This window comes from Heptranchias perlo, unplaced genomic scaffold (genome assembly GCF_035084215.1).
Source record: "Heptranchias perlo isolate sHepPer1 unplaced genomic scaffold, sHepPer1.hap1 HAP1_SCAFFOLD_147, whole genome shotgun sequence".
In the NCBI taxonomy this organism is placed as follows: Eukaryota; Metazoa; Chordata; class Chondrichthyes; order Hexanchiformes; family Hexanchidae; genus Heptranchias; species Heptranchias perlo.
Genome location: NW_027138722.1, coordinates 965 through 73,053, shown reverse-complemented (window position 1 = coordinate 73,053; position 72,089 = coordinate 965). Strand labels below are relative to the sequence as shown.

The following is a 72,089-nucleotide window of genomic DNA, read 5'->3' as shown; positions in this document are numbered from 1 at the left end:
CGCTCACCGAGCCTTTCCAGCAGCATTTATCTCACCAAGCACTGGAGTGAGTGAAACTTTCTCCGTGGTGGGGGGGGGGGGGGGGGCGGGGTGTCTCAATGCAGAAAGGATGACGATTGAAATCGCCATTTAGCAGTCAGGATGGCCGAGGGGTCTAAGGCGCTGCGTTGAGTTCGTAACTCCCCTCCTCTGGAGGCGTGGGTTCGTATCCCACTTCTGACATCAGTTATTTTGACTCCTATTTTATTTGTTGCTTGAGCTGCAGTTGATTTTTCGGCCCAGTTGATTTGCTCTTCCCGCAATCGCCAACCCGGTCTCCATCCACGGCACGTTTTGACGCCCACCGGCTCATCCCTAAACCGAGCTTTAAATGAAAATATGCTGGAAACACAAGGCGGTCATTCAACAACTATGGAGAGAACAGACACTTGTGAAATGTTCCATAGGAACAGAAGAAGGCCATTCAGCCCCTCGAGCCCGCTCCATCATTTGATTAGATCATGGCTGATCTGTGATCTCACTCCATGTGCCTGCCTTTGGCCCATATCCCTTCATACCTTCGGTTGGCAAAAAGCTTTCGAACTCAGATTTAAAATTAGCAATTGAACTCGCATCAATTGCCCTTTGCAGAAGAGAGTTCCAAACTTCTACCAACCTTTGAGTGCAGAAGTGTTTTCTAATCTCACTCCTGAAAGACAGCTGAGTGGAGCCGAGCCGAGCGGAGGGAGCGTCCGATAAAAGGCGGGATTTCAGAGCGCTGAGAACAGCTGAGAGGAGCCGAGCCGAGCGGAGGGAGCGTCCGATAAAAGGCGGGATTTCAGAGCGCTGAGAACAGCTGAGAGGAGCCGAGCCGAGCGGAGGGAGCGTCTGATAAAAGGCGGGATTTCAGAGCGCTGAGAACAGCTGAGAGGAGCCGAGCGGAGGGAGCGTCCCATAAAAGGCGGGATTTCAGAGCGCTGAGAGGAGCCGAGCCGAGCGGAGGGAGCGTCTGATAAAAGGCGGGATTTCAGAGCGCTGAGAACAGCTGAGAGGAGCCGAGCCGAGCGGAGGGAGCGTCTGATAAAAGGCGGGATTTCAGAGCGCTGAGAACAGCTGAGAGGAGCCGAGCCGAGCGGAGGGAGCGTCCGATAAAAGGCGGGATTTCAGAGCGCTGAGAGGAGCCGAGCCGAGCGGAGGGAGCGTCCGATAAAAGGCGGGATTTCAGAGCGCTGAGAGGAGCCGAGCGGAGCTGCGACCGAGTTCGAAGTGACGTCAGGAATCAGATCGGGACGCGACACAGGGGAGGCACCTGATTGGTGAGTAGGTTCAGGTGAGTATTTCTCCTTATCTGCAGTAACTGAAGTAAAAGGAAAGGGAAGGTCTGCAGGTCTTATAGGAAGTAGCGTTTATTTTTTAGTGAATCAAGGTCCCTAGTGTAGTTAACATTCTCTAAAATGAGAACAATTTAAAGGAGTAAACTCCTTAAAGGGAGTGGTAAGTAGTTTTTCTTTCCTTTTTTTTTCTCTTGACATTGTAGTTGTTCTTAAGCTAATTTAAGGGTTAAGTCATGGCAGGAGATCCCAGGGCCGTGTCATGTTCCTCTTGTGGGATGTGGGAATTCAGGGCTCCTTCCTGTATCCCTGATTCCTTCACCTGCGGGAAGTGTGTCCAGCTGCAGCTATTGTTTGACCGCTTGACGGCTCTGGAGCTGCGGATGGACTCACTTTGGAGCATCCGCGATGCTGAGAAATTCGTGGATAGCACGTTCAGTGAGTTGGTCACACCGCAGATAAAAATTACTGAGGGAGATAGTGAATGGGTGACCAACAGACAGAGGAAGAGTAGGAAGGCAGTGCAGGGGTCCCCTGCGGTCATCTCCCTCCAAAACAGGTATACCGTTTTGGATACTGTTGGGGGAGATGGCTCACCAGGGGAAGGTGGCAGTGGCCAGATTCATGGCACCGTGGCTGGCTCTGCTGCACAGGAGGGCAGGAAAAAGAGTGGCAGAGCTATAGTGATAGGGGACTCGATTGTAAGGGGAATAGACAGGCGTTTCTGCGGACGCAACCGAGACTCCAGGATGGTATGTTGCCTCCCTGGTGCAAGGGTCAAGGATGTCTCGGAGCGGCTGCAGGACATTCTGGAGGGGGAGGGTGAACAGCCAGTTGTCGTGGTGCATATAGGCACCAATGATATAGGTAAAAAACAGGATGAGGTCCTACAAGCTGAATTTAGGGAGTTAGGAGTTAAACTAAAGAGTAGGACCTCAAAGGTAGTAATCTCAGGATTGCTACCAGTGCCACGGGTTAGTCAGAGTAGGAATGACAGGATAGCTAAGATGAATACGTGGCTTGAGAGATGGTGCAAGAGGGAGGGATTCAAATTCCTGGGCCATTGGAACCGGTTCTGGGGGAGGTGGGACCAGTACAAATTGGACGGTCTGCATCTGGGCAGGACTGGAACCAATGTCCTAGGGGGAGTGTTTGCCAGTGCTGTTGGGGAGGGTTTAAACTAATGTGGCAGGGGGATGGGAACCGATGCAGGAAGTCAGTGGGAAATAAAGTGGTGACAGAAACAAAAGGCAGTAAGGGAGAGTGCACAGAACATGACCGGACAGATGGTCTGAGAAAGCAGGGCAAAGACCAAGGGAAGTCTAGATTAAACTGCATTTATTTCAATGCAAGAAGTCTGATGGGCAAAGCAGATGAACTCAGGGCATGGATGGGTACATGGGACTGGGATGTTATAGCTATTACTGAAACATGGATAAGGGAGGGGCAGGACTGGCAGCTCAATGTTCCAGGGAACAGATGCTATAGGAAAGATAGAGCAGGAGGTAAGAGAGGAGGGGGAGTACCCTTCTTGATTAGGGAGAACATCACGGCAGTAGTGAGAGGGGATATATCCGAGGGTTCGCCCACTGAGTCTATATGGGTAGAACTGAAAAATAAGAAGGGAGAGATCACTTTGATCGGATTGTACTACAGACCCCCAAATAGTCAACGGGAAATTGAGGAGCAAATATGTAAGGAGATTACAGACAGCTGCAAGAAAAATAGGGTGGTAATAGTAGGGGACTTTAACTTTCCCAACATTGACTGGGACAGCCATAGCATTAGGGGCTTGATTGGAGAGAAATTTGTTGAGTGTATTCAGGAGGAATTTCTCATTCAGTATGTGGATGGCCCGACTAGAGAGGGGGCAAAACTTGACCTCCTCTTGGGAAATAAGGAAGGGCAGGTGACAGAAGTGTTAGTGAGGGATCACTTTGGGACCAGTGATCATAATTCCATTAGTTTCAAGATAGCTATGGAGAAGGATAGGTCTGGCCCAAAAGTTAAAATTCTGAATTGGGGAAAGGCCAATTTTGATGGTATTAGACAGGAACTTTCAGAAGTTGATTGGGAGAGTCTGTTGGCAGGCAAAGGGACGTCTGGTAAGTGGGAGGCTTTCAAAAGTGTGTTAACCAGGGTTCAGGGTAAGCACATTCCTTATAAAGTGAAGGGCAAGGCTGGTAGAAGTAGGGAACCTTGGATGACTCGGGAGATTGAGGCACTAGTCAAAAAGAAGAAGGAGGCATATGACATGCATAGGCAGCTGGGATCAAGTGGATCCCTTGAAGAGTATAGAGATTGCCGGAGTAGAGTTAAGAGAGAAATCAGGAGGGCAAAAAGGGGATATGAGATTGCTTTGGCAGATCAGGCAAAGGTGAATCCAAAGAGCTTCTACAAATACATAAAGGGCAAAAGGGTAACTAGGGAGAGAGTAGGGCCTCTTAAGGATCAACAAGGTCATCTATGTGCGGAACCACAAGAGATGGGTGAGATCCTGAATGAATATTTCACATCGGTATTTACGGTTGAGAAAGGCATGGATGTTAGGGAACTTGGGGAAATAAATAGTGATGTCTTGAGGAGTGTACATATTACAGAGAGGGAGGTGCTGGAAGTCTTAACGCGCATCAAGGTAGATAAATCTCCGGGACCTGATGAAATGTATCCCAGGACGTTATGGGAGGTTAGGGAGGAAATTGCGGGTCCCCTAGCAGAGATATTTGAATCATCCACCGCTACAGGTGAGGTGCCTGAAGATTGGAGGGTAGCAAATGTTGTGCCTTTGTTTAAGAAGGGCGGCAGGGAAAAGCCTGGGAACTACAGACCAGTGAGCCTGACATCTAGTGGGTAAGTTGTTAGAGGGTATTCTGAGGGACAGGATCTACAGGCATTTGGAGAGGCAGGGACTAATTAGGAACAGTCAGCATGGTTTTGTGAGAGGAAAATCATGTCTCACGAATTTGATTGAGTTTTTTGAAGGGGTAACCAAGAAGATAGATGAGGGCTGTGCAGTAGACGTGGTCTACATGGACTTCAGCAAAGCATTTGACAAGGTACCGCAAGGTAGGTTGTTACATAAGGTTAAATCTCATGGGATCCAAGGTGAGGTAGCCAATTGGATACAAAATTGGCTTGACGACAGAAGACAGAGGGTGGTTGTAGAGGGTTGTTTTTCAAACTGGATGCCTGTGTCCAGCGGTGTGCCTCAGGGATCGGTGCTGGGTCCGCTGTTATTTGTTATTTATATTAATGATTTGGATGAGAATTTAGGAGGCATGGTTAGTAAGTTTGCAGATGACACCAAGATTGGTGGCATTGTGGACAGTGAAGAAGGTTATCTAGGATTGCAACGGGATCTTGATAAATTGGGCCAGTGGGCCGATGAATGGCAGATGGAGTTTAATTTAGATAAATGTGAGGTGCTGCATTTTGGTAGATCGAATCGGGCCAGGACCTACTCCGTTAATGGTAGGGCGTTGGGGAGAGTTATAGAACAAAGAGATCTGGGAGTACAGATTCATAGCTCCTTGAAAGTGGAGTCACAGGTGGATAGGGTGGTGAAGAAGGCATTCAGCATGCTTGGTTTCATTGGTCAGAACATTGAATGCAGGAGTTGGGATGTCTTGTTGAAGTTGTACAGGGCATTGGTGAGGCCACACTTGGAGTACTGTGTACAGTTCTGGTCACCCTATTATAGAAAGGATATTATTAAACTAGAAAGAGTGCAGAAAAGATTTACGAGGATGCTACCGGGACTTGATGGTTTGACTTACAGGGAGAGGTTAGACAGACTGGGACTTTTTTCCCTGGAGAGTAGGAGGTTAAGGGGAGATCTTATAGAAGTCTATAAAATAATGAGGGGCATAGATAAGGTCGATAGTCAAAATCTTTTCCCAAAGGTAGGGGAGTCTATAACGAGGGGGCACAGATTTAAGGTGAGAGGGGAGAGATACAAAAGGGTCCAGAGGGGCAATTTTTTCACTCAAAGGGTGGTGAATGTCTGGAACGAGCTGCCAGAGGCAGTAGTAGAGGCGGGTACAATTTTGTCTTTTAAAAAGCATTTGGACAGTTACATGGGTAAGATGGGTATCGAGGGATATGGGCCAAGTGCAGGCAATTGGGACTAGCTTAGTGGTATAAACTGGGCGACATGGACATGTTGGGCCGAAGGGCCTGTTTCCATGTTGTAACTTCTATGATTCTATGATTCTATGATTCTATAATGCAGCAATCCTTCAGTACTAACCCTCCGACAGTGCAGCACTCCCTCAGTACTAACCCTCCGACAGTGCAGCACACCTTCAGTACTAACCCTCCGACAGTGCAGCACTCCCTCAGTACTAACCCTCCGACAGTGCAGCACTCCCTCAGTACTAACCCTCCGACAGTGTAGCACTCCCTCAGTACTGATCCTCAACAGTACTGAGCTCACGCAGCACTGACCATCCAACAGAGTGCCAGTCCCTCAGTACTGACTCTCCGACAGTGCAGCACTTCCTTAGTACTTACTATCCGTCAGTGCAAAACTCCCTCAGTACTGACCCTCCGAAAGTGCAGCACTTCCTTCGTACTTACTATCCGACAGTGCAGCACTCCCTCAGTACTGACCCTCCGACAGTGCAGTACTTCCTTCGTACTGACTCTCCGACAGTGCAGAACTCACTCAGTACTAACCCTCCGACAGTGTAACACTCCCTCAGTACTGACTCTCCCCACAGTTCAAAACTCCCACATTACTGACCCTCTGACAATGCAGCACTCCCTCAGTCCTGACCATCCGACATTGCAACATTCCCTCGTTACTGACCGCCCGACAATGCAGCACTCCTTCAGTACTGAGCCTCTGACAGTATTACACTCCCTCAGTCGTGACTTTCCGACAGTGCACCACTACCTCACTACTAACCTGTACTGGTGGCCCCTCAGTACTGCACTGCAGTGTCAGCCTGGATTATGTGTTCAAGTCTCTGGAATTGGATTTCAATGCACAGCTTTCTAACACACAGATGAGACTGCGAACACTGAGCCACGTCTGACACCTGAAAGGAGGAGAGGGAGATGGAGGGGCTTCTGGAGGGCATTCAGGAGCGTGGCCATGGCTGATGGCACGGCTGTCAAAAATAGGACAAATAGACTGCGGATGCACAAGTGGCCAGAGGTGGAGGAGTAGAGTGTTTGGGAGGGGCTGTCGGACTGGGGAGTTTATAGAGATAGGGAGGGTTGAGACTCTGATTCAATTAAGTGTAAGAAAGAATAAAAATAAATTACAGGCTTAGGAGACTGGAATCAAAAGAAGGTCAGTAAGGGCTTCGGTGGTTGGTGAGCAACTCACCAAACAAAAAGCCAGGGATGGGGATGGAATCCCTGGCAAGGATGTGGAGATTTTGGGGCCAAATATCATGACTTCCCAATTTTTAACTGGAGGAACTGGGGGCTCATTTAAAACAGAATGTGGACCTGACAGCACAAAGACATTGGAAGGGTCAAGAGAAACGGTGGTTTTGTCAGCGTCCATCTGAAAGCTGGTCCATGTCTGTGGACTGTGTCACCAAAGGGCAGAATGTAGATGAGGAAGAGGAGGGAGCCAAGGATTATACCTTTAGAAACATCAGAGAAAACGGTGATAGGGTGGGAAGAGAAGCTTCTCCTGGCTCTGATCAGAGAGGTGAGTGGAACCAAGTGAGGGTAGTCCCAGCAAAAGAGGCCAGTGTCCGATGAATGAGGAGGCGACGGGTGAGTTGTCTGTCGGTATGGAGACGGGGAGGGGTGGTCCATGGAGGGTTTTAAATCCAAGGATGAGGATTTTAAATTTAAGGGCTATTGAACTGGGAGCCAATGAGGGTCAGTGAGGCCGAGCAGGGCCTGGTGCTGTTTGGACACGGACAACAGAGTATTGGACGAGCTCACGTTTATGGAAGGTGGAGGTTGTGTGGCCGGTCAGGAGTGCATTGGAGGCATGGAGTCTGGAGGGGACAGAGGCATTGATGAAGGTTTCAATGAAAATGGGCTGAGGAAGGAATGGAGGCGGGTAATGGAATTACGGGGCCTTCGTGATGGAGGTCAAACTGGGTCATGAGCTCAGCTCGGTGTTACACGGGACCAATGTTATTGGAGCCGTTAACCAATATAGAATAAACGGGTAAACATCTGCAGTAAAATAGCGGAGAGAGGAATGTCAATGGGACACGTTCAGGGTCCGTCCCCTAATATCACCCACAGTCATTTCTAGGCTGCAATCCTCAACCTGCCCTTCAACTGTCCCCGTGTCAGAGACTCACAATTCATATTTTAACTGGGAAACTGCAGGAACAGAGTGAAACGGGTCTGCTTGTGTCCCTGGATTCAGTCCACACTGAGGAGAATCCGTAACATTTATAAATGAATCACCAAGAGTGAACATGGTCAATACAATTTTTTAAAAACTGTAAATGGAGCCGCTCATTATTATTGGATCAGTCCTGTATGAGAACAGATTTAAACTTTATTCCTGAGAGAGATCTGATTATGATAATAACATGGACTTTGAGATGTTTGTGTTTTATTCACCACATTATTTACATCGGAGTCAAAGCTGCTGATCTAATGTGTTTGTTAAACTGACTGTAACTAATAGCAATGGTCAGGAGTATAACCGTGTCAGTGGAGACTTATCCCCTGTATAAATCAGGGCTTGTTGGAATGGATCAGCTCAGAGTGCCTGCCGGAGCTGTGGTTCCCACGATAACAGAAGTCAGTGCTTCTCACAGAAATGGGATATCCAGTAATCTATCAGATACAACGCATTTATTATCCTTTTCTTGCAGCTATTGGAGTTCCGGGTAAGCCATTATCTCAGCTGTTAATGATGTAAATCGATGTTATCTCAGCAGCTGTATTTGGCAAATTGTTCTACCCCCTGCATATTTTACACAGTGACCTGTTCTGTTCTGTCGGTTGAATGATGGAATGTGTTAAGTCTCTGCTCTGTTGGTTTTGTAGGAGCTGCATTATATCTGTAATGAACTTTGTATATCCAGCCCTGGCATTGTTACTGGATTATTCTCTGTACTGAATGTATTGGAATCAGGTGTCTGGGCTAAGAGCTGGTATCAGACCATCAGGAACTGTTAACAGTTTCTTGTGGATCAAACCTGTCCTTGAATATGTTTTCATCAATGTGTTTTCAGTGATTGATATTGAGACAGCTCAAGGTCTCAGTGTTACAAGGAGGCAGTGCAGTGTCTTCCATCCCCAATAACATGCTTCAGTTTAACTGGGATTTCAATGTATTTATTGATTATCACTGTTGTGAAATATTATTTCTTTCTGTGTGTATCTGACGCCGCTTCAGATGTCTGGTTACTGAACTGAGTTTGCTGCTGCCTCTTTCACATCTCCTTCTCTGCTTCACTGTGGATGAATGCGCTGACTTACTGGAGTTCACTGTGAAATTAAATGTTTTGATATTATGCTGTATTAATGACTTGGATGAAGGGACCGAATGTATGGTTGCTAAATTTGCTGATGACACAAATGAAGGTAGTAAAGTAAGTTGTGAAGAGGAGTAAGCAGTCTCCAAAGGGATAGAGATAGGTTAAGTGAGTGGGCAAAAATTTGACAGATGGAGTATAATGTGGGAAAATGTGAACTTGTCCACTTTGGCAGGAGGAACAGAAGAGCAGTATATTATTTAAATGGAGAGAGATTGCAGAACTCTTCAGTGCAGAGGGATCTGGGTGTCCTCGTACAAGAATCGCAAAAAAGTTAGTATGCAGGTACAACAAATGATTAGGAAGGCAAATGAAATGTTGTCATTTAATGCAAGGGGAATGGAAAATAAAAGTGGAGATGTTTTGCTACAGTTGTTCAGGTCATTGGTGAAACCACATCTAGAATACTGCGTGCAGTTTTGGTCTCCTTATTTATGAAAGGACATAACTGCCTTGGAGGCGGTTCAGAGAAGGTTCACTCGACTGATTCCTGGGATGAGGGAGCTATCTTATGATCAAATGTTGGACGAGTTGGGCCTGTATACACTGGAGTTTAGTGGAATGAGAGGTCGTCATATTGAAACATACAATATCCTGAGGGGACCAGAAGGCGTAGATGCTGAGAGGATGTTTCCCCTTATGGGAGAGACTAGAACTAGGGGCCACAGTTTAAAACTAAGGGGTCTCCAATTTAAGACGGAGATGATGAGATTTTTTTCTCTCCGAGTGTCTTGAGTCTGTGGAACTCCCTTCCCCAGAGAGCGCTCGAGGCAGGGTCATTGAGCATTTTTAATGCTGAGTTGGATAGATTCCCGATTAACAAGGGAGTCAAAGGTTATAGTAGGTAAACGGGAAAGTAGGATTGAGGTCACAATCAGATCAACCATGATCTTAACAAATGGCAGAGCAGGCTTGAGGGGCCGAATGGCTTAATCCTTCTCTTAATTCGGATGTCCGTATGTTCGTATTTTGCACTGTATCTGCTGGAATCAGGAGTCTTTCTGTTTAGCTGTAGATAATAAGTGTGATGTTAGCGGCTTGTTAATTGAACAATCCCGCCATCTATCCCTTTACTTTATAATTGCAGGAAAGAAATCCCAATTATTGAGAGATCTGCCTGGAAAAGGCATTCGATTCTGTTTATTCCATGATTTGTAGATGGAGTGAACAGTGTAGGTGAACAGGTGGAGAATTGAATGATCTGTAGAAACATTAAACCATTCCACAGAGGCTTCACTATTGAACAAACCGACAATATGAATAGGATCCAAATTTGTCTGGACTCGGCAAAGGTCCCGGCAGATTGGAAAACTGCTAATGGAACACCCTTATTTAAAAAGGGTAGTAGGCAGAAGGCTAGAAATTATAGGCCAGTTAGCCTAACATCTGTGGTGGGTAAAATTTTGGAGTCTATTATTAAGGAGACAGTAGCGGAACATTTGGATAAACATAATTTAATTGGACAAAGTCAGCATGGCTTTATGAAGGGGAAGTCATGTCTGACAAATTTGCTTGAGTTCTTTGCGGACATAACGTACAGGGTGGATAAAGGGGAACCAGAGGACGTAGTTTATTTATACTTTCAGAAGAATTCGACAAGGTGTCACATTAAAGATTATTGCTCAAGATAAAGAATTACTGGATTGGGGGTAATATTCTGGCATGGGTGGAGGATTGGTTATCTAACAGGAAGCAGAGAGTTGGGATAAATGGTTCATTCTCGGACTGGCAACCAGAAGACAGTGGTGTTCCACAGGGGTCGGTGCTGGGTCCCCAACTCTTTACAATCTATTTTAACGATTTGGAGGAGGGGACCGAGTGTAACATATCAAAGTTTGCAGATGATACAAAGATGGGAGGGAAAGTAGAGAGTGAGGAGGACATAAAAAACTACAAGGGGATATAGACAGGCTGGGTGAGTGTGCGGAGATTTGGCAGATGCAATACAATATTGGAAGATGTGAGGTTATGCACTTTGGCAGGAAAAATCAGAGAGCAAGTTATTATCTTAATGGCGAGAAACTGGAAAGTACTGCAGTACAAAGGGATCTGGGGGTCCAAGTGCAAGAAAATCAAAAAGTTAGTATGCAGATGCAGCAGGTGATCAAGAAGGCCAACAGAATGTTGGCTTTTATTGCTAGGGGGATAGAATATAGAAACAGGGAGGTATTGCTGCAGTTATATAAGGTATTGGTGAGACCGCACCTGGAATACTGCATACAGTTTTGGTCTACATACTTAAGAAAAGACATACTTGCTCTCGAGGCAGTACAAAGAAAGTTCACTCGGTTAATCCCGGGGATGAGGGGGCGGACATATGAGGAGAGGTTGAGTCGATTGGGACTCTACCCATTGGAGTTCAGAAGAATGAGAGGCGATCTTATTGAAACATATAAGATTGTGAAGGGGCTTGATCGGGTGGATTCGGTAAGGATGTTCCCAAGGATGGGTGAAACTAGAACTAGGGGGCATAATCTTAGAATAAGGGGCTGCTCTTTTTAAACTGAGATGAGGAGAAACTTCTTCACTCAGAGGGTAGTAGGTGTGTGGAATTTGCTGCCTCAGGAAGCTGTGGAAGCTACATCACTAAATAAATTTAAAACAGAAATAGACAATTTCCTCGAAGTAAATGGAATTAGGGGTTACGTGGAGCGGGCAGGAAATTGGACATGAATTTAGATTTGAGGTTAGGATCAGATCAGCCATGATCTTATTGAATGGCGGAGCAGGCTCGAGGGGCCGATTGGCCTACTCCTGCTCCTATTTCTTATGTTCTTATGATCGGTGGAACACGGGGCTGGTGAACAGAATGCAGGCACAGGATGATACGATTTAATCGGATATGAAAATGGACTTGAGATGGAGAGTAGAGTGAATGATCGAGAGGGCGACTGAGAGGGAAAGCGAAGAGCTGTTCTGTGAATAGTTCATCAGAATGAACTGCTGAAACTTGCAGTACAGTTAAACAGAGAAAATGTGATTTGAAGATGTTATTATGATGTGGTCAGATTGGGTGAGTTTTTATTGTGGGACTCGCTCCTCATGTTTATATCCCTGTCAGGTCCTCAGTCTGTTTTTGTGAATGTTCCTTGTTTTCCACATTAACACAAAACATAATTAAAATTCAAGAATAGAATCAGTAACTTCTTGATCGTGATGATATATTGGGATACTGTATTTTTAAAGCTCGGCTGACTTCAATAAACAACGAGGTTGAGTTTGTTGATACTTTTAAGAACATAAGAACATAAGAACATAAGAAATTGGAGCAGGAGTAGGCCAATCGGCCCCTCGAGCCTGCTCCGCCATTCAATAAGATCATAGCTGATCTGATCCCAACCACAAATCTAAAGAACACAAGAAGTCGGAGCAGGACCCGGCCACATAGCCCCTGGGCCCTCTCCGCCACCCACAGGGCATTGACCGATCCGAACTCAGCTTCATGTCCAATTTCCTGCCCGCTCCCCATAACCCCTAATTCCCTTTACTTCTAGGAAACTGTCTATTTCTGTTTTAAATTTATTTAATGATGTAGCTTCCACAGCTTCCTGGGGCAGCAAATTCCACAGACCTACCACCCTCTGAGTGAAGAAGTTTCTCCTCATCTCAGTTTTGAAAGAGCAGCCCCTTATTCTAAGATTATGCCCCCTAGTTCTAGTTTCACCCATCTTTGGGAACATCCTTACTGCATCCACCCGATCAAGACCCTTCACAATCTTATATGTTTCAATAAGATCGCCTCTCATTCTTCTGAACTCCAATGAGTAGAGTCCCAATCTACTCAACCTCTCCTCATATGTCCGCCCCCTCATCCCCGGGATTAACCGAGTGAACCTTCTTTGTACTGCCTCGAGAGCAAGTATGTCTTTTCTTAAGTATGGAGACCAAAACTGTACGCAGTATTCCAGGTGCGGTCTCACCAATACCCTATATAACTGCAGCAATACCTCCTTGTTTTTATATTCTATCCCCCTAGCAATAAAAGCCAACATTCCGTTGGCTTTCTTGATCACCTGCTGCACCTGCATACCAACTTTTTGATTTTCTTGCACCAGGACCCCCAGATCCCTTTGTACTGCAGTACTTTCCAGTCTCTCGCCATTAAGAAAATAACTTGCTCTCTGATTTTTCCTGCCAAAGTGCATAACCTCACATTTTCCAATATTATATTGCATCTGCCAAATCTCCGCCCACTCACCCAGCCTGTCTATATCCCCTTGCAGGTTTTTTATGTCCTCCTCACTCTCTACTTTCCCTCCCATCTTTGTATCATCTGCAAATTTTGATATGTTGCACTCGGTCCCCTCCTCCAAATCGTTAATATAGATTGTAAAGAGTTGGGGACCCAGCACCGACCCCTGTGGAACACCACTGGTTACTGGTTGCCAGTCCGAAAATGAACCATTTATCCCAACTCTCTGCTTCCTGTTCGATAACCAATCCTCCACCCATGCCAGAATATTACCCCCAATCCCGTGATTTTTTATCTTAAGTAATAATCTTTTATGTGGCACCTTGTCGAATGCCTTCTGGAAGTCTAAATACACTATGTCCACTGGTTCCCCTTTATCCACCCTATACGTTATATCCTCGAAGAACTCAAGCAAATTTGTCAGACATGACTTCCCCTTCATAAAGCCATGCTGACTTTGTCCTATTAAATTATGCTTATCTAAATGTTCCGTTACTGTCTCCTTAATAATAGACTCCAAAATTTTACCCACCACAGATGTTAAGCTAACTGGCCTATAATTTCCAGCCTTCTGCCTACTACCCTTTTTAAATAACGGTGTTACATTAGCAGTTTTCCAATCTGCCGGGACCTCTCCTGAGTCCAGGGAATTTTGGAAAACTGTCACCAAAGCATCCACAATCCCTACTGCCACTTCCCTCAAGACCCTAGGATGGAAGCCATCAGGTCCAGGGGATTTATCCGCCTTGAGTCCCATTATTTTACTGAGTACCATCTCCTGAGTGAATTTAATCGTATTTAGCTCCTCCCCCCGAGAGTCCCCTGTTTGTCCAGTGTTGGGATATTCTTAGTGTCCTCTACTGTAAAGACTGAAACAAAATATTTGTTCAGCATTTTTCCCATCTCCATGTTTCCCACCATTAATTTCCCGGTCTCATCCTCTAAGGGACCTATGTTTGCCTTAGCCACCCTTTTTCTTTTTATATAACTATAGAAACTCTTGCTATCTGTTTTTATATTTTTTGCTAATTTCTTTTCATGGTCTAACTTCCCTTTCTTAATCAATCCTTTAGTTACTTTTTGCTGTCTTTTGAAGAATTCCCAATCTTCTATCCTCCCACTAAGTTTGGCTACCTTATATGTCCTTGTTTTTAGTCGGATACTATCCTTGATTTCTTTACTTAGCCACGGATGGCTGTCATTTCTTTTACACCCTTTTTTCCTCAGTGGAATATATTTATTTTGAAAGTTGTAAAATAACTCCCTAAATGAACACCACTGCTCATGTACCGTCTTACCCTTTAATCTATTTTCCCAGTCCACTTTAATCAATTCCGCTCTCATACCATCATAGTCTCCTTTATTCAAGCTCAGTACGCTTGTTTGAGAATCAACCTTCTCACCCTCTAATTGGATATGGAATTCAACCATGTTGTGGTCGCTCGTTCCAAGGGGATCCTTAACTAGGACATTATTAATTAATCCTGACTCATTTCACAGGACCAGGTCCAAGGTTGCCTGCCCCCTTGTAGGATCAGTTACATACTGCTCAAGAAATCCATCCCTGATGCACTCAATGAACTCGTCCTCAAGGATGCTCTGCCCAATTTGATTTGTCCAGTTAATATGATAATTAAAATCCCCCATAATTATGGCTGTTCCCTTATTACATGCCCCGACTATCTCCTGATTAATACTTCTTCCAGCAGAGTTGCAACTATTAGGAGGCCTATATACTACGCCCACTAATGTTTTTTTTCCCTTATTATTCCTTATCTCCACCCAAACTGTTTCATTATCTTGATGCTTTGTCCCAATATCATTTCTCTGTATTACAGTGATTCCTTCCTTTATTAACATAGCCACCCCACCTCCCCTTCCTTCCTGCCTGTCCTTCCTGATTGTTAAATACCCTGGCATAAATTTAAATTTGATTTTAATTGAATGTACAAAGTAAATCTATTGAACACATTTTATACCCACACAGGTTCCCTGACATCAATAACCACAGACATGAACTGTTGAATGTATTAGTTGGATTGTGTTGGTGGGACCTATAGATTAGATTTCCTCGAACACTCTCTTGCAGTCTCTCCCTGTGAATCCCAGCCTCTCCTCTCACTGCACTGAATCCTCTGTCTCCTCATCCGTTTCTTCAGTTTGTCCACTTTCCCAAACTATCTGCTCCTGACTTTCTTCCATATCCTACATGTCCTTTTCCTTGTCTCCCTCCCAATCTCACTCACTGGCTCGGTCTCCAGCTGACTTTCCCGATTAGTGCCAGCCCCGGTCTGCACTCTTAACCCAGAGCAACAAACCAGGTGCACCTCCCCCTGTCCCCTCACCTTCCCGACCGTTCGCTCTCGTTCCCCGTCCGTCTAGAGCCCAAACCCGTCTTTAATCCGCTGGATTCCCGGTGTGTAACACCCCTCCTCCCTTCCCCACCGGCACTGCGCCCTCACACAGCCCTTCCACTGGATCCAGTTCTCACTTTATTCACTTTCTGTATCCAAATCCCAATTTATTATTGATCATTGTGTTTAAAAACATCTCTCTGAAAATGCTGGAAATTTCATCCCAGATCCGCTCAAACCGCTGCTTTGGCTCCAGGTCTGATCAGTAATTTCTCTGCTTCATTTTCTCTCTCTTACAGTTAACTTGGTGGCGATTGTGATCCTGTCCCGAGGAAAGTGCGGTCTCTCCAAATGTATCAGTGTCTACCTCGTTGGAATGGCAGTGGGCGATCTCATGGTTGTTATCATTGGTGTGATATTGAATTGGATTGGTATGATGTATTTCGGAGTTTCATTCCTGCTCATTACTCCAGTGTGTAGTTTTATTGCCTCCTTGAGTAATGCAGCCACGGGTGTTTCTGTCTGGTTCACAGTCGCTTTCACCTTTGATCGATTTGTGGCCATTTGTTGTGAGAAGCTGAAAACTAAATATTGCACCGAGAGAACGGCGGCTGTGGTTCTGGGAACAGTGAGTGTGCTGGGCTGTTTGGTGAATGCCCCCTGGTACTTTACATATGAACCGTACTATATAATTGATAATATTCCCTGGTTTTGTGTTATTAAACCGAGCTTCCGTACTTCCCCCGCATGGGCCGCATTTGACATGTTTCACCTCATTTTAACCCCTTGTGTCCCGTTCTGTCTGATTTTGCTGCTCAATGTTCTGACTGTCAGGTGTATTTTAATGTCCAGTCGAGTCCGCAGGGGACTCCGGGGCCGCAGCAATGGAGAGAATCAGAGTGATCCAGAGATGGAGAACCGAAAGAAATCCATTATTTTACTCTTCAGTATATCGGGCAGTTTTATACTGTTGTGGCTGACACAGGTTGTATATTCCATTTATGTGCGAATTGCAGACATTCGGTATTATTACTCCCACACTGACCCTGTTTTTCTCACAGAACACACATCAAAGATGCTGCAGCTTCTCAGTTCCTGCACAAACACGTGTATTTATGTCCTGACCCAGACTAAATTCAGAGAGGAGCTGAAGAACGCGGTGAAATACCCACTCAATCTAATTGTTAAATTAGTGAAATCATCGAAAGAGCTGAAGGGTTTCAAACACTAGAACTAAATCTCATTTCATACTCCATCCCCTACACTTCCCGGGGGATGGAAAGTACATTTTATATTAGCAGCACAGAGCTATTAAATGATCTGAAATATGCTTCTAATATTATATTTTATTAAAATCTGACCTTTTGAGGCAGGATTTATTCTGCAGAGGACACATGCATTTTTGCTCGAACTGACGGCACGAATGAGATCAGCTGGACTTGAAATAAATTACAAAGCTTCGAATTAAAGTAGCTGCAGTGGGCCTGATCACAATGGGCGACACTCCACATAAATGTAGAGGGAGAGAGATAGGGAGCGGGAACGGGAGAGAGAGGGAGGAAGAGAGAGAGAGAGAGAGAGAAAGACATAGAGATCGATAAAGAGGGAGCGACAGGGAAAGGAAGTGAGGGGGAGGGATGGTGATTTAGAGAGGGAGAGAAACACACACATACACACACACACAGACATACACAGAGATAGAGAGTGAGAGAGAGCCAGATAGTGATACAGAGAGCGAGAATGAGACAGAGGGCGAGAAACAGAGACAAAGAAAAAGAGAGAGACAGAGAGAGGAAGAGAGAGACCGGGAGAGAAACAACGACAGAGAAACAGACAGAGAGAGAGAGAAAGAGAGAAAGAGAGAGGCAGGAAAAGAGAGAAACGGGGCGACAACGAGAGAGAGAGACAGAGGGACAAAAGCAATATAATGAATCAAAAGCGCAGAAAATTAAGAGAGATTCACATGAAAGGGAGAGGGTGTGTGAGCGAGAGAGATAGAAACAAAGAGAGGTAGAGACAGAGTTACTAGGAGAAGGAGAGAAATAAAGAGAGTTTGTAAGGCAGGAGATAAAAATAAAGAGCGATAAAAAGCGGGAAAGAAAGCATAATGAGAGAGAGCAAGCAGACGTGAATGGAACGAGAGAGAAAGACATTGACACAGAATCACAAATTAATAGAAGTAGAAGTGGAAATAACAAGATAGTAAAACGCACAGAATGTCAACAGAGATAAACGATAAAAACAGAGAACAGACACAATGAAAGACGGACAAACATATATAGTGACAGGAAGGCAGAGACAGGAATGAGAGTCGAACGCAGAAAGCATTAAACAAACTGTGTAATCAGCCTGGAGTGTGTGAGAGTGCTGACCAGCAGCACAGCAGCAGATGAAGCAGGCCAGACAGTTCATGTTTGTTCTGGGGTAACACTCTTGTGGATTTAATTTTGACATTTCGATGGGTGATGCCTGGAGGCTGCACATTAAAGTCACTCAGTCTTGTGTACCTGACCCTGACCATTACTGACTGCAGGAGTTTCCCAGCTGCTCTGTGTAGTAAAAATTGATCTGATAACCGAAGGCCTGAGAATAAATCGGCTTCAGCATGTCTGAAGGAAAAGGACGATTAAAGGTTTGTTAGTGAAACATTGCAAAAGATCAGACAGCGGAGGATATATCACCATGGCAACAAGAACGATTCCAGGAGGGCTCGAAGTGGTTTGAACTCCTGCCGACTTAACTCGGCTACGTTGTGGACACTGAGAGAAAACAAGTGAAGTGTCAATCAATCGTGGGCTGTATTTGTAGGAACCTATTGTTGATAAGCCACCGTCCCAGAGGTGTGATTCTGTTTCAAAATTTCTTTAAAAGCTGGGCAGAAGTTGAGTGGGGAGAGACACAGATCGACCACGACTGGTCCAATCTCACCTTTCACTTCCTGGAATCTTCATGACTGCTCGCGACCTCCCAGCTTGATGCCTCGATGCTGGTTTACAGATTGCCTGTGAAGTAGATGACCTGGATACAAGAGAAAGTCGCGCTACACGACAACGGTCTCCATCAAAATACCCGGAATCTTCCCGGCAAGATTGAGCCAACATTCAATATAAAACGTTCGTTATGGGCTTAGTCTAAGATAGACACTGGATTTCCAAACGGTTATGCATGTTGGGAATTCTAATTCGGGCATAAACCCAATGTGTTGTTTAAATTATAATCTCAAATGTTCTAGTGTATTAATAATGATAAATGATTGTTTTCTTCATAACACCATGGTTTGTGCCTGAAGTTTCTTCAGGAAAAAGAGCGCATTGAATTAATTATAAAATTAAACCTTGTGGAGATAAAAAGTCATTGTCCCAAATTAAAGTGTAAAATCACTTTGCACCTTTTTGCTCCTAAATCTGTATCATGTGTAACTTTCCCAGTGAGCTGCTGGATTCTGTAATAAATCACACTGTACTCTTACCCCCTTTTTCTGTGTTACTGTGTGACAGGGTCCCACAGCACTCTTCTGCTCTGTTACAGTTACAAATACTGTTATTGTTTCAGATTAAATAATAATGGAGAAATAAACACAATCCCAGATCAGAACCACATTCACATTGAGTCCAATTTTAATCTGATTTATTTAATAGAAGCTAGAATTGCATTCTCTACACAAAATGGCTAATTTGACCTTTGGTCTCTCCTTCGCCGTGAACATTACGTCAAATAAAAGAAATGTTATTCCTTTTTTTTCAGCAGAAGTTCACGTTTTGGTGTTTAATTCCCTCACTGCCCTACTGTCTTTGTGTTAAGCACCAGCTAGTGCCAGTCTCACTCAGTTTGTATCGTTAACTATAGTGCAAAAGTGATTTAACAGGAACAGCAAATAAACCTTCTCCGTGTCTCACCATAACAAGCTCCACTTTGCTCCTCAGTGAGATGGCTGCCTTCCTGGTGGTCATTTTGTTTCAGGACCAGGGCGGCCATTTTGTTTAAGTTTCATGGAGGCGAATTTGTTTGACATTGCCCCCTTGCCCGCCGGTAAGTTATTTGCCTTGCCCCTCCGTAAGTTGGCTGCCTTGCCCCTCCGTAAGATAGCCGCTTTGCACCTCAGTAAGATGTTCAGTTTGACCCTCAGTAAGTTTGCTGCCATACTGGCTGGCATTGTTTTTCAGGTTTATGACGTTGAAGTTGTTGAAGTTGTTTTGTTCATAGTTTCATATTTTCATAGTAGGTACGGCACAAGAGCAGGCCATTCTGCCCACTGTGCCTGTGCCAGCTCTTTGAAAGGGCTATCCAATTAGTCCCTTTATTAACCCACACTTGTCCAAGTGGCTATTAATTTTGTCCCTGATTATTTTTTCTAATATCTTCCCCACCACCGAGGTTAAACTGACTGGCCTGTAGTTGATGGGTTTATCCTTGCACCCTTTTTTGAACAAGGGTGGAACATTTGAAATTCTCGAATCCTATGGCACCGCCTCCATATCAAAGGATGATTGGAAGATTATGGCCAGTACCTCAGCAATTTCCATCCTTACTTCCTTCGGCAACCTCGAATGCATCGCATCTGGGCTGGGTGACTTATCTACTTTAAGCATAGCCAGCCTATCTCGTACCTCTTCTTTGTCAATTTTTAGCCCATCCAATAGATGAACTACCTCCCCTTTTACTGCGACTTTGGCAGCATCTTGTTCCTTAGTAATGCCAGACTCATTTAATACCTCAGCCATGCCCTCTGCCACCATGTGTAGATCTCATTTTTGGTCCCAAACCGGCCCCACCCCACTTCTTACTACCCATTTCATTTATATGCCTGTCGAAGACTTTGGGATTCCCTTTTTGTGAGCTGCCCGTCTATTCTCATATTCTCTCTTTGCCCCTCTTATTTCCTTTTTCACTTCTCCTCTGAGATTTCGATATTCAGCCTGGTTCTCACTTGCATTATCACCCTGACATCTGTCATACTCCCCCTTTCTCTGCTTCATCTTACTGTCAATCTCTTTCGCCATCCAGGGAGATCTGGCTTTGGTTGACCTACCTTTCCCACTCCTGGGAATGTACCTAGACTGTACCCAAACCATCTCCTCTTTAAAGGCCACCCATTGTTCGATTACAGTTTTGCCTGCCAATCTTTGATTCCAATTTACCCTGGCCAGATCCGATCTCAACCCACTGAAATTGTCACTCCTGAAATTAAATATTTAGATTGCTCCTTGTCCTTGTCCAAAACTAATCAAAACCTCGTGATACTATGATTGCCGTTCCCTAAATGTTCCCCCATTGAAACTTGCTCAGCTTGACCCACCTCATTCCCCAGAACAGCAGAACGGGAAGCCTCAGTAATCAGGAATGATGCTGAGAAGAGACGGAGCCTGCGGAAAACTCACTACGTTCTCAGTTTCTACACTGGCCGAGCGGATGCAGGACGTCCCGTGCAGCTGGACCATCGCCCACCACCCGTCCCAGGTGGAGAAGTTCATGAGGAGGAAACCCTTTGAACACAAAGCCCCCAGACAGTGATCAGCACGGAAGGTTCTGGGTGTCCTGCAAGGAAAGGACAGGCTGGATCCGATCGGGCAGTTCCTCGACCAGACGGCCGATGACATTTGGCAGAACGTCTCATCGCCGAAACTGCCCAACGTTTACCTGAGGAAGGAGGAAGCCTCCGAAAGCTTGTGAATTTAAAATAAAATTGCTGGACTATAACTTGGTGTTGTAAAATTGTTTACAATTGCCCAACAGGCACCGGGATGTGGCCTGGATGGTGGTGAGAAATGCCCTTCCATGTGGTCCTTCCAACATGCACGGAATCTCAGCGCCACCAAGAGCTGGCCTCGACGCTGCAGCATGGCGAGACGGTCATCCACCTCCAGATGGACTGTCCCTTCAATCGTGAGTTGGTTGTGGAGCGAGATGCATTGGTAGCTGTCCTGGCTCATCCCCAACACCTCGGTAACACAGAACGCTGTGCTCTACGGGCTATTCCCTCGGACGCACACCGAGACAGATGACAGATATCAACTGCTGCTGGAAGACCATCAACTCGATGAAGGAGGCCCTTTGTTCCGCCAGAAACCTGCTGGCCTTCCAGCTGAGGAGCTGTCCACGACCGAGTGTTGCCGATTGGCACACTGCAAGGTCCAGGAGTACGTGCTATGGGACGCACTGAACCGAGGTGCAGTCTGTGCAAAAGCTGCATGCGGAAAAGGCACCTTGTAAGGCCATCCCACGTGTTATTGGTCACCATGTATTATAAGATATGTACATTGTTTGAATTGAAATATTGGGATCGTATTGTGTGGGTCGCTGTTGTATTGTTATGAACTGTATTGTTTCGAAATTGTGATAATTATTTTGAACTCTATTGTTAAATATTATGATCGAAAGTATATTTTGTAATTTTAAAAAAATGTGCAGAAACCTTCGAGCCAGTTAGACATCAAATCTGCAATCTTCTGATCTGTAGTTAGATACGTTCCCCATTGCTCCACTGGCCCAGGGTGCGCGGAATAAGGAGCAGCTCACACTCTCACAGCGCTGCGGTATGAGCAGCTAACGAGTCAGTCTCGGTCATGCCGACGCTATTCCACGAGTCCGGGAGTGTCAAAAGGCGCACGGTGAACAATCACCAAAGAGAGCAATCTTTGCCGCTTCCCTTCGATCGCTCAGCTGGTAGTGTAGAGGACTGTGGTCGAAAACAAAGCAAAGTCATCCTTAGGTTGTGGGTTTAATTCTGGCTTGAAGAAGCCAGTGTGCTTTTGGGGCAAGCAGCAATTATCTCAAAGCCGCTTTCTAAACTTTACAGGCAGCCAAGAGCTTAACATGTTGGTGCTGAGGCACAGGAGACCTCTTTTCCTTTCTCAAACCTTAAATCTTTCTGTGTCTGCCCGAACACGGCGATTTTGCTCGAGCATTTGCCTCTGCTCACCAGCAGGGAGTGCCTTTGAGCAACAGCACATCAAACCGCACTCACTTTCAGGCAAAAAAGCCTTCTATCAGTTCGTCAGTCAGTCAGACAGACTGGGCTCTCGCTGCTCCCTCAAGCTCGTGGCAGGGGTGGGGGCTCTGTTCCTTTCTGTTGACCACATCTGCCTTCCGCAGGCTCGGGCTCTTCTCAGCATCATTCACGATTACTGTGGCTTCCCGTTCTGCTGTTGCTCACTTGCTGATGCTCGATACCAAAGATTGGAGCAAAGTATTGAATATATTCAGGGAGGGGAAAATTCGTGGCGCTGCTTGGAGGAGAGTGTGATGCGACCACTGTGAAGGGCAGCGTTTCCCCTATAACTGGGGAGTTAGCTCAAATGGTAGATCGCTCGCTTAGCATGCAAGAGGTAGTGGGATCGATGCCTGCATTCTCCACTCACCTTTTTTACCTTGGGTAATTGTCCCGAAACAAAAATGTTGTCAGTTGTCCGCGAGCACATAACCCACGTAAATCTTAAGCTTCAATACAGAGAGGTCAAGGGGCAATAAATCTTTTGGTGTGCTACAATAAGCAAAAGTTTTTGATTTTGGTGTTTAGCAAAGATGGAAAGATGAGGTGAGACATGGAAAAAAGCTTCACAGGTCCTGATATCTTTTCTGTGGATTGAACTCAGGATTTACAAAGTTAATAAAACGAATGCACTCCCTGCTGTGTTAAGAACGCACTTACGGTGGAGACTGCCAGGCAGCACTGCCAATTAGGACAGTTTGCAAACTATCTAAAGTCATAAATTAATGGGCAATTTCCAAAAACAATCCAGCCAGGTAGGAGTTGACCAGACAATCTTCTGATTTGTCATTAGACACGTTATCCACTGCTCCAGGGTGTGCAGAGTAAGTAGCAGCTCACACTCCCACAGCAATGCGGTATGAGCAGGTACCGAGTCAGTCTCGGTCATGCACCCGTGACTCCACGGGTCAGGGAGTGCCAAAAGGCGCACGATGAACAATCACGAAAAAGACAGTTATTTGTTGCTTCCCTTCGATAGCTCAGTTGGTAGAAGCTGAGAATAATAGTTAATTAAACTCAAAGCCAAGTCATCCTTCGATCACAGTTTGAATTCCGGTTTGAAGGAATGTGTCTGCTTTTGGATTAATCAGCAATTAGCTCAAAATCGCTCTTTTAACTTTCCAGGCAGCCGACAGCTCAACATGTCGACACCTCTTTTCCTTCCTCAAACCTGATAAATTTCTGTTCCGGCCCGAACACGGCTGTTTTGCTCGAGCACTTGCCTCTGCTCACCAACAGGGAGTGCCTTTGAGTAACATCACGTCAAACCACACTCACTTTCAGGCAAAACAAATCTTCGATCAGTCAGTGAGACAGACAGGGCTCTAACTGTCCCCTCAAGCTCGGGGCGGCTGTTCCTTTCCAGTGACCTCGTCTGTCTTTTGCAGGCTCAGGCTCTTCTCAGCATCATTCACGATTACTGTTGCTTCCCGTCATGCTGTTACTCACTTGCTGATGATCGATATCTCCGAATAGAGTAAAGTATTGATTGTATTCAGGGAGGGGGCCAACCCAAGGCAGGATTTCTCTGCTGTTCGTGGAGCTTCTTGGAGGCGAGTGCAAAGCAGTTACTGTGAAGGGCAATTTACAAGAAACAACCTCAAATATGGAATAAAGACGGAGTAGCAACATGGTTACTGCATTGGCTAAGGGACAGGAAACATAGATTCGTGGTGAATGGTTGTTTTTCGGACTGAAGGGAGGTGTAGAATGGTTTTCCCCAGGGGTCGGTGCTGGGACCATTGCTTTTCTTGATATATATTAATGATTTGGACTTGGGTGTATGGGGCACAATTTCAAAATTTTCAGATGACACAAAACTTGGAAGGGTAATGAACAGTGAGGAGGATAGTGATGGACTTCAAGAGGATATAGACAGGCTGGTGGCATTGGCGGACACATGGCAAATGTAATTTAACGCAGACAAAAGCGATGTGATGCATTTCGTTAGGATTAACGAGGAGAGACAATGTAAACTAGAGGGCACAATTCTAAAAGGGGTACAGTAACAGAGGGATTTGGGGGTACGTATGCACAAATCATTGAAGGTGGCAGGGCAAGTTGAGAAACCAGTTAAAAAAGCATACGGGATCCTGGGCTTTATAAGTAGAGGCACAGAGTATAAAAGTATAGAAGTCATGAGCAACCTTTATAAAATACTGGTTCGGACACAACTGGTGCATTGTTTCCACATCTGGGCACCGCACTTTAGGAAAGATGTCAAGGTCGTACAGAGGGTGCAGAAGAGATTTACTAGAATGATTCCATGGAGGAGGGGTTTTAGTTACGTGGATAGACTGGAGAAGCTGGGGTTGTTCTCTTTGGAACAGAGATGGTTGTGAAGAGATTTGATAGAGGTATTCAAAATTATGAAGGGCCTAGATAGAGCAGATACAGAGAAACGCTTCCCGTTGGCGGAAGGGTCAAGGACCAGAGAACATCGATTAAAGTTGATTGGCAAAAGAACCAAAGGTGACATGAGGAAAAAACTTTTTTACACAGCGAGTGGTTCGGATCTGCAATTCACTGCCCGAGGGGGTGGTTCAATCATGGAAAGGAAAACATTTGCAGGGCTACAAGGATGGGGCGGGGGAGTGGGACTAGCTGGATTGCTCTTGCTTGGTGCCGGCGCCGACTCGATGGGCCGAATGGCCTCCTTCCGCCCGGTAACCTTTCCATGATTCTGGTGGAGTGCTCGCTGAGCATGCGCGAGAATGCAGGATCGATTCTTCCACCTGAGGGAGCTGTCCAGGACCGAGTGCTGCCGACCGGCACACTCCAAGGTGCAGGAGAACATGCTGCGGGACTCACTGAAGCGAGGTGCGGCGTCGCAAAGGCTCTATGGGGAGAGGCTACTTTGTAAGGCCGTCTCACGTGGTATTGTATAGAATGTATTAAAAATTTGTACCGTGGGTGAATTGTAATATTGGGATCATATTGTATACGATCTGAATTATATTGCTTTGAAATTGTGATATTTAATTTGATCTCTGTATATTGTTCAATTTTATGAAGTAAAGTATATTTTGTCATAAAGTAAAAGTTTGCAGCAACCTTTGAGCCAGGTATGATTCGACCTACTAATCTTCTGATATATAATATCACAATAGGGTTTCCATTGATCCACTGGTACACGTCGTGAAAAGTAAGTAGCAGCGTACACTCCGACAGCGCTGCTGTATGAGCAGGTACTGAGTTGGTCTCGGTCAGGCCCGGGCGACTGCACGAGTCGGGGAGTTTAAAACGCTGAACAATCACCAAACAGAAGGATCTTTGCTGCTTCCCTTCGATCGCTCAGCTGGTAGAATAGAGGACTATAGTGGAAAACAAAGCAGAGTCACCCGTAGGTTGCTGGTTTAATTCTGGCTCCAAGTAGCGAATGTGATTTTGGAATAATCAGCAGTTAGATCAAGGCCGCTCACTGTGGCTTCCCGTTCTGCTGTTGCTCACTTGCTGACGCTCGATACCGCCGATTGGAGCAAAGTATTGAATACATTCAGGGAGGGGGCAATTCTTGGCGTTGCTTGGAGACGAGTGTGAAGCGACCATTGTGAAGGGCAATTTTGCTCCTGCAATTGGAGAATTAGTTCAAATGGTAAACCGCCCACTTAGCATGCGAGAAGTAGTGGAATCAATAACCGCATTCTGCACTCACTTTTTTACCTTCGGGAATTGTCCCAAAACAAAAATGGTGTCAGTTTTCAGCGAGCCCAGAACCCACGTAAATTCTAAGCTTCGATAAAGAGAGGTCAAGGGGCAGCAAATCATTTAGTGTGCTGCTTTAAGCAAAAGTTCTTGATTTTGGTGTTTAGTAAAGATGGAAAGATGAGGTGAGAGATGGAAAAAAGCTTCACACGTCCTGATATCATTTTTGTGGATTGAACTCAGGATTTACAAAGTTAATAAAACTAATGCATTCCCTGCTGTGTTAAGAAAGCACTTACGGTGGAGCCTGCCAGGCAGCACTACCAATTAGGTCAGTTTGCAAGCTATCTAAAGTCATAAAGTAATGGACAGTTGAAAAAACGATCCAGCCAGGTAGGAGTTGACCAGACAATCTTCTGATTTGTCATTAGACACGTGATCCACTGCTCCACTGGCCCAGGGTGCACTGAGTAAGTAACAGCTCACACTCCCACAGCGCTGCGGTATGAGTAGGTACCGAATCAGTCTCGGTCGTGCACCCGTGACTCCACGGGCCAGGGAGTGCCAAAAGGCGCACGATGAACAATCACCAAAAAGAGAGTCATTTGCTGCTTCCCTTCGATAGCTCAGCTGGTAGGAGCTGAGAATAATAGTGAATTAAACTCAAAGCCAAGTCATCCTTAGATCATTGTTTCAATTCCGGTTTGAAGGAACGTGTCTGCTTTTGGATTAAGCAGCAATTAGCTCAAGGCCGCTCTTTTTACTTTCCAGGCAGCCGACAGCCCAACATGTCGACACCTCTTTTCCTTTCTCAAACCTTCAAGCTTTCTGTGTCTGCCCGAACACAGCTGTTTTGCTCCAGCATTTGCTCTACTCACCAGCAGGGAGTGCCTTTGTGTAACAACACATCAAATCGCACTCACTTTCAGTCAAAAAGGTTTTCCATCAGTCAGTCAGACAGACAGACAGGGCTCTCGCTGTTCCCTCAAGCTCGGGGCCGCTGTTCCATTCCGGTGACCTCGTCTGTCTTCCGCAGGCTCGGGTTCTTCTCAGCATCATTCACGATTACTGTGGCTTCCCGTTCTGCTGTTGCTCACTTGTTGATGCTCGATGCCGCCGATTGGAGCAAAGTATTGATTGTATTCAGGGAGGGGGCCAACCCAAGGCAAGATTTCTCTGCTGGTCGTGGAGCCGCTTGGAGGCGAGTGCAAAACAGCTACGGTGAAGGGCAATTTACAAGAAACAACCTCAAATATGGAATAAAGTGGGCAGTAGCAACATGGACACAGAATTGGCTAAGGGACAGGAAACATAGATTTGTGGTGAACGGTTGTTTTTCGGACTGGAGGGAGGTGTGGAGTGATGTTCCCCAGGGGTCGGTGATGGGACCAGTTTTATTCTTGATAGATATTAATGATTTGGATTCGGGTGTATGGGGCACAATTTCAAAATTTGCAGATGACACAAAACTTCGAAGGGTAATGAACAGTGAGGAGGATAGTGATAGACTTCAAGAGGATCTAGACAGGCTGGTGGCATGGGCGGACACATGGCAAATGTAATTTAACGCAGACAAATGCGAAGTGATGCATTTCGGTAGGATTAACGAGGAGAAGCAAAGTAAACTAGAGGGCACAATTGTAAAAAGGGTACAGGATCAAAGGGATTTGGGGGTACGTATGCACAAATCATTGAAGGTGGCAGGGCAAGTTGAGAAAGCATTTTAAAAAAACATACGGGATCCTGGGCTTTATAAAAAGAGTACAAAAGTATGGAAGTCATGATGAACCTTTACAAAATAATGGTGCGTCCACAACTGGAGTATTGTGTCCACTTCTGGGCACCGCACGTTAGGAAAGATGTGAAGGCCTTTGAGAGGGTGCAGATGAGATTTACTGCAATGATCCCAGGGATGAGGGACTTTAGTTACGTGGATAGACTGGAGAAGCTGGGGTTGTTCTCTTTGGAACAAAGACAGTTGTGAGGTGATTTGATAGAGGTATTCAAAATCATGAAAGGTCGAGATAGAGCAGATAGAGAGAAACGCTTCCTGTTGGCAGAAGGGTCAAGGACCAGAGGACATAGATTTAAGGTGATTGGCAAATGAACCAAAGGTGACATGAGGAAAAACTTTTTTGCACAGCGAGTGGTTAGGATCTGGAAAACACTGCCCGAGGGGGTGGTTCAATCTTGGAAAGGAAAACATTTGCAGGGTTACGGGGATGGGGCTGGGGAGTGGGACTAGCTGGATTGCACTTGCATAGAGCCTGTGTGGACTCGATGGGCCGAGTGACCTCCTTACTTGCGGTAACCTATCTGTGATTCTGGTCGAGTGCTCCCTGAGAATGCGCGAGAATGTAGGATCCATTCTTCCACCTGAGGGAGCTGTCCACGACCGAGTATTGCCGACCGGCACACTCCAAGGTCCAGGAGTACATGCTGCGGGACGCACTGAAGCGAGGTGCGGCGTCGCAAAGGCTCTATGGGGAAAGACTACTGTGTAAGGCCATCCCACGTGGTATTGTATACAATGCATTAAAAAATATGTACCGTGGTATAATTGTAATATTCGGATCATATTGTATACGATCTGAATTTTATTGCTTTGAAATTGTGATATTTAATTTAATCTGTGTGTATTCTTAAATTTTATGAAGTAAAGTATATTTTGTAATAAACTAAAAGTTTGCAGCAACCTTTGAACAGGTAGGATTCGAACCTACCAATCTTCTGATGTACAATATCACAATAGGGTATCTATTGGTCCACGTCGTGATAAGTGAGCAGCAGCGTACACTCCGACAGCGCTGCTGTATGAGCAGGTACGGAGTCCGTCTCGGTCAGGCGCAGGCGACTGCACGAGTCGGGGAGTTTAAAACGGTGAACAATCACCAAACAGAAGGATCTTAGCTGCTTCCCTTCGATCGCTCAGCTGGTAGAATAGAGGACTATAGTGGAAAACAAAGCAGAGTCACCCTGAGGTTGCTGGTTTAATTCCGGCTCCAAGTAGCGAATGTGATTTTGGAAGAAGCAGCATTTAGATCAAGGCCGATTACTGTGGCTTCCCGTTCTGCTGTTGCTCACTTGCTGATGCTCAATACCGCCGATTGGAGCAAGGTCTTGAATATATTCAGGGAGGGGGCAATTCGTGGCACTGCTTGGAGGCGAGTGTGAAGCGACCATTGTGAAGGGCAATACCATGCTAGCAACTGGGGAATTAGCTCAAATGGTAGAGCGCTCGCTTAGCATGTGAGAGGTAGTGGGATCGATGCCCGCATTCTCCACTCACTCTTTTCCTTTGGGGAATTGTCACGAAACAAAAATGGTGTCAGTCGGAATTGAGCCCAGAACCCATGCAAATCCTCAGCTTCGATAGAGAGAGGTCAAGGGGAAGCAAATCTTTTGGTGTGCTGCAGTAAGCAAAAGTTCTTGATTTCGGTGTTTAGCAAAGATGAAAAGATGAGGTGAGGGATGGAAAAAAAGGTTCACAGGTCCTGATATATTTTATGTGGATTGACCTCAGGATGTACAAAGTTAATAAAACGAATGCACTCCCTGCTGTGTTAAGAACGCACTTTTTTTATTCGTTCATGGGATGTGGGCGTCGGTGACGAGGCCGGCATTTATTGCCCATCCCTAACTGCCCCTGAGAAGGTGGTGGTGAGCCGCCTTCTTGAACCGCTGCAGTCCGTGTGGTGACGGTTCTCCCACAATGCTGTTAGGAAGGGAGTTCCAGGATTTTGACCCAGCGACGATGAAGGAACGGCGACATACTTCCAAGTCGGGATGGTGTGTGACTTGGACGTGAACGTGGTGTTGTTCCCATGTGCCTGCTGCTCTTGTCCTTCTAGGTGGTAGAGGTCGCGGGTTTGGGAGGTGCTGTCGAAGAAGCCTTGGCGAGTTGCTGCAGTACATCCTGTGGATGTTACACACTGCAGCCACTGTGTGCCCGTGGTGAAGGGAGTGAACGTTTAGGGTGGGGGATGGGGTGCCAATCAAGCGGGCTGCTTTATCTTGGATGGTGTCGAACTTCTTGAGTGTTGTTGGAGCTGCACTCATCCAAGCAAGTGGAGAGTATTCCATCACACTCCTGACTTGTGCCTTGTAGATGGTGGAAAGGCTTTGGGGAGTCAGGAGGTGAGTCACTCGCCGCAGAATACACAGCCTCTGACCTGCTCTCGAAGCCACGGTATTTATATGGCTGGTCCAGTTAAGTTTCTGGTCAATGGTGACCACCAGGATGTTGATGGTGTGGGATTCGGCGATGGAAATGCCGTTGAATGTCAAGGGGAGGCGCTTAGACTCTCTCTTGTTGGAGATGGTCATTGACTGGCACTTATCTGGCGCGAATGTTACTTGCCACTTATGAGCCCAAGCCTGGATGTTGTCCAGGTCTTGCTGCATGCGGGCTCGGACTGCTTTATTATTTGTGGGGTTGCGAATGGAACTGAACACTGTGCAATCATCAGCGAGCATCCCCATTTCTGACCTTATGATGGAGGGAAGGTCATTGATGAAGCAGCTGAAGATGGTTGGGCCTAGGACACTGCCCTGAGGAACTCCTGCAGTAATGCCCTGGGGCTGAGATGATTGGCCTCCAACAACCACTACCATCTTCCTTTGTGCTAGGTATGACACCAGCCACTGGAGAGTTTTCCCCCTGATTGCCATTGACTTCAATTCTACTGGAGCTCCTTGGTGCCACACTCGGTGAAATGCTGCCTTGATGTCAAGGGCAGTCACTCTCACCTCACCTCTGGAATTCAGCTCCTTTGTCCATGTTTGCACCAAGGCTGTAATGAGATCTGGAGCCGAGTGGTCCTGGAGGAACAAAGACTGAGCATCGGTGAGCAGGTTATTGGCGAGTAAATCCCACTTCATAGGACTATCGACGACACCTTCCATCAATTTGCTGATGATTGAGAGTAGACTGATGGGGCGGTAATTGGCCGGATCGGATTTGTCCTGCTTTTTGTGGACAGGACATACCTGGGCAATTTTCCACATTGGTAGATGCCAGTGCTGTACCTGTACTGGAACAGCTTGGCTCGAGGCGCAGCTGGATCTGGAGCACACGTTTTCAGCGCGACAGCCAATATATTGTCGGGGCCCATAGCCTTTGCTGAATCCAGTGCACTCAGCCGTTTCTTATTATAACGTGGAGTGAATCGAATTGGCTGAAGACTGGCTTCTGTGATGGTGAGAATATCGGGAGGAGGCCGATAAGGGTCATCCACTCGGCACTTCCGGCTGAAGATGTTTGCAAACGCTTCAGTCTTGTCTTTTGCACTCACGTGCTGATCTCCACCATGGTTGAGGATGGGGATGTTTGCAGAGCCTCCTCCTCCCGTTAGTTGTTTAATTGTCCACCACTATTCACGACTGGATGTGGCAGGACTGCAGAGCTTTGATCTGATCCGTTGGTTGTGGAATCGCTTTGCTCTGTCCATGTCATGCTGCTTCCGCTGTTAACCATACATGAAGTCCTGAGTTGTAGCTTTACCAGGTTGGCACCACGTTTTTAGATGCGCCTGGTGCTGCTCTTGGCATGCTCTTCTACACTCCTCATTGAACCAGGGTTGATCCCCTGGCTTGTTGGTAATGGTAGAGAGGAATATGCCTGGCCATGAGGTTGCAGATTGTGCTGGAATACAATTCTGCTGCTGCAAATGGCCCACAGCACCTCATGGAAGCTAAGTTTTGAGCTGCTAGATCTGTTCTGAATCTATCCCATTTAGCACGGTGATAGGAGCACACAACACGTTGGATGGTATCCTCAGTGCGAACATGAGACTTCCTCTCCACGAGGACTGTGCGGTGGTCATTCCTACCAATACTGTCATGGACAGATGCATTTGCGACAGGTTAATTGGTGAGGTCGATTTCAAGTAAGTTTTTCCCTTCTGTTGTTTCGCTCACCACCTGCCGCAGGCCCAGCCTGGCAGCTATATCCTTCAGGACTCGGCCAGCTCGGTCAGTAGTGGTGCTGCAGATTCACTCTTGGTGATGGACATTGAAGTCCCCAACCCAGATTACATCTGTTCCCGTACTACCCTCAATGCTTCCTCCAAGTGATGTTGAAAATGCAGGAGGACTGATTCATCAGCTGAGGGAGGGCGGTATGTGATAATCAGCAGGAGGTTTCCTTGCCCATGTATGACCTGATGCCATGAGATTTCATGGGGTCCAGAGTCACTGTTTAGGACTCCCAGGGCCACTCCCTCCTGACTGTATAGGCCGAGGTATAACATTAACAATAGGTATAACATTAATAATAGACTGGGAAGAATTTTAACTCCTGGCGGTAGTGTAAAACGGAAGCTGTGCGATCGGTCGCCCATTGTATAGCCCATATGGTTTTCCCTTCCATTGAGATCAACAGAACTCATTTATTCCACGAATGAGAAGGTTTGTAAATAAATGTAGCAGGGGAGTGAGTCAAGTTGATTTATTTCAGTGACTTTAAAATTCAGTTCAACCGGCCGTATAAGTTGCAAAACTCAAGGAACAAGCTAACGAGCTGGTTAACTTGATAATAAATATCATGTGCGCGTTATGATGATGACACCTATATTATTAACCGCTGGCAGACACCACCAGGCCCACATCTACAAATCTTACTGTGGATTAATTGAAAACTGTCAAATTAGAAAAAAATGTAAATTGGTGGCCTTTGTGACCCGAAGATGAGCTTCCAACCACATATCTGCCCAATCGCCAAGACCGCCCACTTCCACTTCCGTAACAATTCCCATCTCCACCTCATCTGCTGCTGAAACCCTTATCTATGACCTTACCACCTCGAGACTCGACTTTACCAGTGCTCTCCGAGCCGGTCTCCCATCTTCTACCGTCTATACTTGAGCCAACAAAAATCTCTGCTGCCGTTAACTCGCACCAATTCTTGCAAACCCATCCCACCTGTGCTCACTGAACTACATCGGCTTCCGGTGCTGCAACGCCTCGATTTTAAAATTCAGATCCCTCCATGGCCTCGCCGCCCCTGCCTTAAGATAAAGGCCCACCGTTTCGGCTGTCTGCAAACTGACTTTATTTGTTCACTTTCGTAATGAGGATCTTTCAAAAATTCTTGACTATTGTGTTAATGTGTCATTACCAAACGTGTTGGGGAAGAGGGGAGAGAAGGGAGACTAATTAACTAAAGTTTATGGTGTTTCCCGATCAGAGTTTGTATTGTTTCATCCACTGTAGGGCAAGTGGACTGCACGCACCTAAAGCTGAAACCGAGACAGGCTCACATCCAGATCCATAGACTAAACCTACCTGGAGATTGCAGAGGGCCAACCAGGATCAAAGCAGTGCAGAGTGAGCTGAGAGATGATAATGAAAACACAGCAGGAAAAGAAGCATTTCAGCAGCTCCGACTCCAAGGAGGACAGCAACAAACTAGAACGTCGCTATCAGTTTTGCGGGCACACTTTGAGAATCACTGGGGACTCCAGCAATAAAGTTGTGATACCAGCAACAATCTGGGAAGCTTTAAGTCCAATGTTTGGTGTAAATGCTTGGATCTGATAGAGGGAGCCCAAACCCAGAGCCTCTTCCTTCCACTACAGCAACCGCCCCACCCCTCCACCCCCACCCCGCCATGTTGGACAAGCGCGACTCGAGGCATTGGTTTTGCAGACGAACATAAATAAGAACATCGGAATTGCTAGAATAAAGATTAATGTACATCTTGCTCGCCGTCTACCTTCCTGGTAGTCACATAACACGTTAAGAACAGAGTTTTAGACTAATAATAGCAATCAATCCCCATCAATTAGTCTCCATCAGACCCAGACATGAGGCATGGAAAACCCTTGGTTGTTGAGAGCTTTGGTAACCACGGGTCTAAAGTTACCTGTTCCTTCAAGTCTGCTCCACTCACCACATGTCATGTCTCCAATTAATCATCTACTTGCCCACTCATTTAACCTGTTTATATCCCTTAGCAGACACTTTGTGTCCTCCTCACATCTTATTTTCCCACCTAGCTTTGTATCGTCAGCAAACCTGGATACATTCCACTCGGTTCCTTCATCTAAGTTATTAATATGGATTGTAAAAAGCTGAGGCCCAAGCATGAATCCTTGCAGCACCCCACTAGTTACAACCTGCCAACCTGAATATGACCCGTTGATCACAACTCTCTGTTTTCTGTCCGTGAACCAACCCTCTAACCATGCTAATATATTACCCCCAACCCCATGAGCCCCTTTTTAATCTTTTACTCTATCATAAGCGTTTGTGAATTTGAACACATCTTTTAAATCTCATCTTAACCTTCTCTTGTCTAACAGAACAGCCCCAGCTTCTCCAGTCTCCCTGAGAATGCCTACGTAGTGCCCTTTAATGAAATGTCTATAAGGTCAGTTTTCGGAAAAGTATTAAAATGCCTACGTGGCAAAGGAGCAGGTTGCAAAATGGTTAGGCAAGGGTTAATTAGTTGGTAGCTGAGGTTGGTAGAGGGGGCCCCCCTTCTAGGCCATATGTTTGCGTAGTCAGCAGGCCTGCATTCTCTTATCAATGTAGAATTCTTTGATGTGATTCAGGTTCTGGTCTGAGTGTCTCCATGCAGCGAGCTAATCAATATTGGTAACAGCTTAGCAAGACCAAAAGGTCATTCCAAGTTGGAAGATAAGGAGGTATCCCCTTTGATGTCTAATTGCGGCATGATCAGCACATGGACTATCTATGATTGGCCGGCAACCTATGCCCAGCTTATGATTGGTGTTGACCCTTGCGTTAACGATGTTCCAACCCCTATTGATCTGTATAAAGGTATGAATTTCTGGATGTGTCTTTGTCTTCTTACTCTTTTAGAATCGTCCGGACTCCCTCAGGAGTCTGAATCGAAGCTACAGACTAAGTCCTGCTATTAAAGTTGTGTAGAACTTTAAAGGTGTATTCGACTCAGTGTTTGCTGAACCAGACTGAGGGGAAAAAAAGAATCCAGTTCATCATTTGGTGGCCCGTACGGGGATCTCAATGGTCGTTCAGCGAGAGTTCGCGGAATAAGAGGTGGATTTGTCTTGGACACGGAGGAAGGAGAGAGCGCGCCCGATGTGAGTAAAACTTTCTTTACTATATCGGCTTTCCTGAATCTGTTAAGTCTGACGACGAATCGTCCAATCGCTAACACTCGTGTTGCGTCCTTACGAGATTCAGGTCAGTCTGGCGAATGCACAGAAATAGCAGGAAGAGGTCAGTGGTCGGATATCACTGAGGGTCAGTACATGTACTGAGGGAGTAATTTGTATGCGGTAGGTCAGTGGTCGAACTATCACTGAGGGTCAGTGATCAAATTATCGCTGAGAGTTAGAATTCGAGTTCCTGGTGATTGGATATAAACCGGAACTTCGAGTCAGTGATCAAATTATCGCTGAGAGTTAGAGTTCGAGTTCCTGGTGATTGGAAATAAACCGGAACTTCGAGTCAGTGATCAAATTATCGCTGAGGGTTAGAGTTCGAGTTCCTGGTGATTGGGTATAAACAGGAACTTCGAGTCCCTGGGGATTGGGTATGAACAGGAACTGATTGCTTGTGCTGATCGACTAAGGAAGGAAGCGCCTGTCTCAAACTCGCAGCCTTGGACCAGTTGTTAAGAGCGAAGATCCCCCACGCGAAGGTCAGGACCCTGAATTGGGCGTAGAGAGCAAGGGCACTTAGGATTGTGAGGCACAAGGAGTCAGGTCCATCCTTGAATTCTTATCGAATACGGTTGTATTAACTAGTTGACTAAGAGTAAAGGAAAACGGGACATAGAATGGGTAATTGTCTGTATGCCACTGCGGACCGTATAGTACCTTACAGACTTTGTGTGAAAAATATCCGGACAAGGCAAAACAATTTAGACAATTGTCAGGCGGGTTGAATAAAAAACTGGGGAATGGACAATGGCCATTGGGAGGAACTAAAGACCTAAATACTGCCATAAAAGCACAGGAATTAATTTGGAAAAGTAATAGAGGCAAACCAGCCAAAGGGTTAATTGCTTTATGGAGACAGTACTGTCATGAAATAAAAGGAGCTTCGTTATTAGCAAGTTGGCAGGATAACGCGTTGAAGTTAGGGATAGGACTCACTGAAGAAGGGGTAGTCAAGTCTGTAGAAGTCCTAAAAGGACAATGTGCTCATGAAAAACGCTCTAAACAGGAGTCTGAAAAGACTTCGGGCGAGCCCAGAACAGTTAGGCCACAGCTGGAGTACTGTGTGCAGTTCTGGTCGCCACACTACAGGAAGGATGTGATCGCTTTGGAGAGGGTGCAGAGGAGATTCACCAGGATGTTACCAGGGCTGGAGCGCTTCAGCTATGAAGAGAGACTGGGAAGATTGGGTTTGTTTTCCTTGGAGCAGAGGAGGCTGAGGGGGGACATGATTGAGGTGTACAAAATTATGAGGGGCACAGATAGGATGGATACTAAGGAGTTTTTCCCCTTCGTTGAGGGTTCTATAACAAGGGGACATAGATTCAAGGTAAAAGGCGGGAGGTTTAGAGGGGATTTGCGAAAGAACTTTTTCACCCAGAGGGTGGTTGGAGTCTGGAACCCACTGCCTGAAAGGGTTGTGGAGGCAGGAACCCTCACAACATTCAAGAAGCATTTGGATGAGCACTTGAAATGCCATAGCATACAAGGCTACGGACCAAATGCTGGAATATTGGATTAGAGTAGACAGGGCTTGATGGCCGGTGCGGACACGATGGGCCGAAGGGCCTCTATCCGTGCTGTATAACTCTATGAGTTGAGAAAAGTGGATTATGTAATCCAATGATTGGCCTTGCCTTTGCTGGGGGAGACGGTGATGATATGGATGAGTGGAATTGTAGGTCCCACGTAGCTCCCCAGGGTCCTAGTGCCCCTCCTGAGTACAGTAACATCTATTCTTCAGTGCCTACGGGACCGACTGTTCAAACCCCTGTGACAATGTCTCAAACTGTATCCCCGGTCTCCTCCCGTAACAGAAGTAAAACTAGGGAATTATGGGCTCCAACATTTAAATTCTCAGCCAGCCCACTTAGTTTAAGACAGCAGAGAGATCAGAGACTGGACAGTCAGGAACTTAGAGACACAGACAGTGGAACAGCAGGAGACGACTTGACATTGCTAGACTCAGAACCTTGTACTGAGACACTAGTTCGGTATGAATCGACCCCTCGTCAGTTACCAATGAGACAGATGCCGAATCCCGCCTATGTCCTGGCTAACGCCGGAGCAGCCGGCAATCCCCAAATGATAGATGTGTACTGTCCATGGAAACCCCACGAAATAATGGCCATTCTAACCGGGGTGCCGGATAGGAGAAAATCACCTACCTCCTTTGTAGACTTTCTTCGAACTACTAGTTCCGTCTATCATGCAGAATCAAGGGACTTATGGTCGCTAATACAGCAGGTTTTAACCCCTGCTGAACATACTAAATTCCTGGACCATTTGATTGTCCGGACTCATGTTGAACTGGAGCAACAGATACCAAACGATGATAATGACCGCCAGCAGCGTCTTTTGGTTGCCTTTAGTACTACTCTACAAAAACCAATTGACATAACTAAGATCTTAGACACCAAGCCTAAAAAGGGCGAGGGAGCAGACGAATATTTGGAAAGATTCTCTGAAATGTACCAGAATCAATCAGGAGATGTAGCGTATCGTGAGGGAAGAAACTCACCACAATACTGTGCTATGCTACTGAACTGCCTGCCGGCTCAGTTAGCTGAGACAATTAGAACTAATAATAAGAACTGGTCAGAAAACAGCCCCAGCCAGATGACGAGGGCAGTGAAATATTACTGGAAGGATAATAAATACCAAGAAGGTCAGGCCCATGTTAGAGTCAAAACTGAGTATGTGGTGAAAAAGGAAGAGCCGAAACGCACCCAAGACAGAACAGGATATCAGATGGAGCTTCAGTGTTGTGTCCCAGGATGGGTTGACGGAGAAGGGTATGGGTACGATAAACACCCTAACCGCCCCTAACTATGGCCCACCCGACGTTCCCCTGAGACGTAATTTTGAAGCGAGAAGGGGAGGAGGGAGACAAACAGGGTCAGATGCCTGTTTCAATTGTGGTCAGCTAGGCCACTGGAGCAGGGAATGTCCCTCCCGTAGACAGGGAAGAGGGGGCCATATGCAGGGGCAGCGAAGAGGAGGTTGGCAAGGGGATCGAGGACGAGGAAGATATACGGACTTTTCCCAAAATAATCCCTTCCCCCAGTATTGACTAGCTAACCTTGTGGTGAACGGGATCCAGTCAGAGCAGGAGCCGTTCTGTCACGAATGATTAAAGGAAACCCACATACATTCTTGGTAGACACTGGAGCAACCATGTCATCTGTCCGATCGGAACTCAAACTCCCTGAGTCCGGGGAAAGACAGAGTCTGTCTGGTTTTCAGGGACAAGTGAGCCAATACCGGATATCTGAACCAGTGGAAGTACAATTTAAAAATTAGTCAGTGAAACAGCAATTTGTAATTACAAGTGGATTAGACTGTAACCTCATGGCGAGAGACTTGCTATGTACATTCCGCCTGAGCATTGAATGCGGGGACGAAGGACTGACTGTGAAACCATGGGCCCCCAAAATGCAGTGTTATGTTTCCATCACCCTACAATGGTGGTCTCTCGACTTCAAAGATGAGGGTTCCCTTCATGTAACCTTGGCTTACGATATGAGTGGGAAAAATAAGCAATTGGAGGACTTTTACCGAAGCTGTGTAGGAACGGAATGGGAAGTTATCCGTCGGGCTATGGTTACAGGTCCAGAAGGGAGAGCATAGTATGTTGAGATCCCCTCAGAGTTATGGAAGGAAGCACCTACTACAGGTTACATCACTCGGGGTGCTGCGAAGACAATGGGATGGGATCCAGGATACTTTGAAATAAAGGGAGCTCCACATATCACAGGAACTTAGAGACACAGACAGTGGAACAGCAGGAGACGACTTGACATTGCTAGAGGTGAATTACCCGTATCATGCGAAAGATTTAGGACCCATGGTAAAACAGACAGTCTAACAAGCTGATCCAAATAACCGACAGAAACAGACCCTGTCATGCGGCCGGACGATTCTGTTTTACCAGACACCAAGGGTTAACAGGGCACAATTGCGCCACCATGTGGGCAATGAAAAACCAGAATATGTTAATCCGCAAGTGTGGGCGGAGGATCCCACACAGGTAGGATGCGTTAAAATGACTCCTATTCATATTGCCCTGCAGGAAGATGTTGCACTACCCTCTATTCGACAATATCCACCAAAGCAACAGGCGATACCAACCATTGACAAACTGATCGCTGGGTTGTTAACGCAAGGGATTTTGATCAAATGTCAGTCCCCGTGTAACACGCCCATACTGGCAGTTCCGAAGCCAGGCACGCCAAACCAGTACAGATTAGTACAGGATTTGCGATCAATCAATGCCATTGTACAGCCGCTGCATGCTCTAGTGTCCAATCCAGCTCACATTCTGGCTCAAGTTCCTGCAGCAGCCAAAGTCTTTGCAGTAGTCGTTCTCCAACACGCCTTTTTCGCTTTGCCGCTAGACCCATCAAGTCAGTACCTTTTTGCCTTCACTTACAAGGGACAGCAATATATGTGGACCCGACTGCCACAAGGCTTCGTTAATTCCCCAACGTTATTTTCTAGATGCTTACAGGAGCAATTACAGACATTGACTTTAAAACAAGGGTCTGCTCTAGTCCAGTATGTGGATGATCTGTTGATAGCCAACCCTGATGAGCAGAGTAACCGGGAAGACACTGCCCAACTGCTAAATCACTTATCCTCGCTTGGGTACATAGTATCCCAATCGAAAGTACTGGTGGGCCAACAGAGGGTTAAGTTTCTTGGAGTCATGCTCTCAGCAACCGAGCGAAGCAGGATTGAACCAATCTGTCAATTCCCTGTACCTCGCACTGCAAAGGAGGTACGTCAGTGGATGGGAATGGTAAACTATTGAAGACAGTGGATCCCTAACATTGCCTTGGACACGAAATTATTAACGCCATACACCAGCTTAGAGGGCGAAATTCAACTAGATTCCGACGCCTTAAGAGCATTTCAGAGTACGGTAACATAGTGGTTATGTTACTGGAATAGGAATCCAGAGACCATAGCCTAAAATCCAGAGTCATGAATTCAAATCCCGCCATGGCAGCTGGCGAATTTAAATTCAATTAAATAAAAAAAATCTGGAATTAAAATACTAGTATCAGTAATGATGGCCATTAAAACGACCGGATTGTCGTAAAAACCCACCTGGTTCACTAATATCCTTTAGGGAAGGAAAAACTGCCGTCCTTACCCGGTCTGGCCAATATGTGACTCCAGACCCACAGCAATGTGCTTGACTCTTAATTGCCCTCTGAAATGGCCTAGCAAGCCACTCAGTTGTAAAATCTCGCTACGAAAAGTCATAACAAGAGTAAAACCCGACGGACCACGAGGCACTGGACACAACAACGGCAAAATACCAAGCCCAGTCGACTCTGCAAGGTCCTCCTTACTAACATCTGGGGACTTGTGCCAAAATTGGGAGAGCTGTCCCACAGACGAGTCAAGCAATAGCCAGAATCATATCTTTCAGCCAAAGTCCGAGACTCTTCCATCACCATCCTGGGGTCTGTCCTCAACATTGACTCTGGACCCCATGAAATCTCATGGCATCAGTTCAAACATGGGCAAGGAAACCTCCTGCTGATTACCACCAACCGTCCTCCCTCAGCTGATGAATCAGTCCTCCTCCATGTTGAGCACCACTTGGAGGAAGCACTGAGGGAAGCAACGGCACAGAATTTACTCTGGGTGGGGGACTTCAATGTCCATCACAAAGAGTGGCTCGGTAGCACCACTACTGGCCGAGTCCTGAAGGACATAGCTCCGAGACTGGGCCTGCGGCAGGGGTGAGCGAACCAACACGAGGGAAAAATTTCCTTGACCTCGTCCTCACCAATCTACCTGTCGCAAATGCATCTGTGCATGACAGTATTGGTAGGAGTGACCTCGTGGAGATGAAGTCCCGTCTTCGCACTGAGGACACCATCCAACGTGTTGTGTGACACTACGACCGTGCAAAATGGGACAGATTCAGAACAGATCTGGCAGCTCAAAACTTGGCATCTATGAGGCGCTGTGGGCCATCATCAGCAGCAGAATTCTATTCCAGCACAATCTGTAACCTCATGGACCGGCATATTCCTCACTCCACCATTACCAACAAGCCAGGGGATCAACCCTGGTTCAATGAGGAGTGTAGAAGAACATGCCAGGAGCAGCACCAGGCGTACCTAAAAATGAGGTGTGAAGCTACAACTCAGGACAACATGGATGCTAAACAGCAGAAGTAACATGCTATAGACAGAGCTAAGCGATTCCACAACCAACGGATCAGATCAAAGCTCTTCAGTCCTGCCACATCCAGTCGTGAATGGTGGTGGACAATTAAACAACTAACGGGAGGAGGAGGCTCTGCAAACATCCCCATCCTCAATGATGGCGGAGTCCAGCACGTGAGTGGAAAAGACAAGGCTGAAGCGTTTGCAACCATCTTCAGCCAGAAGTGCCGAGTGGATGATCCATCTCGGCCTCCTCCCGATATCCCCACCACCATGGAAGCCAGTCTTCGGCCAATTCGATTCACTCCACGTAATATCAAGAAACGGCTGATTGCACTGGATACAACAAAGGCTATGGGCCCCGACAACATCCCAGCTGTAGTGCTGAAGACTTGTGCTCCAGAACTAGCTGCGCCTCTAGCCAAGCTGTTCCAGTACAGCTACAACACTGGCATCTACCCGACAATGTGGAAAATTGCCCAGGTATGTCCTGTTCACAAAAAGCAGGACAAATCCAATCCGGCCAATTACCGCCCCATCAGTCTACTCTCAATCATCAGCAAAGTGATGGAAGGTGTCGTCGACAGTGCTATCAAGCGGCACTTACTCACCAATAACCTGCTCACCGATGCTCAGTTTGGGTTCCGCCAGGACCACTCGGCTCCAGACCTCATTACAGCCTTGGTCCAAACATGGACAAAAGAGCTGAATTCCAGAGGTGAGGTGAGAGTGACTGCCCTTGATATCAAGGCAGCATTTGACCGAGTGTGGCACCAAGGAGCCCTAGTAAAATTGAAGTCAATGGGAATCAGGGGGAAAACTCTCCAGTGGCTGGAGTTATACCTAGCACAAAGGAAGATGGTAGTGGTTGTGGGAGGTCAATCATCTCAGCCCCAGGACATTGCTGCAGGAGTTCCTCAGGGCAGTGTCCAAGGCCCAACCATCTTCAGCTGCTTCATCAATGACCTTCCCTCCATCACAAGGTCAGAAATGGGGATGTTCGCTGATGACTGCACAGTGTTCAGTTCCATTCGCAACCCCTCAAATAATGAAGCAGTCCGAGCCCGCATGCAGAAAGACCTGGACAACATCCAAGCTTGGGCTCATAAGTGGCAAGTAACATTCGCGACAGATAAGTGCCAGGCAATGACCATCTCCAACAAGAGAGTCTACCCACCTCCCCTTGAAATTCAACGGCATTACCATCGCCGAAACCCCAACCATCAACATCCTGGGGGTCACCATTGACCAGAAACTTAACTGGACCAGCCATATAAATACTGTGGCTACGAGAGCAGGTCAGAGGCTGGGTATTCTGCGGCGAGTGACTCACCTCCTGACTCCCCAAAGCCTTTCCACCATCTAAAAGGCACAAGTCAGGAGTGTGATGGAATACTCTCCACTTGCTTGGATGAGTGCAGCTCCAAAACACTCAAGAAGCTCGACACCATCCAAGATAAAGCAGCCCGCTTGATTGGCACCCCATCCACCACTGCAAACATTCACTCCCTTCACCACCGGCGCACTGTGGCAGCAGTGTGCACCATCCACAGGATGCACTGCAGCAACTCGCCAAGGCTTCTTCGACAGCACCTCCCAAACCCGCGACCTCTCCCACCTAGAAGGACAAGAGCAGCAGGCACATGGGAACAACACCACCTGCATGTTCCCCTCCAAGTCACACACCATCCCGACTTGGAAATATATCGCCGTTCCTTCATTGTCGCTGGGTCAAAATCCTGGAACTCCCTTCCTAACAGCACTGTGGGAGAACCGTCACCACACGAAATGTAGCGGTTCAAGAAAGCGGCTCACCACCACCTTCTCAAGGGAAATTAGGGATGGGCAATAAATGCTGGCCTTGCCAGCGACGCCCACATCCCGTGAACGAATAAAAAAAAAGAGATTATAGGAAGCTTTGTCACAAGTACCCGCATTGGGGAGACCCCTGAATGACAGACCATTTCAGTTGTACTGTACTATCCTCACTGATTGCTCAACTGCTGTTTTAACTCAAAAACATGTCGACAAGCATAGACCGGTAGCGTACTACTCCTCGAAGTTACATCCAGTAGCACTAGGACATCCAGTTTGCACTGAGATTTTAACGGCCATTTACAATAGCCTACAGTCGGCTGCTGATCTGACTTTACAACAGGACATTACAGTTTACAGTTCTCACTCGGTAACCGCATTATTGGGCCAGCTGCAGACTCAACATCTTACCATGGCTCGACAAAATAAGTATGAGATATATCTGTTGAATAATCCTAAGCTGCAATTTAAACATTGTACTACCATCAACCCAGCATGTTTTCTCACAGAGCCACCCCTTGAACAGACTGACCCAGGACACGATTGTTTATCTTTAATTAAGGAAGACACTTCTGTCAGAGACGATCTATCTGATGTCCCAATTAAGGATCCGGACATAACTATGTACGTAGATGCGAGTGCCTCTATTGGTTCCTTTGGAGAGAAACTTTCTGGATATGCAATCCTGGACCAGGACGGTGAAACTGTCGAATCTGCTGCTTTTGAATTTCCATATTCTGCCCAACAGGCGGAGCTGTTTGCACTGAAAAGAGCTTGTGTCCTCGGAAAAGACCAAAGGGTTAATGTGTATACTGATTCGAGATCGGCTTTCGGAGCAGTTCACGATTTTGGACAGTTATGGAAAAACAGAGGGTTTCTGACTTCTGCAGGCACTCAGATTTCCCATCAGAAGTTAGTCTCAGATTTGTTACAAGCCCTTATGCGACCAAGACAGATTTCAGTTATAAAATGCTCCGCCCTCACGACAGGAGAGACCCCAGTAGATATAAGGAATAGATATGCTGATCAGGAAGCTAAGGAAGCGTCCCAGACACAGAGGGTGGTTGTCACTAGAATGATGAATCAGACTAAAAGCGCAAAACAGAACAAGTCCCCCTCTGAAAAGCCAATGCCAACCATCCAAGACGTCATTAAATTACAGGAGGACGCTCCTGACTGTGATAAACAATTGTGGAAACAACTTGGTTGTACTTATGACTGTGAATCTAAATTATGGGTTACCCCTGTGGGGCAGACCTGTATGTCAGATGAATTAGCAGTATGGGTTATTGAATGTGTACACTTTGCAACTCATTGTGGTGCCAAAGCTGTTAGTGGTACGCTGCTGGCCACTTGGTGGCATCCTAGGTTGCAAGCCCTAGCCCAGAGTATTAGCAGTCGCTGTCTCATTTGTCAACAATACAACCCTGGGAAGGGGGTGCCTTGCGAATGGGGAACGACCCCTTTGCCGGAAGGTCCCTTTGAGACCCTCCAGATGGACTACATTGAGTTGGAAAGAAGTCAGGGTTATAAATATGTCCTAGTTATTGTTGATGTATTTAGTAAATGGATAGAGGCCTATCCGACAACAGATAACAAAGCCTCCACTGTTGTAAAAGTTCTGATGAAAGAGATCATCCCTAGATACGGAATCCCAAATCAATTGAGTTCAGATAACGGCCCTCATTTTGTGGGTCAGGTGAACAAGGAATTCTGCACCCAAATGGGCATTAAACAACAGTTACACTGTGCCGACAGGCCACAGGCCGCTGGGTTGGTCGAACGAGCTAATCAGACTTTGAAATATAAACTGGCTAAACTGCAGGCAGAGACTGGTACTACTTGGCTTAAACTTCTTCCTATAGCCTTATTTCAAATACGTACTACTCCGGCTGGGGTAGCACGGTTAAGTCCTGCTGAAATTATATACGGGAGACCCCTCAAGACCCCGTGGAATCAAAACATTCCGAAAACTGTCCACTTTCACCACATGACGACATAAATGACTAATTATATTTTGTCATTAACTAAGGCATTGAGAAGCCTCCACTCTCGGGTACGAGCTGCCTACCTCGAACTTCCTCCTATAGCCAGTCCATCTAAAATTGAACCGGGAACGTACGTGTTAATCAGGAATTGGACAAGGAAAGGGCTGGAACCTCGTTGGGAGGGGCCCTATCAGGTTCTACTCACCACCCCTACCGCTGTGAATTTAGAGGGGAAGAGTGCTTGGGTTCACCTCCACCATTGTAAAACTATCAGTCCCACGTCTCAAACTTAAAATGCTAACTTCTCTTTTCTTCTAAGAAATCTACCCTATACAGGTATCGTGACCAGCTATGAAAGTCTTCCCTTGGATCTTCTGCCTTGAACTCTTGCTGACCCTGGGAGTAAACAAAAGGAGAACATGTCGACGGGACCAGCCTAAGCGTATTCACCACTTATGCAAAGGAGACGTACTTCGATGCAATGATAATGACCCAGACGGATTCGGAAGGTGGAACATCACCCGGATAGACGGATGTGCCGGGCTCCTGAGGCAGCCCCACCGCTCGATAGAGTTAGGAATATCGCATGGAGGAATACCTTGTTACTGGACTGAATGTAAATTTGATTATGTCTGTCGAAGGTCTGGAGAGAGTGAACGGCATAATCGTTACTTAAAATTTAACCAAGAGAGAAGGCGTAACGGGTTAGCCCCCATGGGTATTTTTTACTCTGCAAGATTAGAGTGTTCCCTGCCACAGAGACGTAAAAGACACCTCCGACACACTGCCCCTAAAGAAACCCCGACGGGTAACCTATTCGAGCAGAGAAAAGGATCTCGCCTAAACCAAAGGGAGGTAGACTCTGGACATCCTCTGACACGATATAAACCCACCCTGACTAGTAAGCTATTTGTACGAACTCATGAGACATTGTATGACCATAACTCTGTTGTATGGTACCCTCCACTCTCATCAGTTGAAAGCATGTTTACGCCCTCCCCGGTTGTCAGACCCACGGACTTTCTTCTACCCTCTCATCTTCCGCCCCCTCTTACGAATATGACCCTCCCATATACAATTGCCCCATCGGCAAATTGTATGAATCTTGAACCCAGTGGCAGCGGGGATTCTTATGAGAATTGTTGGAATGGTACAGGATATGGATGTCGGACAGTATGGGTGATAAGCAATCACTCCTGCCTAACCACCCAGTGCATACGAAGGAAGTGTGACGTTTCTCCCACAGGTTAGGAAGGACGTTGCACGTGTATAGAAAGTAGATATATCCCTATCTCAGTCGGTGTGGAAGTCCTGTGTGGAGAGGGATTGGGGAAGACCACATACACGAACGGCCAAACGTCTGACACATATTGGTTAAGAGTGGGAGGTCAAAAATTTCCGTTTTCGTCTCGGTTGCAGCCGGAATGGACAACGCACTCCGTTACATCACGTGCATTAAATTATCCGGTTCCCCTGATTTTGGAGACCCCACCCTGAAGATACTTCCTATAATCTATACCCGACCTGGTTACTTTTTTCTTACTGAAGGCAAGGCTACTAACTTTTTGATTACAGCCTTGGCTCCAAGGAGTGTGGCTATCGGAACCCTTCTCCCGACCACGGTTCCCTGCCCCAGTCAGTGGACCTCGCAAAAACGAATCGTTGCTCGTGCCGTCTCTGAGGAGTTCTGTTCAAAATGGAAAGATCCCACTTCTTTGGGAGGTCACGGGAACTCTATTGGTTATGGATTTGCAGGCTTATTTTCTCTCGCCTACCAGGGAGACTATTTGGCAGCTAACAATCGCAATTATATCATTTGCGGGCTGACGATTCTAGGTAATGCGACTATGGAGGCCCTCAGGGTGGTAACTAAAGAGTTGTCAGAACTTCGCTTGTTTTCAATGCAAAACCGATATGCATTGGATTATCTGTTAGCGCGAAAAGGAGGTGTCTGTGCGAGAGTAAAAGAACATTGTTTAATGGGAATACAGGATCAGACCTACAACATTACTAAGTTTATCAACCAAATACAAGATCAGGTCGACCGCATGAGTGCAGCTAAGGGCTGGGGAGAGTGGGGATTCGGATCATGGTATGACTGGATGATAAATATGGCAATGTGCCTAGTCATTGCGATTATGGGCATTTTTATTGGACTGGCCGTTCTGAAATGTGTGTTAGGAAGAATGCAGACTGCATTGGAGAACATAGGTTCCCCGAAGATGCTAGTTGTAAGACAAGCTGAAGTATGTGACAAGAATGAGACAGAGGATGAAGTAAAATATGATGTGGATGAAGAATTTAATAGATTGAATAAAATGAATGTGACCAGGTATGAGACTCTTCCCAGACAGAATTGCTGAGTGAGCAAGGATTTGTTATCATAAAATGATAAAAGGGGGGATGAGAATACCTACTGCCTATGTGGTGCCCTTTAATGAAAATACTTACATAGTAAGTATTTAAGTTTTCAGTAGATAGTAAAATGCCTAAGTGGCAAAGTAGGAGACTAGTAAGGTGATTAAGCAAGGGTTAATTAGAAACCTGCCTGCTAAGGTTTGGAACAATGGGCCCCTTCAAGGCTAATAGTGGTGTGAGTAGCTTGTTAGATGTAGAGGTCTGCTTATACTCAGCATGGAGGAGACAAGACAGATTAAGGAGTCCCTGGTGTGGGATGTCTTTGTAAAGCTGGTTGATCAATAGAAGTAATGAGGAGCGAGCCATAAACATCCCAGGTTAGAAGATAAGGGGATGTGGGATGTATAGAAGAAACATTCCAAGCTGGAAGATGAGGAGACATCCATCTATGTCTGTCACTGCGGCGTGATCAGCCAGGTCTAATATCTGTGATTGGCTTTTCATTATGTAACCTGGCATGGCCAACCTGTGCCTGGCTTATGATTGGTGTTGAACCTTGTGTTAACGATGTTCCAACCCCTATTGATCTGTATAAACGTGTGAAGTCCTGTATGTCTTTTGTCTTGCTCTGTCAGAATCGACAAAGCTCTGTCCGGAGTCAAAATCGATGCTATAGTCCAAGCCCCGCGGTAAATAAAATAGTGTTGAACTTTAAAGGTGTATTCGACTCAGTGTTTACTGAACCAGACTGAGGAAAAAAAGAATCCAGATCGTCATCCCCGCATGATACTCCATCTGCCACCTTCTTGCCCACTCTATATCCCTTTACAGACTCTTTATCCTCCGATAAATTTACGTTCCACCTTGTTTTGTACCATCAGCAAACTTGGATAAATTACACTCGGTTGAGTATATTCAAAACTGAGATCTATTGATTTTTTGAAACGATGGGAATCCAAGTACATGGGGATAGGCAGGGAAAGCGGAGTTGAGGTTGATGATTAGCTCTCGTATTATCGAATGGCAGAGCAGGACCGGGGGGCCGTATTACCTGCTCCTGCTCTTATCATATTATTATCAGTGAGTGATTCTGAGCGTGTGTTTTTTATGTGAGAGAGAGGCTGCCTTTGTATATCAGTGAGTGACTCTGAGTGAGTGTGTGAGAGAGAGAATGCCTCTGCATATCAGTGAGTGACTCTAAGTGAGTGTGTGTGTGAGAGAGAGGATGACTCTGTATATCAGTAAGTGACTCTGAGTGAGTGTGTGCGAAAGAGAGGATGTCTGTATATATCAGTGAGTGACTCTGAGTGAGTGAGTGTAAGAGGATGCCTCTGTATATAAGTGAGTGTCTCTGAGTGAGTGTGTGTGAGAGAGAGAGAGAGAGGATGCCTCTGTATATTGGTGAGTGACTCCGAGTGAGTGTGTGATAGAGAGGATGCTTCTTTATATCAGTGTATCAGTGAGTGAATCTGAGTGATTGTGTGAGAGAGAGAGGATGCCTCTGCAAAGCAGTGAGTGACTGAGTGTGTGTGAAAGAGAGGATACCTCTGTACATCAGTGAGTGGCTCTGAGCGAGTAAGTGTGATAGAGAGGATGCCTCTGTATATGAGAGAGTGACTCTGAGTGAGTGAGTGTGAGAGAGAAGGTGCCTCTGTATATCAGTGAGTGACTCCGAGTGAGTGTGTGAGAGAGAGGATGCCTCTTTATAACAGTGAGTGTATCAGAGTGAGTGAGTGTGAGAGAGAGCGTGTCTGTGTATATCAGTGGGTGAATCTGAGTGTGTGAGTGTGCGCCGATGCCTCTGTATATGAGTGAGTGACTCTGAGTGAGTGTGTTTGAGAGAGAGAGGATTCATCTTACATTGGTGAGTGAGTCCGAGTGAGTGTATGATAGAGAGGATGCATCTTCATATCATTGAGTGACTCTGAGTGAGTGAGTGTGAGAGAAAGGATACCTATGCATATCAGTGAGTGACTCCGAGTGAGTGTGAGAGAGAGAGGATACCTCTTTATATTAGTGAGTGACTCTTAGTGAGTGTGTGTGAGAGAGAGAGTGCCTCTGTATATCAGTGAGTGATTCTGAGTGAGTGTGTGAGAGAGAGGATGTCTGTGTATATCAGTGAGAGACTCTGAGTGAGTGAGTGTGTGAGAGAGGATGCCTCTGTGTATCCGTGAGTGACTTTGCGTGAGAGTGTGAGAGAGGATGTCTCTGTATATCCGTGAGTGACTTTGAGTGAGTGTGTGAGAGGGAGGTTCCTCTGTATATCAGTGAGTGACTGAGTATCTCTGTGTATTTTTTTGTGGGTGAGAAGCGGCAGGATGATGAAACCCGACCTTTAACCATCAACAACTTCTGAAGTCCTACAACAGACTGGGATTGAACAAGTTAATTTTCCAGAAGATACGTGTCCATATCAGACGTTGAATCAGACTCAGCAAGTGGTGTCCACGTGCAAAGCGCAGAAAGCTCTTCCTCATATCGATAAAAAGTTTGAGGAAGTGACGTTCCCACAAACGGATGAACGGATGGTTAGAAAAAGGCTTTTAAGATGAATGTGTCGATAACCAGGGGACACAGATTTAAGATAATTGACAAAAGAACCAGGGCGCGGGGGGGGGGGGGGGGGAGATGAAGAGATTTTCATTTTGATGTGCCAAGATATTATGATCTGGAATGCACTACCTGAAAGAGAGGTGGAAGAAGATTCAATAGTAACTTTCAAAAGGGAATTGGATAGAATAATGGAATGATTACAGCATGGAAGGAGGCCATTCAGGCCATCGAGCCTGTAGCAGCTCTTTGTGAGAACAATCCAGTTCGTCCCATTCCCCCGCTCTTTCCACGTAGACCTGTAAATATTTTCCCTTACACAATTTATCCAATTCGCTTTTGAAATGTACTTTTGAATCTGCTTCCACCACCCTGTCAGGCAGCGCATTCCAGATCATTAAACTCACTGAATGTGGTTCTTTCGCCAATCATCTTAAATGTGTGACCTCTGGTTCGTGACCCTTCCGCCAATGGGAACAGTTTCCCTTTACTTACTTTATCTAAATCGCCATGATTTTGAACACTTCTATCGAATCAAAGAGAACGGAAATGAATTTGGATTGTACAGGGAAAAACATCGCTCTCAGTTTATTAAAAAGAATCCTCGGCCGAGGCTGGGAGCTGGAACATGTAATCACCCAGAACCTTTATACTGACAATACCAAAAAATTAATTGGAAGAATTTTTACAATCCATTAAATACGATTTACGTATCATTTCATCACCCGTTTATATTGAAATGATAATCATTTAATTCAACTGCAGTTTGTGAAATCCAGAAATAGATTTACTGATGCAATCACATACCCCATCATCCACCCTAACTCACATCCCCCTCCTTCTACATACTTCCCCATCCCACATCCGTCAATCACATATTCACCTCCCTCCAACCTCACTCACGACATCCTCCCTCCAACCTCACTCATATATCCCCTCCCTCCACACTCACTCACATCCCTTCACTTCACACTCACTCACATTCCACTCCCTCCACACTCGCTCACACATCCCTCTCCTTCCACCCTCACTAACACACCCCCCTCGCTCCACGCTCACATATCAAGCTTCCTCCACCCTAATTCACACATCCCACATCGTCCACCCTCATTTATATTTTCCGCCCTCCTCCCTAACTAACACACCCCACCCTCAGTCACAGATCACATCATCCACCCTCACTCAAATCCCCTCCGTCCGCCCACTCACATACTTCCCCCTCCTTCCACCCTCACTCACATCCCCGCCCTCCAACCTCCCTCATACATCCCACTCCCTGCACCTTCACTCACACATCCTCCTTCCCCTGCCATCATTCATTCATACCCCTCCCTCCATCCTCACTCACAAATCCCCCTCCCACCACCCATCCATCCTCCGTCAATCACACATCCACCTCCCTCCAACCTGACTCACACATCCTCTGCCTCCACCCGTACTCACATCCCCTCACTTCACCTTTACTCACATTCCCCTCCCTCAGCCCACACTCACACATCACATACCCTGCACCATCACTCAAACAGTCCTTTGCTCCTAACTCACGCAAACATCCCAGTCCCTCCACTCTCACTCACCGATACTCAGTTTGGGTTCCGCCAGGACCGCTCGGCTCCAGACCGCATTACAGCCTTGGTCCAAACATGGACAAAAGAGCTGAATTCCAGAGGTGAGGTGAGAGAGACTGCCCTTGACATCAAGGCAGCATTTGACCGAGTGTGGCACCAAGCAACCCGAGTAAAATTGAAGTCAATGGGAATCAGGGGGAAAACTCTCCAGTGGCTGGAGTCATACCTAGCGCAAAGGAAGATGGTAGTGGTTGTTGGAGGCCAATCATCTCAGCCCCAGGACATTGCTGCAGGAGTTCTTCAGGGCAGTGTCCTAGGCCCAACCATCTTCAGCTGCTTGATCAATGACCTTCCCTCCACCATAAGGTCAGAAATGGGGATGTTCGCTGATGATTGCACAATGTTAAATTCCATTCGCAACGCCTCAGATAATGAAGCAGTCCAAACCCGCATGCAGCAAGACCTGGACAACATCCAGGCTTGGGCTCATAAGTGGCAAGTAACATTCGCGCCAGATAAGTGCCAGGCAATGACCATCTCCAACAAGAGAGAGTCTAACCACCTCCCCTTGAGATTAAACGGCATTACCATCGCCGAATCCCCCACCATCAACATCCTGGGGGTCACCATTGACCAGAAACTTAACTGGACCACGAGAGCAGGTCAGAGGCTGGGTATTCTGCGGCGAGTGACTCACCTCCTGACTCCCCAAAGCCTTTCCACCATATACAAGGCACAAGTCAGGAGTGTGATGGAATACTCTCCACTTGCTTGGATGAGTGCAGCTCCAACAACACTCAAGAAACTCGACACCATCCAAGATGAAGCAGCCCACTTGATTGGCACCCCTTCCACCACCTGAAACATTCACTCCCTTCACCACCGGCGCACTGTGTCTGCAGTGTGCACCATCCACAGGATGTACTGCAGCAACTCGCCAAGGCTTCTTCGACAGCACCTCCCAAACCCGTGACCTCTACCACCTAGAAGGAGAAGGGCAGAAGGTACATGGGAACAACACCACCTGTAGGTTCCCCTCCAAGTCACACACCATCCCAACTTGGAAAGATATCGCCGTTCCTTCATCGTCGCTGGGTCAAAATCCTGTGGGAGAACCGTCACCACACGGACTGCAGCGGTTCAAGAAGGCGGCTCACCACCACCTTCTCAAGGACAATTAGGGATGGGCAATAAATGCTGGCCTCGCCAGCGACGCCCACATCCCATGAACAAATAAAAAAAAACATACCCAACCCTCCACCATTAATCACACATCCACCTCCTTCCATTCTAACTCATACATCCCACTCCCTCCACCCTCACTCACATCTCCCTCCCTCCACCCTCGGTCACATCGTCCAACGTCCTACATCACTGACATCACCCTCCCTCCACCCTCAATCACACATACCCCTCACTCCAAAGTCATTCACACATTCACCTCCCTCTACCCTCACTCACATCCTGTACCTCCTACCTCACTCACACATCCCACTCTCTCCACCCTCACTCACACATATGAAGCTTCATCCACCATAACTCACATGCCCCCCTCCAGCCTCACTCACATATCCCCCTCCGTCCTCCATCACTCACACTGCCTCCTCCCTTCTCCCTCACTCACGTCAGCCACCCTCAAACGTCATTCAAACATCCGCCTCCCAAAAATCACACTCTGACATCCTACTCCCTCCCCTTCAAGCACAACCCCTTCACTCCACGCTAACTCACATCCCCCTCCCTCCACCCTCATTCACATCCATCTCCCTCCACCTTCACTCAAACACTATCCTTCCAAATTCACTCACACATCCAACGTCCTGAACCCGCACTCACATCTCCCGTTCCCTCCACCTACAATTACACATGCCCCTCCCTCCATCCTCACTCACACATCACCCTCCCTCCATCCCCACTCAAACGTCCCACTCCAACAACCATCATTCACATCAACATCCCACCACCGTCACTCACCTCCCCCTCCATCCAACATCACTCACATCTCTCTCCCTCCAAACTCATTCACATCCCCCTCCCTCCACCTTCACTCACACATCCACATCACTCCACCCTCACTCACAGAACCCTCTCTCTCCACTTTCACTCATACATCACACTTCCTCCACTCGAATTCACATCCTCTTCCCTCCACCCACAATAACACATCCACCTCCCTGCACCCTCACTCACACGAGCCACCCTCCACCCTCACTCACATGGTCCTTCCTCCACCCTCATTCACATCCCTCTACCTCCACCGTCACTCAAACACCCCACTCCGTCCACCCTCATTCAAGTTCCCCTTCCTCCACCCTCACTCAAACATCCTCCTCCCTCCACCCTGACTCAAATTCCACACCCTCCAACCTCACTTACATCGCCCTTGCTCTACCCTCACTCACATCACCCTCCCTCTACCTTCACTCACACCACCCTCACTCATACATCCATCTCGCTCCACAGTCACTCACACATTACCCTGCCACTGTCACTCACATACCCCTCCCTCCACCCTCTAACACTCATACCTCACACTCCACCCTAACTTACACATCCCCCACTCTCCACCATCAGTCATACATCCTCCTCGCACCACCGTCACTCACATCCCCTCCATCCAAACTCACTCACAACCCTTCCTTCCAGCCTCACTCACATTCACCCTTTTTCCCTCACTCACATTCCCCTCCCACCACCCTCATTCACATCCCTCTCCCTCCACCTTCACTCACACACCATCCCTCCAACCTCACTCACACATCCCACGCCCTCCACCATCACTCACACCTCCCACTCCCTCCACCTATAATATGACATCATCTTCCCCGCACCCCCACTCACATCCCACACCCCCCACCCTTCACACATCCCCATCCCCCACCTTCACTGACAGATACCCCTCCCTCCGCCCTCACTGACACACCATTCCCTCCACCCTCACTCACATCCCCCTCCCTCCACCATCATTCACATCCCCCAAACTCCACCCGCACTCACATCATCCCTCCCTTCACCTTCACTCACTCATCACCTTGAAGCCACTTTCACTCACACATCTCCCTCACTCCACCGCCACTCACCCATCCTCCTCGCTCCACCCTCACTCACATCCCCCTCGATCTACACTCACTCAGATCACCACACCCTCACTCACTCTTCCCCCTCCCTCCGTCCACACTCACACAACCCACTCCTTCCACCCTCACTCACACATATCCCCCTTCCTCCACCCTCAATCAACAATCCTCTCGCTCCACCCACAGTCCCATCGTCCTACCTCCAACCTCACTCACATCCCCAACCCTCACCCTCAATCACTCATCCCACTCCCTACATCCTCATTCACACGTCCCCCCCCCACCCTCTCCAACACATCCCCCCTCCTTCCAACGCCACTCACACATTCCCCTCTCTCCACACCCACTCACGCACCCCGCTCGCTCAACCCTCAGTGACACATCCCCCTCCCTCCACAGTCACTCACACATCCCTCTCTCTCCACTCTCACTCACACATCCCCCTCTCTCCAAACTCACTCACACATCCCTCTCCCTTCAACGTCACTCACACAATCTCTCCCTTCACCGTCACTCACACATCCACCTCCCTCCACCGTCACTCACATATCCCACTCCCTCCACCATCATTCACATCATCCTCCCACCACAGTCACTTACACTCCCCTCCCTTCACCATCACGCACATCTTCCGTCGTCCAATCACACTCACACATCCCCCTCTCTCCACACTCACTCACACATACACCTACCTTCAACGTCACTCACACATACCCCTCCCTCCACCCTCACTCACACATCCCATTCCCTCTACCATCATTCACTTCATCCTCCCACCACAGTCATTGACACACCCTCCCTTCATCATCACTCATATCCCCCGCCATCCACTCTCACTCACTCTTCTCTCTGGGCCCGCCCAGGTTCAATCATGGCCTTCAAAGTGGAATTGGATAAATACTTGAAGGGAAAAAAGTTGCAGGGCTCAAGGGATAGGGGAATGGAGTGGGACTAGCTGGATTGCTCTTGCAGAGAGTCGGCGTGGATTCGACGGGCCGAATGGCCTCACTCTGTGTTGTAATCATTCTATGATTTATATGACTTAGATGAAGGGACCGAGTGTAATGTCTCCAAGTTTGCTAACGATAAAAGGTGGTGCGAAATTAAGCTGTGAGGAGGAAACAAAGAGTCTGCAAAGTGATATGGACACGTTCAGTGAGTGGGCAAGAAGGTGGCAGATGGAGTATAATGTGGGGAAATGTGAGGTTATTCACTTTGGCAGGAAGAAAAGAACAACAGAATATTTTTAAATGGTGAGAAACTATTGAATGTTGGTGTTCAGAGAAATTTGGGTGTCCTCCTTTCATGGTCTGAATATATAGACAGGTGTTTACATTGAATGTTCCATGGTCTGAATATGTAGATAGCAGTTTGCACTGAATGTTTCATGGTATGAAGATATAGATAGGAGTTTACACTGAATGTTTCATGGTCTGAATATATCGATAGGAGTTTACACTGAATGTTTCATGGCCTGAATATATCGATAGGAGTTTACACTGAATGTTTAATGGTCTGAATATGTTGATAGCAGTTTGCACTGAATGTTTCCTGGTCTGAATATATCGAAAGGAGCTTACACTGAATGTTTCATGGCCTGAATATATGGACAGGAGTTTACACTGAATGTTTCATGGTCTGAATATCTCGACAGGAGTTTACACTAAATGTTTCATGGTCTGAATATATCGATAGGAGTTTACACTGAATGTTTCATGGTCTGAATATATAGATAGGAGTTTGCAATGAATGTTTCATGGTCTGAATATATCAAAAGGAGTTTCCACTGAATGTTTCATGTTCTGAATATATCGATAGGAGTTTACACTGAATGTTTCATGGTCTGAATATAAAGATAGGAGTTTACACTGAATGTTTCATGGTCTGAATATATCGATAGGAGTTTACACTGAATGTTTCATGGTCTGAATATATCGATAGGAGTTTACACTGAATGTTTCATGGTCTGAATATATAGGTAGGATATTACACTGAATGTTTCATGGTCTGAATATATGGATAGGAGTTTACACTGAATGTTTCATGGTCTGAATATATCGATAGGAGTTTACACTGAATGTTTCATGGTCTGAATATATCGATAGGAGTTTACACTGAATGTTTCATGGTCTGAATATATAGATAGGAGTTTACACTGAATGTTTCATGGTCTGAATATATCGATAGGAATTTACACTGAATGTTTCATGGTCTGAATATATCGATAGGAGTTTACACTGAATGTTTCATGGTCTGAATATATAGATCGGAGTTTACACTGAATGTTTAATGTTCTGAATATATAGATAGGAGTTTACACTGAATGTTTCATGGTCTGAATATATCGATAGGAGTTTACACTGAATGTTTCATGGTCTGAATATATAGAGAGGAGTTTACACTGAATGTTTCATGGTCTGAATATATCGATAGGAGATTACACTGAATGTTTCATGGTCTGAATATATAGGTAGGATTTTACACTGAATGTTTCATGGTCTGAATATATCGATAGGAGTTTACACTGAATGTTTCATGGTCTGAATATATCGATAGGAGTTTACACTGAATGTTTCATGGTCTGAATATATCGATAGGAGTTTACACTGAATGTTTCATGGTCTGAATATATAGATAGGAGTTTACACTGAATGTTTCATGGTCTGAATATATCGATAGGAATTTACACTGAATGTTTCATGGTCTGAATATATCGATAGGAGTTTACACTGAATGTTTCATGGTCTGAATATATAGATAGGAGTTTACACTGAATGTTTAATGTTCTGAATATATAGATAGGAGTTTAAACTGAATGTTTCATGGTCTGAATATATCGATAGGAGTTTACACTGAATGTTTCATGGTCTGAATATATCGATAGGAGTTTACACTGAATGTTTCATGGTCTGAATATATAGAGAGGAGTTTACACTGAATGTTTCATGGTCTGAATATATCGATAGGAGTTTACACTGAATGTTTCATGGTCTGAATATATGGATAGAAGTTTACACTGAATGTTTCGTGGTCTTAATATCTCGACAGGAGTTTGCACTGAATGTTTCATGGTCTGAATATATCGATAGGAGTTTACACTGAATGTTTAATGTTCTGAATATATAGATAGGAGTTTAAACTGAATGTTTCATGGTCTGAATATATCGATAGGAGTTTACACTGAATGTTTCATGGTCTGAATATATCGATAGGAGTTTACACTGAATGTTTCATGGTCTGAATATATAGAGAGGAGTTTACACTGAATGTTTCATGGTCTGAATATATCGATAGGAGTTTACACTGAATGTTTCATGGTCTGAATATATGGATAGAAGTTTACACTGAATGTTTCGTGGTCTTAATATCTCGACAGGAGTTTGCACTGAATGTTTCATGGTCTGAATATATCGATAGGAGTTTACACTGAATGTTTCATGGTCTGAATATATCGATCGGAGTTTACACTGAATGTTTCAAGGTCATTCGGATAAAAATTGGAACCAACGCCTCTTGTACTGAGATCTGACAGATTGTTACCCTGGCAATCGAGGAAATCACTCAACGAAAATAACTCAAAAGGAAATTTTGAAAACCACCATCACCTGTTTGGTGTTTAGTTCAGGTGAAGATTAACCCTGAACATTCAGACACTTTTTCCAACCATGAAGCTGCGATTCCAGTAACGGATTTTTTACACCACAAGACCTGATACTGGGGATTTATTGAATTCACCATAAGTTCGAGCTCCACAGAACATTAAGCAGCACCGCATCTACAGAAGGGCATCGATAAAATAGTCACATTGTTAAAAACAGACCCCTTCTGCTCTGTAAATCTGATTGTCTTAAGCCATCTAAACCTGTAACTATTAACAGTGACCATATAAATCACTGCCACAATACTGAATTCGATGGCGAAACATCTGATCGTCACATTCTTTGTACATCTGTAATGTTACAAAATTTGGACCAACCACATTTCTGGAACCTCCAGTTAGTGTTTAAAGTGCTGAAAGTCGGTGTTTATATTTTCTGCTAAAAGCAGGTCCCCATAATAATCAAGTCATTGTGTTTAAAGCGCACGGAAATTAATGTAGATTGCCTCGGGAGAAACATCGCTATCAGTTTAATAAAAAGAACCCTCGGCCGAGGCCGGGAGCTGGATCAGGTGATCACCCGGAACATTTATTCTGACAACACACAAAATAATCAAATGGAAGAAATTTTACAAATCAATATTAGAATACAATTTACGGATTATTTTATCACCAGTTTATATTTAAATGATAATCATTTAATTCAACTGCAATTGTGAAATCCAGAAATAGATTTACTGATGGGAAATAACATTAAGTAAAACCCACCATCCGGTTCAAAATTGTAAGAGGACTGATTTTGATAGTTGGATAAGAAATATATTTGAATTCGGTAACATTGTCTGGTACTGCATTAACATACAGTGTAATATCGATATTATCGGGACTATAAAGGTGGGTTATTTCCGAGTTGGTGCTGGGGGCGGGAGACACTGTATATATGCTGGGCTCTGCCTCAGACTGGAGTCACCTCTTAGATCAAACACTTTCACTCTAAAATACACACAAGATTCATTTGTAACTGTGTGTTTTGAGACAGAAACTGATCTCACCTCACATTTCATTGCACGGCTTCATGCTGGATAATTGTACTCGGTGATCAGACTCTCCCAGTCTCATTCTCACCATTTCCCCCCTTACCTTGTAACCTTTGTGGACTGTCTACAGGACCAGTGTTTATCTGAGGAAATGGGACTTTCTCTTACCTTTCTCCCCAGTCGATCTATGGAAGCTCTTTGAATCGGAAGGGTTCTCTATGGTTGCTACTCTCAGAGTCCTGTGCGGGTTCACATCCGGTTGTTCCTCAGTCTTCACTCACTGTTTATTTCCATCTGTGGGCTTTTCTCAATCACTCCGTCATTCACCAGGCGATCTAATTATGGCAGGACAGAAAATGAGAACAATTTTGAGGGTGTGAAAGAGAATGTAATCTACACTTTTCCACTAATGATTAATTACAACAAAAGTAATTGAAACTTATACAATTGAACAACAATTATTTGATTGAATAAACACACTGTTTGAGGAACTCTGTTCCCACATTCCATATCTCCTTACCACCCCGACCACAATATGTGATCGTTTCATTCTCCAGCACCAGTTAGAGACAATTCCTTCTCTATGTCCTGCCCCTGTTTTTAGGATCACATTTGCTATTTGTGAATCAGTGGCCATTCTTTTATATTTTCTTGCTGAACTCCGTCGAGGGGCCAGACTCCCAGTTTCCAAGTGCATTTTAGAGACATCATCGACAAACAGGGAGAGTTGGTGGGACAATAGCCTCAGCGACATGGTGCTACCCACAGAAGGCAGCTTTTCTGTCCCAGCACCGTGACTGGGAAGTGTGACTATTGCAGTGAGTTCACTTCACTGAATATTTACATAACATAACATAACATGGGACTGATTTATCACAGAAATAAGAGATTTCCCCTGCTGTGAGTGTTACTGTTTCGTGTGGACACTCCGATTAGTTAAAGTCCTGTTAACAGCTGTGGACTTGGTTTCTTACTGTCTTGAATTGACAGTTCCTGACTCAGAGGCTGGGTGTGTCTCCAGTTAGCTGCAAATTCCAAAGTTCTGGCATATGGGTGCTGGGAAAGTTTGTAACTACAAGTGAGACATTTTATGAAGAATATTTAAACGTCAAATAGGTATTAACTGTCATAACTGCTCCTTAGTTTGGGAATGTGGAGGGAACTTTGACCATATTTAAGAGAACAAGAGAAAATTGAAGCTCTCAGCAATAAACTTGTTTCTATTTTGCTAAAAATGGCCATTGAAGTACACAACTGGACTATAGATTACAACACATTCTCATGCCTATAATAAAATATCTCTGATTAGAGAAAATCAGGATTAGTAATTAAATGATTTAAAGTAGAATGTGCAATGAAATATTGCCCACTCTTAGTTTCAGGATAAATCAAATCACTAAAAATATCAGTAGTTGCTGGCGAATTGCAGTTGAAAGATTTACCAGGGCCACACTCCAGACACAATGGATGTGACCGAGGGACACACACTTTAGCTGGAAAAGAAAATCCCACTGAACGGCCGCAGCGTTTTTTCCCAATAAACTGCACGTTTTACAAACTCTATATTTCAGGCTTCAGATCTATATTGTTTCTACAAGATGTAAGCAACTTCTAACGGAAAAATGTAACGGTTTTAAAAGCACCCCATTAAAGGACACGGTACCTTCCCTATCTGCGTGTTGCCAGAAGGTATGTTCTATAAATTGGGCAGTATAGTTCAATAAGTTACTCAGAGTTCAACTACAGAAACCTTCTTTACTGTTCAGTGCAAAACTGTTTTGCAGTTTACCAAACTTTCCTTTCAGATCATAAACAGAAAAAACAGAACACTAGTTTTGAGAATTGTTCAGCTTAAACTGGAAGTTTAAAAATGTAATATCTAGAGAACAGTAACAAATCAGGCCATACATTTCAGTTTGAAATACTTGGTGAAATGTCAAAGTGTTAATAAAAAATCCTTACTGCGTAACATTTGCCTAAATTAAAGTTATGAGGAATTATGAATTTAAATCTACTGATATAAGACTTCTGAAATATTTAACAGAACACTTAAAAGGTTTATTGAATATTTTAAGCAGTAAAGGCAACAGTGCTCAATGTTACACTAAAAATATATAGATTGGAGGTTACACTGAATGTTTCATGGTCTGAATATATAGATAGGAGTTTACACTGAACGTGTCATGGCCTGAATATATCGATCGGAGTTTACACTGAATGTTTCATGGTCTGAATACACTGATAGGAGTTTACATTGATTGTTTCATGGTCAGAATGTATCGATAGGAGTTTACACTGAATGTTTCATGGTCTGAATATATCGATAGGAGTTTAAACTGAATGTTTCATGGTCTTTCGGATATAAATTGGAACCAACGCCTGTTGTACTGAGATCTGACAGATTGTTTCCCTGGCAATAGAGGAAATCACTCAACGAAAATAACTCAACCGGAAATAACAAAAACCACCATCACGTGCTTGGAGTTTAGTTAAAATGAAAATTAACCCTAAACTTTCAGACACTTTTTCTAACAATGAAGCTGCGATTCTAGCAACGGATTTTTTGCACCACAAGACCGGATACTGGGGATTTACTGAATTCACCATCAGTTCGAGCTCCTCAGAACATTAAGCAGCACCGTATCTACAGAAGGACATCGATAAAATGGTCACATTTTTAAAAACAGACCCCGTCTGCTCTGTAAATCTCATTGCCTTAAACCATCTAAACCTGTAACTGTTAACAGTGACCATTTAAATTACTGCCACAATACTGATTTCGATGGCAAAACATCTGACCGTCACATTCTTTGTACATCTGGAATGTTACAAAATTTGGATCAACCACATTTCTGGAACCTCCAGTTAGTATTTAAAGGGCTGAAAGTCGGTGTTGATATTTTCTGCTAAAAGCAGGTCCCCATAATAATCAGGTAATTGTATTGAAAGCGCACGGAAATGAATCTAGATTGTATCGGGACAAACATCACTCTCAGTTTAATAAAAAGAACCCTCGGCCGAGGCCGGGAGCTGGATCAGGTGATCACCCGGAACATTTATTCTGACAACACACAAAATAATCAAATGGAAAAATGTTACAATCAATATTAGAATACAATCTACGTATTATTTTATCACTAGTTTATATTTAAATGATAATCATTTAATTCAACTGCAATTGGGAAATCCAGAAATAGATTTACTGATGGGAAATAACATTCAGTAAAACCCACCATCCAGTTCAAAATTGTAAGAGGACTGATTTTGATAGTTGGATATCAAATATATTTGAATTCGGTAACATTGTCTGCTACTGCATTAACATACAGTGTAATATCGATATTATCGGGACTGTAAAGGTGGGTTATTTCCGAGTTGGTGCTGGGGGCGGGGATATACTGTATATCTGCTGGGCTCCGCCTCAGACTGAAGTCACCTCTTAGATCAAACCCCTTCACTCTAAAATACACACAAGATTCATTTGTGACTGTGTGTTTTGAGACAGAAACTGATCGCACTTCACATTTCATTGGACAGCCTCATGCTGGATAATTGTACTTGGTGATCAGACTCTCCCAGTCTCATTCCCACCATTTCCCCCCTTACCTTGTAACCTTTGTGGACTGTCCACAGGACCAGTGTTTATCTGAGGAAATGGGACTTTCTCTTACCTTTCTCCCCAGTCGATCTATGGAAGCTCTTTGAATCGGAAGGGTTCTCTCTGGTTGCTGCTCGCACAATCCTGTGCTGATTCACCTGCTGTTGTTCCTCAGTCAACAATCCCTGTTTACTTCCAGCTGTGGACTTTTCTCAATCACTCCGTCATTCACCGGGCGATCTAATTATGGCAGAGGAGAAAATGAGATCAATATTGACGGTGTGAAATAGAATGTAATCTTCACTTTTCCTCCAATGATTGTTTAAAACAAAAGTAATTGAAACTTATACAATTGAATAACAAATATTTGATTGAATGAACACACTGTTTGATGAACTCTGTTCCACATTCCATGTCTCTTTACCACCCCGACCACAATATGTGATCGTTTCATTCTCCAGCCCCAGTTAGAGGCAATTCCTTCTCCATTTCCTGCCCCTTTTTTTGGATAATATTTGCTGTTTGTGAATCAGTGGCCATTCCATTATATTTTCTGGCTGAACTCCGTCGAGGGGCCAGACTCCCAGTTTCCAAGTGCATTTTAGAGACATCATCGACAAACAGGGAGAGTTGGTGGGACAATAGCCTCAGCGACATGGTGCTACCCACAGAAGGCAGCTTTTCTGTCCCAGCACCGTGACTGGGAAGTGTGACTATTGCAGTGAGTTCACTTCACTGAATATTTACATAACATAACATAACATGGGACTGATTTATCACAGAAAGAAGAGATTTCCCCTGCTGTGAGTGTTACTGTTTCGTGTGGACACTCCGATTAGTTAAAGTCCTGTTAACAGCTGTGGACTTGGTTTCTTACTGTCTTGAATTGACAGTTCCTGACTCAGAGGCTGGATGTATCTCCAGTTAGTTGCACATTCCAAAGTTCTGGCATATGGGGGCTGGGAACGTTTGTAACTACAAGTGAGGCATTTTATGAAGAATATTTAAACGTCAAATTGGTATTAACTGTAAGAACTGCACCTCAGTGTGGGAATGTGGAGGGAACTTTGACCATATTTAAGAGAACAAGAGAAAATAGAAGCTCTCAGCAATTAACTTGTTTCTATTTTGCTAAAAATGGCCATTGATGTACACAACTGAACTATAGATTACAACTCATTCTCGTGCCTATAATAAAATATCTCTGATTAGAGAAAATCAGGATAAGTAATTAAATGATTTAAAGTAGGATGTGTAATGAAATATTGCCCACTCTTAGTTTCAGGATAAATCAAATCACTAAAAATAATAATAGTTGCTGGCGAATTGGAGATGAATGATTTACCAGGGCCACACTCCAGACACAATGGATATGACCGAGGGACACACACTTTTGCTTGAAAAGAAAATCCCACTGAACTGCCGCAGCGTTTCTTCCCAATAAACTGCACGTTTTACAAACTCTATATTTCAGGCTTCAGATCTATATTGTTTCTACAAGATGTAAGCAACTTCTAACGGAAAAATATAACGATTTTAAAAGCACCCCATGAAAGGACACGGTACCTTTCCTCTCTGCGTGTTGTCAGAAGATATGTTCTATAAATGGGGAAGTTTAGTTCAATAAGTTACTCAGAGTTCAACGACAGAAACCTTCTTTACTGATCAGTGCAAAACTGTTCTGCAGGTTTCCAAAATTTCCTTTAAGATAATAAACAGTAAAAACAGAACATTAGTTTTGAGTCTCGTTTAACTTAAATTGGAAGTTTAGAAATGCAATATCTAGAGAACAGTAACAAATCAGGCCATACATTTCAGTTTGAAATACTTGGTGAAATGTCTATGTGTTAATAAATAATCCTTACTGCGTAATATTTAACTAAATTAAAGTTATGAGGAATTATGAATTTAAATCTACTGATATAAGATTTCTGAAATAGTTACCGCAACACTTAAAAAGTTTATTGAATATTTTAAGCAGCTGTGGCAACAGTTACACAAACAATGTATCGATAGGAGTTTTCAATGATTGTTTCATGGTCTGAATATATAGACAGGAGTTTACACTGAATGTTTCATGATCTGAATATGTAGATATTAGTGTACACTGAAAGTTTCATTATCTTAAAATATCGATCCGAATTTACACTGAATGTTTCAAGGTCTGAATATTTAGATAGGAGTTTATAATGAATGTTTCATGGTCTGAATACATTGATAGGAGTTTACACTGAATGTTTCATGGTCTGAATATATCGATAGGAGTTTACACTGAATGTTTCATGGTCTGAATACACTGATAGGAGTTTACATTGATTGTTTCATGGTCTGAATATATCGATAGGAGTTTACATTGAATGTTTCATGGTCTGAATATATCGATAGGAGATTACGCTGAATGTTTCATGGTCTTTCGGATATAAAATGGAACCAACGCCTCTTGTACTGTGATCTGACAGAATATTTCCCTGGCAATACAGGAAATCACTCAACGAAAATAACCGAAACGGAAATAACAAGAACCACCATCACGTGTTTGGAGTTTAGTTAAGACAAAGATTAACCCTGAACATTCAGACACTTTTTCTAACCATGAGGCTGCGATTCCAGGAACGGATTTTTTACACCACAAGACCTGATACTGGGAATTTACTGAATTCACCATCAGTTCGACCTCGACAGAACATTAAGCAGCACCGCATCTACAGAAGGACATTGATTAAAACAGTCACATTGTTAAAAACAGACCCCGTCTGCTCTGAAAATCTCATTGTCTTAAACCATCTAAACCTGTAACTGTTAACAGTGACCATTTAAATTACTGCCACAATGCTGAATTTGATGGCGAAACATCTGATCGTCACATTCTTTGTACATCTGGAAAGTTACAAAATTTGGATAATCGACATTTCTGCAAACTCCAGCTAGTGTTTAAAGGGCTGAAAGATGGTGTTTATATTTTCTGCTAAAAGCAGATCCCCATAATAATCAGGTGATTGTGTTGAAAGAGAACGGAAATGAATGTAGATTGTACCGGGACAAACATCACTCTAAATTTAACAAAAAGAACCCTCGTCCGAGGCCGGGAGCCGGATCATGTGATCACCCAGAACATTATTCTGTTGCAAAACACAAAATAATCAATTGGAATAAATTTTACAAATCAATATTAGAATACGATTTACATATCATTTTATCACCAGCTCATATTTATATTATAATTTAATTCCACTGCAAATGTGAAATCCAGAAACAGATTTGCTGATGGGAAATAACATTAAGTGAAACCCAGTATCCACTTCAGAATTGTAAGATGATTGATTTTGATGAATATGAAATATATTTGAATTCCGTAATACTGTCTGGTACTACATGAACACACAGTATAATATCGATATTATGGGGGCCATAAAGGTGAGTTATTTCCGAGTTGGTGCTGGGGGAGGGCAGACACTGTATATCTGCTAGGCTCTGCCTCAGACTGGAGTCACCTCTTAGATCAAACCCCTTTCATCTAAAACACACACAAGATTCATTTGTGACTGTGTGTTTTGAGACAGACACTGATCGCACTTCACGTTTCATTGCACGGCCTCATGCTGGATAATTGTACTTGGTGATCAGACTCTCCCAGTCTCATTCTCAACATTTCCCCCCTTACCTTGTAATCTTTGTGGACTGTCTACAGGACCAGTGTTTATCTGAGGAAATGAGACTTTCTCTTACCTTTCTCCCCAGTCGATCTATGGAAGCTTTTTGAATCGGAAGGGTTCTCTCTGGTTGCCGATTCACTTTCTGTTGTTTTTCAGTCTACAATCCCTGTTTATTTCGAGCTGTGGACTTTTCTCAATCACTCGGTCATTCACCGGGAGATCTAATGATGGCAGGGCAGAAAATGAGACCAATATTGACGGTGTGAAGGAGAATCTAATCTACACTTTCCGACCTAATGTTAAATGTAACACACTGTTTGAGGAACTCTGTTCCCACATTCCATGTCTCTTTACCGCCCCGACCATAATATGTGATCGTTTCATTCTCCTGCCCCAATTTGAGGCAATTCCTTCTCCATATCCTGCCACTGGTTTTAGGATCACATTTGCCTCTGGATCCTGATCCCGCACCCACACTTCGAGCGGCCCCCAGTCCCGCTCATTCCCCGCATGGTCTGATCCTGATCCACCTCCCTCCCTCCCCCAGCCCCGCTCACTCCTCGCATGGTCTGATCTTGATCCCCCTCCCTCCCTCCCCCAGTCCCGCTCACTCCTCGCACGGTCTGATCCTGATCCCCCTCCCTCCCTCCCCCAGTCCCAAACACTTCCCACACGGTCTGGATGAGAGAGAATGCCTCTGTATATCAGTGAGTGACGCTAAATGAGTGTGTTCGAGAGAGGATGCCTCTGTATTTCAGTGAGTGACTCTGAGTGAGTGTGTGAGAGGGAGAGGCTGCCACTGTATATCAGTGAGTGACTCTGAGTGAATGTGAGAGAGAGAGAGAGGATGCCTCTGTACATCAGTGAGTGACTCTGAATGTGTGTTTGAGAGAGGATGCCTCTGAATATCAGTGAGTGATTCTGAATGTGTGTGCGCGAGAGGATGCCTCTGTATATCAGTGAGTGACTCTGTATGTGTGTGTGAGAGAGGATGCCTCTGTGTATCACTGAGTGACTCGGAGTAGGTGTGTGAGACAGCAGATGCCCCTGTATATCAGTGAGTGACTCTGAGTGAGTGTGAGAGAGAGAGGATGCCTCTATATATTAGTGAGTGACTTTCAATGAGTGTGTGAGAGAAAGATGCCTCTGTATATCAGTATATCAGTGAGTGACTCTGAGTGAAGGTTTGAGAGTGAGAGGATGCCTCTGTATACAGGTGAGTGACTCTGAATGAGTTTATGTTTGTGTGTGTGTGTGTGTGTGTGTGTGCGTGTGTGTCTGAGAGAGGATGAATCTGTGTATCAGTGAGTGAGTATGTGAGAGAGGGTGCCTCTGTATATGAGTGTGACTTTGAATGTGTGTGTGAGAGAGAAAGGATGGCTCTGTTTATCAGTGAGTGACTCTCAATGAGTGTGTGAGAGATAGGATGCCTCTATATATCAGTGAGTGACTCTCTCTGAGTGAGTGTGATAGAGAGAGCGAGGTTGCCTCTGTATATCAGTGAGTGAGTGTGTGAGCGAGGATGCCCCTGTATATCAGTGAGTGAATGTGAGCGAGGATGCCTGTGTATATCAGTGAGTGAGTGTGAGCGAGGATGCATCTGTCTATCAGTGAGTATGTGAGCGAGGATGCCTGTGTATATCAGTGGGTGAGTGTGAGCGAGGATGCCTGTGTACATCAGTGAGTGCGTGATCGAGGATGCCTGTGTATATCAGTGAGTGAGTGTGAGCGAGGATACCTGTGTATATCAGTGAGTGAGTGTGAGCGAGGATACCTGTGTATATCAGTGAGTGATTGCGTGAGCGAGTAGCCCCTGTATATTAGTGAGTGAGCGTGTGAGCGAGGATGCCCCTGTATATCAGTGAGTGTGTGAGCGAGGATGCCTGTGTATATCAGTGAATGAGTATGAGCGAGGCTGCATCTGTATATCAGTGAGTGTGTGAGCGAGGATGCCCCTGTATATCAGTGAGTGTGAGCGAGCATGCCCCTGTATATCGATGAGTGTGAGCGAGGATGCCCCTGTATATCGGTGAGTGTGAGCGAGGATGCCCCTGTATATCAGTGAGTGTGAGCGAGGATGCCCCTGTATATCGATGAGTGTGAGCGAGGATGCCCCTGTATATCGGTGAGTGTGAGCGAGGATGCCCCTGTATATCAGTGAGTGTGAGCGAGGATGCCCCTGTATATCGATGAGTGTGAGCGAGGATGCCCCTGTATATCGGTGAGTGTGAGCGAGGATGCCCCTGTGTATCGGTGAGTGTGACGAGGATGCCCCTGTATATCAGTGAGTGTGAGCGAGGATGCCCCTTTACACCAATACACCATCGGTTTGCTCTGGGATTGAACATTTCTCAGTGTGATGATCAACGCTCCCCATCAGGTGGGACACAGACAGCTGCCCAGTGAAACCCAGTCAGTCCTTGTTCCCCATTAGAAATTCTCCCCTTTCTCACCCTCACCGACCCACACTTGTCTTCACTAATCTTTTTCTTTTTACATACTTGTAGAAGCTTTTCCAGTCCGCTTTTATCTTCCTTCCACCTTTACTCTCGTCCTCTGGTTTTCCTCTCAATCAATCTCTTGGTCTTTTTTTGCTGATCTCATAAACTTCAGGTCACCACCAGTGCTCCTATTTTTCCGATGAGCAGGTGCTGATTGTGGTTCTGTTATTGCCATTTACAGCTCCTCCAGATGCAACTTTTGTTTCTTTACTTGTCCCATTACCACCCTCCTTACCTTGCACCATCATCGTTCTTGTCATTTAATCACTTCTGCCCTCCACTCTATCACAGTCCTTCCCTTTCGTTCTTTCCTCCCCTCCCCCACCCCACCCCCGACCCCCGTCTTTCCCTGTTCAAAATCTGTTTCATCTTCAATTTCTTCCAGTTCTGACGAAGGGTCATCGACGTGAAAAGTTAACAATCTTTCTTTCTCGACAAATGCTGCCTGACTTACTGAGTATTTCCAGCATATTCTGCTTTTATACAAATGCAAGTCTTTCTTTCTTTCAAAGAGCTGGCACAGGTACGATGGGCCAAATGGTCTACGCATGTGCTGTAAGATTCTATCTTTCTATGATATGTGACCGTATGGTATGTGGTTCTATGATACATGATTCTATAATTTATGATTCTATGATCTGTGATTTTGTGATAAATTATTCTATGATATGTGATTCTATGATTTAGGATTCCACGATCTATCATTCCCTGACATATGATTCTATGATATATGGATTTGTTGAGTGAAGGTCGTGTCTGACTAACTTGATTGAATTTTTTGAGGAGGTATCAAGGAGGGTCGATGAGGGTAGCGCGTTTGATTGTAATCTACATGGATTTTGGCAGACTGGTCAGAAAAGTAAAAGGCCAGGGGAACCAAGGGAAAGAGGCAAGTTGGATCCAAAACTGCTCATTGGCAGGAAGAAAAGGGTAATGGTCGATGGATGTATTTGTGACTGGAAGGCTGTTTCCAGTTGGGTTCCGCAGGGCTCAGTACTGGGTCCCTTGCTTTTTGCGGTATATAGTAATGATTTAGACTGAAATCTAGGGGGCATGATTAAGAAGTTGGCAGGGGATACAAAAATTGTCCGTGTGGTTGATAGTGAGGAGGAAAGCTGTGGACTGCAGGAAGATATCAATGGACTGGTCAGGTGGGCAGAAAAGTGGCAAATGGAATTCAATCCCAGATAATTGTGAGGAAATGCATTTGGGGAGAGCAAACAAGGCAAGGGAATACACAATAAATGGGAGGATACTGAGAGGTATAGAGGAACAGAGGGACCTTGGAGTGCATGTGCACAGATCCCTGAAGGAAGCAGGACAGGTGGAGAATGTCGTTAAGAAGGCATATGGGATATAGCCGATGCATAGAATATAAGAGCAGTGAGGTTATGCTTGAACTTTATGAAACACTAGTTAGGCCACAGCTTGAGTACTGCGTACAGTTCTGGTCACCACATTACAGGAAAGATGTGAATGCACTAGAGAGAGTACAGAGGTGATTTACGAGGATGTTGCCAGGACTGGGGAATTTTTGCATTGAGGAAAGATTGGATAGGCTGGGGATGTTTCATTGGAACAGAGGAGGCTGAGGGGAGATTAATTGAGAGATATAAAATTATGAGGGGACGAGATAGAGCGGATAGGGAGGACCTATTTCCCTTCGAGGAGGGGTCAATAACCAGGGGGAATAAATTTAAAGTAATTGATAGATGGATTAGAAGGGAGCTGAGTAGAATTTTTTTTCACCCAGTGGGTGGTAGGGGTTTGGGATTCACTGCCTGTAAGTGTGGTAGAGGCAGAAACTCTCATCGCATTTATAAAGTGCTTGGATATGCAATTGAAGTTCCGTAAGCCACAAGGCTATGGACCAAGTGCTGGATGGTGGGATTAGTCTGGATGGCTCATTTTCAGACGGCGCAGGCACGATGGGCCAAATGGTATCCTTCTGTGTTGTAAATTTCTATGATTCTAAGATTCTATATGATTCCATGATATGTGATTCTGTGATATGTGATTCTATGATTTTAAGATCTATGATATTTGATTCTCTGATATGTGGTTCTATTAATACATACAGTGATGGAGAGGGAGAGTATTAATGCTCTCAGTAATAGAGCGGGGTAGTATTATAACTCTCAGGAATGGAGCGGGTGCAATTAATACTGTCAGAAATCGAGTGAGGGAGTATTAATACTGTCAGGAATGGAGCGTTGGAATAATAATACTGTCAGTGATGGAACAGCATGTATTGATACTGTCAGAAATCGAGTGAGGGCGTATTAATACTTTCAGGAATGGATTGGGAAGTATTATACTGTCAGGAATCGAGCGGTGAAGTATTAATACCATCAGAATTAGAGCGGTGGAGTATTAATACCCTCGGTAATGGAGCATGAGATTATTAATACCGTCAGTACTGGAGTGGGGGAGTATTAATACCGTCAGTAATGGAGGTTTGGAGTATTCAAACTGTCAGTGATGGAACGGGGAGTATTGATACTGTTAGGAATCGAGCGAGGGAGTATTGATACTGTCAGCAATGGATTGGGGAGTATTATACTGTCAGGAATCGAGCGGTGAATTATTAATACCATCAGAATTAGAGCGGTGGAGTATTAATACCCTCGGTAATGGAGCATGAGATTATTAATACCGTCAGTAATAGAGTGGGATAGTATTAATACCGTCAGGAATGGAGCGTTGGAGTATTAAAACTGTCAGTGATGGAACCCGGAGTATTGATACTGTCAGGAATGGAGCGAGGGAGCATTAATATTGTCAGAAATTGAGCGGAGGCGTATTAATTCTGTCGGGAATGGGACGGGGGTGTATTAATTCTGTCAGGAATTGGACGGGGGTGTATTAATTCTGTCAGGAGTGAACCGGGGCAGTATTGATACTGTCAGTAATGGAGCGGGGAGTATTGACAGTCTCGGTGATGGAGTGGCAGAAAATTAACTCTCTCAGTGATGGAGTGGATCAGGCTGCATAGCTGGATAGCTCATTTTCTAAGATTCTATGATATGTGATTCTATGATATGTCAT

The 72,089-nt window shown here is 45.3% G+C and overlaps 1 long non-coding RNA gene across 2 annotated transcripts; it reads right to left on the bottom strand.

The window, feature by feature from the left end:
• Positions 1-58,361: 58,361 nt before the first annotated feature.
• Positions 58,362-64,586, bottom strand: LOC137309076 (uncharacterized). 2 transcript variants are annotated; one of them, XR_010959749.1, is made up of 3 exons: positions 64,454-64,586; positions 59,458-59,624; positions 58,362-58,429 (listed from the first exon to the last, which is right to left on the bottom strand). It is a non-coding gene; the product is annotated as an uncharacterized lncRNA (long non-coding RNA). The 2 variants fall into 2 exon arrangements; XR_010959748.1 differs by lacking the exon at positions 64,454-64,586 and adding an exon at positions 62,961-63,104.
• Between the last annotated feature and the right edge of the window lie 7,503 nt (positions 64,587-72,089).